At 37.7% G+C, this 72,089-nt stretch overlaps 1 protein-coding gene and 1 long non-coding RNA gene across 4 annotated transcripts; one reads left to right on the top strand and one right to left on the bottom strand.

Moving 5' to 3' along the window:
* Positions 1-7,161: 7,161 nt before the first annotated feature.
* On the bottom strand, positions 7,162-30,827 carry LOC140339936 (uncharacterized). The gene is made up of 4 exons (XR_011922562.1): positions 30,693-30,827; positions 28,651-28,761; positions 27,851-27,910; positions 7,162-7,296 (listed from the first exon to the last, which is right to left on the bottom strand). It is a non-coding gene; the product is annotated as an uncharacterized lncRNA (long non-coding RNA).
* Positions 18,954-43,548, top strand: SCD (stearoyl-CoA desaturase). Of its 3 annotated transcripts, none has more exons than XM_072424859.1 (6): positions 18,954-19,038; positions 28,715-28,976; positions 33,609-33,739; positions 33,912-34,117; positions 35,272-35,504; positions 37,302-43,548. In XM_072424859.1, exons 2-6 carry the CDS (start codon positions 28,733-28,735, stop codon positions 37,499-37,501), a joined length of 1,014 nt encoding a protein of 337 aa, XP_072280960.1. In that variant the 5' UTR covers positions 18,954-19,038; positions 28,715-28,732; the 3' UTR covers positions 37,502-43,548. The 3 variants fall into 3 exon arrangements, with proteins under 3 accessions (XP_072280960.1, XP_072280963.1, XP_072280962.1); XM_072424862.1 differs by lacking the exon at positions 18,954-19,038 and adding an exon at positions 24,284-24,344; XM_072424861.1 differs by lacking the exon at positions 18,954-19,038 and adding an exon at positions 24,471-24,747.
* The last annotated feature ends 28,541 nt before the right edge of the window (positions 43,549-72,089 follow it).

Below are 72,089 nucleotides of genomic sequence, written 5' to 3' on the forward strand. Positions count from 1 at the left end.
TCCAAATAGAAAATGGGTACAGTAAACAACGGCCACAGAAAAGTATATTCCATCTGCTTGATACATTCCATATTATAATGGTTTACCGCAATGTTAATAGATGGGATGGTTATGTATTTCAGTTAAAAAATTATTTTGGACAGCATAATGAACATTTACAGTTAAGCTGCGTACACACTTCCAATTTTTATCGTTGGTAAACGAACGACCAACGATCCTGCACGATATCTGCGAACGATCGTATGGCACCGATCCTGTACATACAGATAACGACACGATCGTTCAAAGATATTGTACACACGATAGATGCGATGGTTTGAACGATACAGGAAGTGACGTGCACCACAGGAAGTGAGCGAACGTTCGTTCACCGCGCATGCTCGGACCATGGACGATCACTGAACGACCGTACACACGATAGATGGTCAACGATCGTCGTCCAATCCGATTCGCCGGTCTGGTCGTTCATTTCCAACGACTATCCTCGTTCGTCGGCGTCGTTGGTTACTTTTTTTACGAATGATTTTTGGCCAATCGGGCGTTCGTCGTTCGTTCGTCGTTCATTTCCAGCGATAAAAATTGGAAGTGTGTACGCAGCTTTATATAGACAGGAGTAAAATGTGCCTTATCAGCCCTTATATCTAAGATACTAAAAGTTCTGGATCTGCCAGGAACCCTTACTTACTAAGCACTGGTATCTGTAAGGATTGGTGAATCTGTTGGGTTTGATTCCATGTAGGTTTTCAGAATCCTGTTTGAAATTCGGCCAGCCTAAAGTTAGCAGCCAATCTCACTTAAGCTCATTGGAGCCAAATCTTGCAAGTAAATTCTGCACAATATTATTGCAGATATTTTGACTTTTTGAAAGGGCAAGCACATCAATCTGATTTATTTAGGAAATTTTTAATGGTAAAAGACAAAGACCAATAGTTTATTGAGACTGTAATGTTTCAACTTATGTAAAGCAGTCCTGCATTTGGTAATTCCTATCACACTCCCATTATGAAATTATGGGACTTCAAATGATACAGAAGTGTAAAACTGGCCAGCAGAAGTACATAAAGAATAAGGGAGCACTGCAGTACATTATAATAAAACAAATGGATAAATCTGCATATTTCACCAAGACTCTAGAAATCCACAAGATTCACATTTTGCTAGTGGCAAACCCAATCCTTATCATTTTTATTAAACATTTTCCATTAATTATATTTCTAAGAAAAATAGTCCGAAAATGTGAATTTACTTGTGTAGCATTATGTGTTATATTACAGTAAACTTGCAATTTGTTTCAATCATTTTTATTAGGTTTACAGAATAAAAAACAACATATAAATAAACAGGGTACATACAGTACAATCACATTACAATAATATAAATAACCATTGGTCTAGGAAAATGAAATATATCCATGTTCCAACCAAGACAATTTAAACCGTATAAACTGAACGATAAATGCCCTTATGGGCAAAAAAAAAAAAAAAAAATTAACTTGAATCGATCAAAATTTGCTATTTGAATGTAGCAATACAGACCTATTACAAAACTTTATGCAAACACATCCAAGTCTGTAAACTGTCTGGTTCAGGTGATTACCAAATGCGTTTGTTGACTCTTACTCAACCTGAATCGGCAGCTGACCAGTTAAACACTGTAATATTTAAGTGCCTGTAAAAAAAGTGTTACAAATAAAATTTTACATTTATATATATATATATATATATATATATATATATATATTTATTTATATATATATTTATATTTATATTAATGTAACTATGAATGTTAAAGCAGAACTTTAAGAATTTGTGACCAGGCAGGGACAGGCAATGTCCTTTTGCAATTAGACCTACTCACCACACTGGTTGCTCCATTTAACTGTCAAAATTGTTGAGCTGCATATTGCAGCAGCTGCAGCAGAATGGGGAAAGGTCTTAATAAATAGGATTTAGTTTTCATTTTACCTATTATATGGCATTAAGGAAATTAAATTACAGTAATTAAAGCTCTGGAACAGAGGCCTATGAATGATAATAATAGTTTATCTGTATTTGTTATATCACTTTTTTAACTGCTATCCAAATCTCCATTATAGAAATCTACATTCACTTCCAGTCCTGATTAGGAAATAATGAGAACTTTTAGACACAGACAGGAATACTGGACTGGAACCTTTTTCTGATGTTTATCTCTGCCTGCGTGTCTGTGAGCTTTTTTTGTGTAACTGCATGATTTTTAGCTGGACTTTATGAGACCATTCAAACTCTGAAATTCAAAAGTGATGCAGAATATTTTCTGACATGGCTTTACATAATGACATTTCCAAATCACATACAATTATATTGTTGGGGAGTGTCAGCTAAGCTTTCATGGGAAACATTTGAAAATGAAAGAGTCAAATGAAATGGGCCATATTACAATGCTGAATAAAACACATGTTAGGAGGCACACCCTGTCTATAAGAATAGTGGCGTTTGTCATATAACACATTACCAGAAAGGATGAGTCACTGCTTGTATAATTACTGTGAAAAAATGAAAAAGCTATTAAAACATGTGACCATTAATAAAATAAATTGTGATTGTAGGCACAGTCCTCTAGCATTAAAAGGACAGGATAAAAATAGCATTTATAAGGTCTGTCTGGGTGATATTTTCTTATATTTCTACATGGTCCACAGTGGTAAGCAGTTTAGGCTGTTCATTTAACAAAGTAAATTATCACCTTGCAAAGGATAGGTCACTTGGCTTAGTGAATGACGTGAAGCTCTGCTGACTTCAATCATCCAATTATGTATAAGCAAAAAATCATGTGTTTTTTAGATTTCCTTACATTTCATTGGTTATTGACTATCTCTTCACTAAAGCCTTTGATCACATTTGGTCTTGTTTCCACCTCTGCCACCTTCAACAACAGCCCTCACAAACAACTACTCACAGCAGAAAAAAAGAAAAGGACCCTTATCCATTCTTATTGATCTTTCCTCTTTTCCTTCCTTTCTAGGCAGTGCCACAGAAGATGATGGTGTTGTATAAGGCTGAATTCACACTGGCAGTGAGGTTGTAGTTAGGGATGAGTGAACACCTAGAAGTTCGGGTTCGCCGGGTTTGGCAGAACTTCAGCTCAATGTTCTGGTTCGGGTACCCAAAATTGTAAAGTTCGGTACGGACCCGAACTTTACAGTTCTGATTCGCTCAACACTAATGTTAATGGTTAGTGGGTAAGGATGAGCGAACACCTGGAAGTTCGGGTTCGCCAGGTTCGGCCGAACTTCGGCTCAAAATTCGGGTCCGGGTACCCAAAATCCTAAAGTTTGGTATGCTCAAAACTAGTTGCAGTGCGTTTACAGCTTTCTTACGCCAAGACCTGCAGCCTCTCAGGGAGATGCTACATGTAGCCGGAATGCTGAAGGTTAGCTATCAGTGTTGATTATACTACTACTATACTACTATATTGAAGTTGGACTACCAATACTTACCATTCTGCTGCCTAATCATCTCTCCTACATGATGAGGTATAATAAATGTCCATAAACTGAGATGCATTAGCCTCTGTGATTTGTTTATGCCACATTATAAGGCAGGGAAAACCTGCCCATGCGAGGGTAAGTGCTACACTTGGGATTGTCATCTGGGATCCCTAATTGGTGGCATGTTGTACCTGGTCCTGTAGGAACCTTGTATGGAGAGACGGTACTGCAAGGTGGACTGTCTAAGTAGCAAGAGGGTTAGTGTGGCGAGATCGGGATTACTGGATTGAGCAGATATTGTTGGATGTTCAGAGAGGAACATTGATGAACTGTTGAGTTTTATTCCTAGTGATGCTTTAGAAAATAGTCTACGGGGGTGCCGAAGGTGAGACTGGGAATTCAGGACATAATTGTCCCGAGATGCAGTAGACTGTGCTTTTGTGTTTGTGAATCTGCTTAGGAGAATTGACAGTGGGATTGGGCCATCAGTACTTAAAGACATGGAGGTGCATTAGACTGTACTCTAACTGGGAAGATCATTTGGTTTCGTTTCTGTGACATTTGTGGGCTACAAAGAGTTAATGTGGCAGAGAAACTGAATGTAAGCAATGCATTGGAATTTGCCACAAGAAAAGAATAGACCAATGGATTGGTAAGTACTGGTCATGTCGTGATACGAATTAACATTGCCTTTTTTGTTTGGGCCTAAAAACCAGTAACTTGTGAAATGAACCTGATGGACCTCATGATAACACCATGCTCTGGGTCTCCAAGCCAATGTAAAATATAAGGTCATGGTGCTAGGATGGCTGGGATATCTGGCACCAAGCTACTCTATATATCTAGAGTTGTAAGCCTCTGATAGAGAAACAGAGAAATAGAGGGAGGGAGTGAGAGAGAGGTAGAGGGACTGTCCCACTTGGCTTTTCAGAGTATTATTACCACTTTGGCCATGGCTAGTAGCAGAGCTGGCGACATCAAGTTTGCAACTATGGACAAATTATGCTGTCTGAAGAAGCTACTCTGATTGATACTGTATTGCATTTGGAGCTCAGGATTTGCCTGGCTCTGTACACCTCTGTTGGGCTTGGATCAGTTGTCAGCTTAACGCGACCATCCAACTCTGGAGTTGATGTATTTCTTGTGAGGGTTTACTAATGGACATATGGTTTGCACACATGACACTGGGTGTGCTCCGTGTTAACTGAGAGAAGAGGAGCACTACTGCCATATTACCACCATTCCAAGATAAATACTTGGGAGAGAAAGAACCCAGTAGGCAATCTGTTGATCCAGTCAGAATCATTCCCAGGGAAAAAAGACAAGACAGTTGCTAAATCTTTGGAGTTTGATTTGGCTTCCTGCAGCTGCTGTAAAGGCCTGACAAACTCAGTTATAAGCTAATCACCACTACCTTCAGGAAGTAGGAAAGTTGCATGATAAGGGTTCAACCAAAGACCCGAAGGAGCCTACAGTCAGAGAGCAAACCAGGTGAGGAAAAAGGGGACTATGTCTGTGAGGAAACCCTGGGAAAACTGTAAGAACTGTAGACCTCCATCCCTGGCTGCAACTCCATTCAGTGGTGAGAAGGAATTAAAGTTAGATGATCCTAAGGTAGGAGTCAAAGTTTCAGATGAGGTGATCTCTTGTGAGTGTCCACCATGCAATGTGCTGTTTTGCAGGATTCAACAAAAGCAATATTTCACTTTGTAGAGAGATCACCAAAGCCCTACATTTAGATGGTTATGAAGATGGTAAGAATAGAGTCAAGCTAAGTAGTGCGAAGAGGAAAATTGGAATTATTTGGGGCTGCCTAAGCCATACGGTTCTACCACTATAAACTCCACTTATGCGGATAGGTACTTTACTTGCTTTCGTACTTGGAGTAGGGATGGTGCCTCTTTAAGGATAGGATGATACTTGTCTGGCTTGGATGAGGAGACACTGTTTATTTTGTGGTCACACTGGATAAAGATGGGCGGCCTATCACCTTTTTGGATCCAAAGTAATGCCACTGATTCCAAATATACCTTTGGGCCTTTATTTTTTAAATAGGACTTGTTGCTCCCTCTCTATTATATTTGTAATGGATGATGAAGCTATACTCCTGTGGTTGTTCATGAGACTGCTATACAGACTTTCTTTAAAGTGGGAATGCGAGTGTTGTATATTTCTTAGTTAGTGTTAGTTCTAACAAGTGTGAATAAGTGGTGGGGAATATGTTTGGGAGCGTTTCCCTTAGTGCACTTCATCACCTTTGCATTTTGTGAGATACTTTTAGTGTGTGATGTGTCAGGGAGTAGACAGATAGTTAGGGATAGTTGCATCTTAGGGTTGGTTACATGTTTTTTGTTACGAGTTATTGTATGTTGTACGATGTCAATATTGTTTGTTTTTATTTTAACAATTAGTCTTTTGTTGTCTTTCGTATCCATTTCTAAAGCAGTGTCCTCCAGTTTAGCAGTTCTCCACTAGCATGTTAAACAGGAATAATAGCATTTATGAACAGGGAGAGAGTGTAGCTCCTCAATAATATAGAATGGTCCCTTTAAGGTGCAAGGGTTCAATTTTAGTATATGCTGACTGTTGTAAATTCTGTTTTCCCTTCTGTAGTTGGCTTCCTTCTGTAGCGGGGAGTAACCTGGCCTTAGCAAGGTAGGAACCTTGCACTACTACTCTGGTTCACTTACTTGAGAACTGAATCTGGGGGGAGACTGCCATGGATGATTAGAAGAACCCAAAGGAGATAGGATAGGTTGGCCCCAAGGCCCCAGGGGTTTGGATAGTGAACCATTGAGAGGATGAAATTGGTTCCCATTGATAGAAGACCTTGCTGCAGTGAAGTGAAGCCCATGAAGAAGGGGCCCATAAGAAAAAGTACTTTATGACAAAAGCCTGTGGATACCTAATTTGGGGACTGTCACTTCAATAGAGACACTCAGGGAGAGGAAGACTAGAGAAGAGATTGCTTGCCATGGATAAAGGATTTAACAAGGATGCAGGAGATCAGCTATCAGTGTTTACTGCAGTTGGATTTGAACTGCCAACACTTCCCAAATCTGCTGCCTAACCCTCTTTCTTAAGTGTTGTGTCCCAAAAAAATTCCCCTAAACTAAGCTGTATAAGCCTCTGAACAAAAAGAAGAACATAGAAAAACTCAGCTGTTCTTGTAGGGATACGTCCTACAGTAGTAAATTTTATTCAATACTTTAGTACAACCAAACTAAATATTATTTTTTAATATGCAGGCAGATGATGAGAAGAAGAATAACAAAAAGTAATTCTGTGCCACTTGATCTAAAGTTTATGTAAGTCATATAAATAAACCATTCCTGTTTTCTGCTGTTTGGTCTTTTAAATGTAAAATGAAACATGTTTTGATATATGTGTCATTTAGGTGCAGTAATACCTGTTAATCATATCAGAAATGTACAACTGTTCTGTGTTTGATTGAGGATTGCTTAATCAAAAGAATAGATTGCAGAGATTACTTCACCTCATCCATTCATAATGGTTATAATATTTATTGAGGAGGTAAATGCAACCTTTACTCTTTTCTGCTGATGTTGAATGCTTCCTAATAAAATTCACCAGTTAGTTTTGAATTTAAAAATAAAGTGTAACACGGTGGATGTATTTGTGGGACTACAAATGTCAGGAAAGGTTAAAGAATGACACAAAACACTGCCTAATTAAAAGTCAATACTTATCTTTATTGGATGCATACAATGGTCCAAAACAGGAAAAGTTTGAGCAGCAAGATCACATTACCTCATTTTTTGGTTTACCCCAGGGAGTGCTCATTTCCATATCATCTAACTGGTCACCTAGTGTGGGAAGAAGGACACAAGATGATCACAAGGGCACAGACAAGTTTACACAAAGCCACCTGTACATCCACAATATGTGTATTCAGGATTCCATGTTTTTGTATTTGACCTGCTAAAAAAGATTAACTCTTTTTGGCTCTCTAGTGGAATATTCAGAAAGTCAGAAAGCACCATTCCTGCTACATAAAGGTTAAGGAGACCCTTCTCCATATTTTGGAATTGCCCAGTACACAGTACCTTCAAGGCTGGAGAGGATACACTTTCATCAGTGAACCAGGGTGATCCAGCAAACCGGGGATGGATCTGGTCCAGGATTAAAAACATTTCCTAACAAATAGCTTTCCTAAATAAATGACTTTTATGGAAATCCATTCCAGGTTTGCTGGATCACACAGGTTCACTGATGACAGTGTATCCTCTCCAGCCTTGGAATGCTTTAATAAATCAGGCCCATTGTCTTTAAACTCACGGACATTTCTATCTGGTGCAAACCAGAATGTTCAAAAGGTGTTACGGACGTTCTCTGATATGACAACTTTTGAATGTCGCCAAAGGCTGTATCCCAGCAACGTGGAAACAATCTGCACCCCCAACACTACAACAATGGTTTGCCAGAGTAAAATACATTAGACATATGGAAGATCTAATAGCCTGGTGTGATCATTGGACTAAAAGCTTTGGATGCACTTGGGACCAGTGTTGATTTTCTGCAGACTATCTGGCATTGTCACGGTGAAACACAGCTTCATCCACTGACCCACAATCACCCTTTGAATCTCATTGTCTAATTAATAATTACCTCGGTTGACCCCTGCTATTGGATATGGCTTCTCCCTACCCTCCACATCTGTACATTTACTTTACCCTAAAAATGTTTGCTTCCAACCAGTCAGATGTCGAGTAATTTATATACCACTGAACCTATCTTTGGAATTATTCTGACTGGGTAATGAGTGTTATTCTTTGCACTTCTCATACTGTCACATTTAGATTGTAATTTTTTGTGGTTATTTTCTGTACTATTGTTATAGGTTTGTTCATGACATGTTGGTGGCTATAAAAAATAATTAAAAAAAAACAACATTATGTGATCTGCCCCCCATCTCTCCTTTGTCCCTTGACTTAAAGGATGTATAAACCCCAATATTGAACTTGTCATATTAGTTATCTTCTGGTCTGGTAAATTTACAAAAAGTAATTAAAAAAAACAACATTATGTCATCTGCCCCCATCTCTCCTTTGTCCCTTGACTTAAAGGATATATAAACCCCAATAATGAACTTGTCATATTAGTTATCTTCTGGCCTGGTAAATTTACAAAAAGTATTTGGATGTATCTATAAGATAAGTGAAAAAAAAACGGTTTATCAAGTTAGACATTCAGAGCTTCCTGTGTAAACTTCAACTGTTATCATAAAGTGGACCTAAACTAAAAAAATAGTCACTAGGAGGTAGAGCTAATTGACAAAAAAGACAATGCAAAAGACAGTTTTCTCTAAAAAATAAAGCTCTGGTGGCTTTTTTTAAGTTTTTCACAGAGCCAGTCACCAGAGACAATTAAACTCCTGTGTATGTTCAGGGTTTACATTATCAGTGGCCATCCAGTGGCCAAAGAAGAACAGTCCACTGTTGGTTTGGAAGTGAAGATGGCAACTTCCTCCATTGGACAAGTCCTGTACCTGTCATCGCAGCAGTATGGCTGCATACAGCTCACCATCCACCAACAAATATAGTTCCTCTGTAATGAGAGTGATACAAGGCTTTATAGTGGAAAACAAAATATAGCATAAGTTCAAACTCCTCCCTACTACATTCCATACTAAATCAAAGATTATGGTTGAAGATTGGTTTGACAGCTAGCAGGGCATTACGGCATTTGCAGTTCCATGATAACTTTCCACACATTATGTTCAGTTTAAACAAAGAGAACACATTCCTGGATAAATATACAGTACCTGTTTTTAGTCAATAGAGATTTGAAAATGACAGTCATGGGGCAATAATAAAGATCCTTATACCCATTTTGAAGCTTTGTGAATTGAGACGATAATCTGTCTGTGCCATATATTCAATTAAGGCTTTCTAACTAAAAGCACATATATACTTAATTTAATTGTATTGACCAATCCAAAGGATAAGCTTGGACTTTACCCTTATCACTCCAAATGTACAAAGAGTGGTTATGCGGAACAATCTAAATGATTGGAATGATGATAATTGAGGGGGTAATCGTAACCTTTACTCTTTTCTGCTGATGTTCAATGTTTCCTCAGAAATTCCCTATTTAGTTTTGAACTTTGAAATGTAGAATGACTACACTGTGTCATCAGGCTGTCCTTTGGCATAATTACAAATGGTGTAATAAAAAGAGCTTTCACATCTTGCTACACAAACTTTGGATGAACATAAATTAATTATACGAGTAAATAAAAAAGACAGCATCTATAAACTGATCACTTGTAATGATATTTCATGCGTGCACTGACTATGGTTTCCAAGTTGTTTTGCCTATACTGTAAATAGATATGAGCAAACTAAAAGTCATCCTACCCAATGACTCCTTGGTTTGTCTCACTATCAAATTCAGGCAGTACATATCTATTCATGATATCAACAGCATAAAATCTCAATTCTGGACTCATTGTAAAAAAAGGAATCCCTGTTCTATGCCCATTATTGAAAAATATCATATCATATCGATATTTGACAATTTGTGAAAAGGGAATTATACTTCCTAGCAATATATTTGTTGTGATTGCAAGCAGAAGAAAACTGTGAACCAATAGGTTGTGCATGCATATAATGGTGGGATCCTGCTCCAAGGCTCATGAATGTCTAGTTTAGCTGAGTTAGAGGAACTATGCTTATGGAAGAACATGTGACTTTCACCCATTCCTGCTACAATGCAATGTCCGGGATAGAGTGGCCTATGGCTACATGGAAATGAAGAAAATTTTATTAATCCAATCTAAGCTCTAAAGCTAGGTACACATGTGCAATAATTGTCATTAGAAAAGAAACGACTAAAGCTACGTACACACGTCAGATTTTTATCGCCCGATAATCGGCATCGGCCAATTATGGGGCGAAAATCTGCCGTGTGTACAGTCGGTGTCGTCCATCGTCCGGACGACCGACCTGCCGGATCCAGCACCGTTCATGCATCGTGCACTCCCTTGTCGTTGGAAAGGATCGTGAAAGATCCTTTCCAACGACAAAAATTGCAAGTGTGTACGCAGCTTTACAATTATGCAGGATTATTTTGAACGATCTTATTGTGCACAATTCTGTACATGCTGTAACGATATGATGGTTAAAATATAATCCACCAATAATGTACACACGCTAGATATGATCGTTTGAACGATGCAATAAGTGACATGTAAAGGAGAAAGTGTACTGCAGAACCATCCATGATCACTGAACGACCGTACACACAATAGATAGCGAACGACTGTCGCCCAATCAAATCCGTTGGGACGGTCGTTTATTTCCAGTGACAATCCTCGTTCATCAGCGTCATTCTGCACTTTTTTGTTAACGATTATCGGACAAACGGTCGTTAGTCATTCTTTTCTAACGATAATTATTACACGTGTGTACGCAACTTAACACAGACCAAAACAGAGCTTACATAGAAATAAGACCTAGGGTTACAATAAACAGAACAAAGAGGGAGCTCAGAAAAATTTAGTATTAGTGAGGATGACCATAACAACAGTGTTTGTCAGACAAAGTGATAGGCAAAAATAGAATTTCCCTTGATTACTAAAGATTTGCCAGACCATTATTACTTATAAATGCAGAATTATTTTTTTAAAATGAGTACATGGAAGAGGTAAGCTCATTCAGGTTCATAATTTTGGGGAGGTTGAAGCTAGATAAATGCTGCTTGAGACAAATGTTTCCTGATTGTTTTGGGTGAACATCTAGCATGTGTACTGTGGTACTTACAATGGTGGATCACTAAACAACTGACCAGGAATGTCCCTATCATTCCTGTTGAAGAGGATGCAGCAGGGTGTCTCCTGCCATCCTCCTCCCTTCCTCCTGTATACAGCGCCTATTTGTTCTAGTGTCGCTGGAAACAATTATAAAAGATCATTTCCAGCTACATATATTTGACAGGCATACACTGCTTTAAGCCCTAAAGGTGTGCAGGACTCCCTTGCTATGAGGAAACTTTTTATGTACATGATATAAAAAGAAAGGCTTCTAATTGCAGTGCCAACAAACTACAAAGTTGCAGTGACAGATACAATGGTAGCAAGAACTAAATGTATTATACAGTGACATAGATGGAATTGTGTTTTTACACAGATAATTATGTTGGTAAAGTATTCCTGCCAGAACAATGGGACTTGTAAACATCATATACCTGCTATAAAGAGAATTCCGATAGTTACCGTCTAGCACACCACTTCCTATAAATGCTTAACTTTTGACCAACTGGATGGGTTGACTGTTTGCAGCCCCAATCACTTGCTGTGGTTCAGGCCAGCTTCTCATACATTCTTCATTGACACATTGGGGAGTATGAATTCACTTTCTGGAAAGCAGCTTTTCAAGAAACAAATTAACAGAAAGGTCAGTGTATTCTGTTTTCTTTTAGTAGCTACTGTATCTCCTTCATACAAGTGCCAATACCCTAGAACATTTGCTTTTATTTTCAAAATAATTATGAAATATTATTAGTGATATTCAGTGCTTTTACAGAATGGTGGTTTAGTCCTTTTACAGAATGTAATTTATTACCATGTATATTCCTGCAACCACCTGCAAATCTATATTGTTAATGGTTCTTTAAGATAAGTTTCAGAAATTCCGCTCTAGGTGATGAAATGGGATGTTTGAAAACATAAGGCTTTAAAAAATATGTAATGAAGGTTACTGCCAAGTCAGGGTAGTTGAGTGCAAACAGTTGCATCATTATAAAGGTTATTAAATGTCACCTACATCTTGCAGGGAGTTATCGGTACAGTGTTTGTTATTAGCAAAGTTTGCACATGGAAAGTTCATGGCTAGATCAGCCCACAGGAAAATATACAATTATAGTCCTATGACTGCAGAATTATCTGTATCACATGTACACAGATCACGATTTACACAGAGCATAAAAATAACTCAAGTGCAAATCTTTATACTTCTGCATTTTACACTTACAGCTGTTAAAAACAGAAAGTGTACATTTAAAGTTGTTAAAGTGGGCCACCTTCAGTAAAAAGACCAGTAAGAATACAAATCAAATACTAAATGCATATACTGGATATTTTTTAACTTTACCAATTTACCCAGCAGAGTACCAGTTTGTATCGGTCTAAGAGTACTATATCAGAATTTGTATTTTGAATAGAATTTCTATCCAGTAGTTAGCATGGCAGTTTGACACTTTGGCTTTCTCAGTGTACCAGGTGTCTCTGTCAGTGCCAAATGCAATAAAGTGCAATGCTGATAAAGTAGAACCTGGTTGTTCAATTAGCAGCTACAGATTGCACTGAAAAAGTGGTTCTCTCCATGTAGTCTGTGGGGTATCATTGTGAGCTTAAAAATTAGCCTTGATGTATAAAATTGTTACTTGTTACAGTTACTTGTTTATGAAGTAAACCTACACTTTTGAAAAGGTGCTTTTAAAATACTTAATTCCTTTGTAGCTCTTAACATCTGATATTAAAAAGCACCTATTGTTCTGTCTTGATAATGTTGTAGAGTGATCGCTGGAAAGTTCCAACAGTGTGCATATTATATCAGTGCTGCATTGTGAAAAATGACAAATATAAATCCTTTTATAGACAGAAGTACATATTACTTTACCTAATCCTGTAAGAGGGTACACATTTATTAAAGCAGAGCCTTTTCTTTCAAATAATAAATCTTAAACATGAATAAACACAAATAAATGGCCACACACAAGGACAGGTAAGCTCATGAAACACTCAACATGATTCAGCACAGTTTCATTTGAAATTATTTATTACTGGCGTAGCCCATTCACACCACATCCTTTGGGCAGTGTTTCATTAAAGGGGCCTAATTAAATACCAATAGAATCTATTGCTTTCAATAAGCCCAGTTCATTACAACACAATGGGTCCAATTTATTTTTTTAAGTTCTCCAAGACAGGAGAAGATAGGCCATCCTGAGAGAACCTGGGTAATGCAGCAAACCTGGAATCACTTTCTTAAAAATCACTTGCTCTCAGTTAGTAAATGTTTTCAAACCTGGACCAGATCCATTCTAGGTATGCTGAATCACCCAGGTTCTCCTATGATAGTCTATCTTCTTCAGTGTTTGAGTTCCTTAATCAATCTAGACCCATTGAATTGGTGTGAACACTGCACAAATTAAAAGTTTTTAAATGCAGACCAGCATACTGCAATATACTACAATACATCACCATTCTTTAATGTTGGACAATTCTTTAAAAAATAGGAAATAGCAAGCAGGCAGGTTTTTTTTATATAGAAGGGCAATCCAATCTCCCTTTTGCAATAAAAGATACTTACCTGCTTGTTTACAATCTTTTCTGAAAAGTCATCAGAAAAGATGACTGTTGGCTAAAGATCTTGGCAAGGAAGAGGAACAGGTAAACTTGGTGTGCAAAACAGAGTGAGGAGAGGGAGGTGTTCTGGCAAACAAGCAGGTAAGATTACTTTATTACAGAGGAGATATCACCTGTCTGTTCTGCAATGAACAACCTGTCTGCCCATGTATTATTCGTTTAAGATAAGCTTAACATTAAGCACTAAAAATAAGTATTTTGGCTTCTGCTATAGAAAAAAAGCATTCATTTTATGTCAAAGCACCCTGACCTCAAATGATGTGGTGCAAATCCGGCCTTAGATATGCGTTTATTGCAGGAACGACAGGTAGCAACAGGTACAAACATGTTCTTTTCATAAACTGACAGGTGATGATACCAGCTATGACAGGATGTGTCCTATACTGGTATGAATTTTAAAAAATAAAATAAATTGGTTGGGGGTTCATAATCATGGACATGTAATGTATTGCAACAAATATATTTTGAGAATTTTTTCTTTTCCAGGTGTTTTTTTAGTAATATAGTACAAACTTAAACACCAAAAAAACTGTGTAATATATCACTATCACAAACATAAAAAAATATTTCTGTAGTAGTAAATCCCATACCATACTGTAGTGCATCACCACTATATATAAGCTTTCTGTATGCTGATGAGAAAAAATAACACACACTATTTCATTTCCACTTGATTTAAAGAATATGTAAATCCTAACAATAAACTTCACGTACTTGCTACCTCTTGCTCTGTTACATAAATAGCTGAAAATGTTTTGATTTATCTGTTCAGTGAACACCAAAGATACCAGTTGATCATGTAAGAAATTGAGAGTTGCCCTATGTCTTGTGACAATTCTTGTATTCTCAAGAAGAATAATTAACCCTTTAAAGTTCTTATTGATATCCATGGTAGATTGATGAACATTAGTGGACCATTGTACATGTGTCAGATTATCACAACCATTCTTCTCGGGTGACGTTATCTGATGTGTGTGTAGCTTAGTGTGTGGGGCGGAATAAGTATTTTTTTGTATTATAAGGAGATTTAAATAATTAAAACATGGGGAAATGTGCATTTTACCTACTTACACTTCTATATTTTAGCTAAAGATTGACAGGATATGATGATATTCTAGGTCCACAGTAACCTTTCACATACTGACACGTATTCCTTGTGACCTTCTTCTATATGCTCAGTGAATGGGAAAACATGTCTATGCTAAATTAGTCCTCAGTCCAACCTTTAGACTTCCCAGGGGACAATCGGGTGTTTCCTGAATTTCACCAGTTAACTCTGAACTTTGAAATATTGTGACAACATATTGTGGCATTAAGCCACAATAGAAAAAGCATTATTTGGCAAATAAAAAGCTAAAATATCTTGAAAGAACACATCTTGGCCATTACGTAAGTAAACCAAAAGGACAAACAGTCTTATATTTAGCAACTTTATATATATTGACTTTCACCCAACGTGACTGGCTGATTGACTTTCACCCAAAGTCACCCCTACAAAATCCGTGTAATTATGACCATACAGCACATTTTCAATCTTTTTAGTTCAGTTCTAATGAGGGTAAATGTAGCCTTACATAACCAGAAATATTTAAAAGTTGGTGAGCCTGAAAAATTGAGCTGGGCAAGGGGAAGAGTTAACAAAGTGCGCTGTGCAGAAATGGGAGTGTGCTTGCAGTGCGACAGAAATATTTAAAAGTTGGTGAGCCTGAAAAATTGAGCTGGGCAAGGGGAAGAGTTAACAAAGTGTGCTGTGCAGACATGGGAGTGTGCTTGCAGTGCGATTTGTTTGCTACAGAACATTGCAATAGTGATGTATAAAAGCTATGCATTTAGTGTGCCAAAATATAAGGCAAGTAGTGCTAAAATATAGTAATATGGTCCTCTAAACAAACAAATGTGACTTTACAATATACCAACAAAAACTGACAGTACTGTACATAACCAAAAAAACAATCTGGTACCTTACAGAAAATAGACTCTTTGTGCTCAAAACATATAGGCAAATGACACATATCTGTCTCCCTACCACTTTATGGAGTACAAAAAATGAATATGCAAACAATGATTGGTTAAACCAACAAGTGTTTTTTTTTTAATAACTACATTCCCTGTACATTAGCTTTTGTGAATTAAAAATGTGATGATTGAAAGAATGTTTAGTTTAAAATAGCCCTTAAATAGGTAAATGTTACATTTTTAAAATGCAGTTGTAAGTTTACATCCAAAAAGAAGGAAGACAGGGGCAATCCTGACATTATGCGCACAACAAATCTCATTGTGACAAAATGAGGGCACCAAATGACCAATTGAATCAATTTAAAGGGGATAGGACCTAGGCCTATATTATGACTATGGCAGGCAAATCGGTGAGCTGCAGAAAAATGTGAACAGGATGGCACACAACTGGACATGGTGGAATGATCACTAGCTCAGTAAATGCTATTATCTCCAAATAATAAACTTTGGCAAGGCAATGTCTCGTCTTGTCTGTATTATTTTAACAAGGCTGGGACATAGCCAGGTCTGCAGTGCATGACATACAAAGTTTAATGTGTGAAAGTATTACATTCACATAACATTGTGGGGTGTACCATCCTGGACACTGCATATCTTTCACAGGCAACTCACTGTAAGAATGTGTAAAGTTGACCGGTCAAGGCTTTCTCTTCATTACAGTGGATTACGTTCTGTCTGGTGCCTGTGCTGTTGCTGGAGGAAAGAGGAGGCGGTATATTCATTACACTTCTCCTCTTGCTCCCCCCAAACCTGTTTTGCTGCTGCTATTCTACTGTACTAACTGCGAGCATTGACACCAATGTCAGCTAACTAATAGCCGGAGATTAGAGCAGGGGACTCGGAGATCCGGTAAGCTGGCTGCATATCCGGAATTTCAAACCAGATCTACCAAATTCCCAGTTATGGAGTTTTGTATAGTGCAATAAAAACCAACAAAAGTTGTTATCGCTCCACCATTTTATCCAAAACTAAGAAAACAAAGTTCTGGCTTAACATGCACTTTAATATTTAAAGTTTAGATGTTGTTGTAGATAAAGTAGGGAAAAATGAAAACACCTGTCAATTTATTTTTGTTATATGTATTTTTTTTATTTGTGTCTGTATTATATTTTTTTAATTTTTATGTTATGTTTCTTGATTTGTTTTCTGTTTATATGCTTATTTTGGATGTTACATATGAAAAACTCAATAAAACTTCCATGTAAAAAAAAACACTTGTCAATTTGCACAACAGGAAATGGGGAAAAAAATTCTGTACAGTGACCATTCTTCTCTAAGTTGTCCCCAGGAATTCTTATTGGGAAAATTTACCCCACCTCTTTTTCTGGTGACTACTGTAAAATTTTTGGATTTCCCTTTACTGCTGCCTTGGTGACTTGTGAATCTCTCCAGCATGGACACAGACAAAAATAAAAGGAGATTAAATTCTTCACCTACTCCATACATACCTACCTACATCTTGACCTTGACCCAGCTCTGAAAATGATTGCCTAAAGATGATCTACACACTACCAAGGTGAAGTTTAACTTTTTAAAGCAATGTGTATGGTAAACAATTGTTTTTTTTTCTTAGATCTCCTTCAATCTGTCTCAGCCCATACTTGCCTACATGCACATGCTCCAGTGTCAGCTGCACAACATTGCTCTGCACTGGCTTCTCAACAGTAATAATGATGACCTGTGGTAACCTGTGCCTTGCTTGGACCATGTCTCCAGGTATATGTGTGACAGAGTAACAATGTGGGAATTCAAATGGGAGACCAATGGGAGTGGTCATCCCATAACAGGAAATGCCTAAACAAGGACCTAGATGACAGGGTCACCATGTATTCTTTTTTTAAAAGCAGGTTTTAAACAACTTTTAAAATTACATGCATCATTTTTGTTGACTGAGTGTTGTCAGCCCTGCCCAGTTGTCTTTTGCTAAACTTCTCAACCCTCTCATGCTTTACCACCAGAAGAGCTGTGTAGAGTGGTAGAATATGCCAGGCACTAAAATGCAGAGTGTTTCGTCACCTAGAAAATGCAGCAGGCACCAACAAGTGGATTTACTTCCTTCCCAGTAGTGTCCGTATAGTCCTGGGGCTGACAGGCATGGGGTGCGGGACATTAACCCGGCATAAGTGAAGTGCCCACTGAACACCAATGATTGAACATTGTTTTCCATTGACACAGGGGCACATAGAACAACGAATACACAAAGGCAGCATTTGCCACAACTGAGGGGGACCATTACCATCAACACAGAAGAACTATTTTTATTATTACGAGAGAACCATTTCTACTGGCCAGGGGCACTATTGCTAGTGGCCACTGACAAAGTGGCATCATTGTGACCACTGAAACAGGCATGTATTACTTCCACTGACCTCTGTGGCAGGGGCATATGTTACTCCTACACAGAAGAAATGCACAAAGGTGCATTTATTACTCCTGCAGACCACTGATTTAAGGGTATTTATTACAAACATAAGGGCATTTTTTCTACTACAGGAGAAATTTGTTTCTAGCACAGACGTATTTGTTTTTACTTACCACTGATTTTACTTTTTCTTGCCTCTCAGGGTGGGGAGTCCTTTACTCCCACTGACCACTGACACAGGGGCATTTTAACCCCTGTTAACTAATGATGCAGGTAAATTTACTTCTATTGACCACTGACATTGGGGCATTTTTTACACCCACTTACTACCAATGGTTTCCAATTTCTTTTACTCTTAGCGACTATGATCCAGCCCCCAGACAATGTGAGGGACAGTGAACCGGCACTTTGTTTAAAAAACTTGGGGACCCCAGGTCTACACAAATAAATTCCTCTATAGTATTTGATGAAATGATAAAATTATCAATACATATCAGCAGAAATACCATATAGCTGTGATTAGGTATTACTTTTCATCATAAAGGTTGTTTCTGATAACGTACTGATAATTTTGATAAGCTATTAAAGCTGTGGAATGTTGTTGACATAATTGTTATCAAGCCAATAGCGATGTCACTGTCAGATGCTCAATCTGTGCCAGGGGGATGAACTTCTAGATAAGATACATGCACATGTGGGTATAAAACTGGAGATGGGATCACTGTTTCCCCAAATCTGGATCTGCCACTGAGATTAATCCAGTCTGTGTGGTCCTGATCTCACTGCTTTGCTACAGGACTGGTAAGTAGATCAGACTTTATTTAACCTTTAAGTGATTTGTATCATATATTGTTAATATTATGATAATTGGATAAAACATTAGAGCAATCCTACCCAACTTTACTCCACTAACTGTCTGTATAAACTATCACAATTCTTTACAATGTACAATGTGATACTCAAATAAGATACCAGAAAATTGTACCTATTTTATTGTTATTAATATATTTAAAGTGTTAACAATAAGTTTCTTTATATAAATTTTAAGGGACAGCAAGACTAACAGCCATGCTTTACTGCAAAATTGATGATTTATGTTTATGTTTAGGTTTTATATGACAAACAACACATTCAGCATTCAGCTTTTAATAGCATATAATGCTATTTATGTACAATAGTTTACAGCAGTTTTTGTATTTCTTTTTTATCTATCCAAAATATTTAAATAAGGTATATTGTAAGATTTTACATATTTTTGGATACAGCGAAGAAGGGGTAGGACGCCTGTTAAGGTTTTACTACTGTCTAAGTCTCTATTGAGGGCATTTCCTTACTTTTGTCTGCAATGGGATTAATCAATCCTGTGCCGCTTTGTGCAAGGTGCCAGCCACTCAGACACTCAGACCACTTTTGACAGCAGGCAGCAGTGAGCGGTGCTGAACCAATCACTGTTGCTCCCATTAATTTTCTATTGGGCCGCCGCGGGTAGATGCTATCTATTTATCGATCGAGTATCTATGAGTAATGCCCCAATATCCAATAGATCTTCATAAAATTTGATGTTTATATCAAATCTACAATTGCCTTTATTCAAAATACAGACCAATGTACTGTATGGCCAGCTAAAGACTAGCCATAGATAAGCAAATGCTGCAAGAGACACTGAGCTATCTCACAATTCCTAAAATTTTCATGCTACCAGAGCTTCTCCTGATCTTCTTCCTGACTTTCCCAATTGGTAGGTAATATAATTATTGTGCCAGACTGCCCTATCACTTGTAGCCTCCAATGGTGAACTGTTAAAAAATACTGCCCAAAGCTTCCTTTAGGTCAGCCTTTCTCAAACTGTTTAACATAGGAGAAGCCTTGAAATAACTTTGAGGTCCGGGAGAACCCCTGACAATATTAACAATATCCAAAGCTCACAGTATATTATTGCCATTTGCATTTATAGCTAGTGGGAGGAATGTCACCCCTACAGATAGCCAAAAAGGTCACTGGTGTGTGTTTTAACTGACCTGGGAGGCACAAATAGTTTATTGAACCCTAGCAACCTCTGGAGGGTTGAGGAACACTGAGAAAACTGATAAAGATAAAAGTCCCACAATACTTGCAATAAGAATTAATGTAAAGTACAATTAATGTGCTTAGAGAAACCCAGCATTAGCCAGTCTTTCTCTAGGAAAGCCATGGGGCCATCAGTTGGTAAACTGTGCCCAGAGTTCACCCACCGCTGTACACTGCACATATTGCAGACATTTGTACCTTGCCACTACCTGTTGCCCTTAACTGTTGGGAATAAAATCAGTCGGGTTAATAAAGTAGAATTTCACAATTCATATTCTTTTCATGTGTGTGTTATACCTGTGAGATAAGTGTAGCATTTATTTAACAAGTTATTTGAAGCCACATTCACCTCAAGTGTAATTAAATGAATCTGTGGGGCAAGGAGTGTTTGCCCTTCTCTAATGCTGTAAATGTCATGTTCTTGGGACTGCATTTTAAAATGGTAATTAAACAAATGTCAGCCACTTCACTGGATCACACGGCTATAAGTGACCTCCATGTACTGGCAGATGAACAGGGGACAGGTGCACACAAGTGTTACCTTTGCTTTCAAAGATGGTTAATATCAAAATATTTAACTAACAAAAAATTCCAATATCAGAGACTAGAGGTAAAAAATAAAGGAGGGTAATTAGGTGTTCTAGCACAGGTAAGTATACAGACTTTGGTAATATAAGGGTACATTTCAGAGTTATTTGATGATAATGTTGTATAAATATTGTGCTTTCATCTTTTTTGTTAAATGGGGTTGTAAAAATATCATAAAAAAATTTTTTAGGGGCTTCTTAGTGTTACCAATTTTTATTACACTACATTAAAAAATGATACAAACATACTTAATTACTGATAAAATCTAACATAATTTCAAAAAATGTTCTAAATCTTCAGCATTTATAAAAGCATAATCAATCAATATATCTATCTATCTATCTATCTATCTATCTATCTATCTATCTATCTATCTAACGATCTATCTCTGATTTTCAGTAACAGATAAACCAACCAGAGACATATAATACTGCTATGGTAGGTTATAAAAGGTGCTCATCATCTGCAACGTGAGAACATTACACCTTCACTTCATCAGCATAATTTATTTTGACATATGGTGGAAACAAGCATCCACATTTTAATTTACATTTCCTGAACAAAGTTCTTAAGAGCAGAAATAATATAATCACCATGTCCTTTCAAATCCATCAGTTGTGATAGGATTTGTAATACTCAGAAACGTGACTGTAGGTGCCGGAAACACTGCCCATCCACGGTGCTGTTACTAAACACAAGATTTGTTCTCACCTAATAAAGAAAACGTAATTCTAACATGCAGTTACTATTGGTATCCAATCATTAATATCCTTGTATTTATCTGATTTTAGCAATCTGTGAAATGCATATTTTGTATTTCAAATGGTTTTAATAAATAGCAACCTTTCTATCAACCATTACAGCAGAGGATGGGACAAGGGCCAGATTACCTGCGAGGTGACCTAGGGGTACTCACAGACTTCATATGTCCACACACACACAGTGGAGCATGGTGAGGCCAAGTAAATGTGCCCAGTAAGATTGACACACAGTAGGGATCAGAGCCAGGTTGGAGAGGTCACAGTTGCTATATAAGAGTCACAACTGGTATGGAGAATTCTTTTTAAGGATGGAGGGGTCACATTTACGATATGAGTCACAGCCTATATGGAGAAGTCTCAATCATAAAGTAGGACACCTGCATCGTGACTGTGTCAAGTTGGAGTGGTAATAGCCATGATGGAGGGGTCATATTCAGAAATGGGTCATTTGGGCACCATTCCTCTTTCTCCTTGTCACTTCCCTGCCATCATGCTCTGTCCAGCCAGTGTCACTCCACCACCTTTTCTCCTGCGGTATATACAGGTCACTTTTTATATGTCTGCAGGAGCTTTCCTCTCCATGCTCTCTTCTACTTATACTATGCTGTCATTGGGGGGAGGCAGGAGCACTACCCACCCTCCAGTACCTGTCCCAATCTCTGATCACATTAGCAAGAGTGGGATTACCATCACACCTGTCAATCAGTGGCTAAGCAGAAAATGAAGCCCAGTGCCCATAGAGCTTGTAACTCAGCATCTCTGGGCAAAAGACAGTAAGTTTCCACATATGGTGATGAGTTAGTTCCCGAAATCTTTTTCTTTCCACCCAGTTTTGAACTTTTTTCCATATACCATCACATAGATGGATGAAGGAACATTTCATGGACCAGGAGCAGATTAAAGTGACTAATTGTGGCTGTAATTTTTATTGTAAGTTCAATGCGCACAGTGTCCTGCTTAAAGTGAATAAATAGGAGAATTCCAGGAGTAGAAGATGATTTTTTTCTAAAAACTGAATTTTACAGAAGATGAAGAAGATCCTACAGCTCCATCTGCTGGGAGATAAATGACCATATAATAGTCATATGCAATATTTCACATTTATCTGACACAAGCACAGTTATTGCTTTCCTTGCCTAGGTGGAGATGGGGGCTAGGAATAATAGTGCCTAGCAGGGGAAAAGTAGTACCCAAGCAGGGGGCAGAAAAATAATTGCCACAGAGGGGTAGAAGAGAACAATACCTGGAGATTCATTTTCTCTAGATGTCCTGCTAATCATTGTCACAGGGATTGATGCAATTATTGGGAAAATTCCAATAATTAGCCTGTTACAAGAAAAGGAATAGAGGTTAATGATTCCAATGGAGACAACTGTTTAGGTCAGCATGCGCTAACCGGTGGTTCGGAAGAAAATTTTGATGGTCTGTGGCTTTGGCTGGTGCCCCACCCCGAGCAGCGTCAGGAGAAGAACCCCGCTCGCAGGTGCACAGGCCAGAGCCGTGGACTACGTCCCCTGTACAAATCCCAGGTTATGGCAAAATGATGTCACTATGGGGGAGGTTTCTCACTATTTGAGTGATACTCCCTGTGCAAGCGCGATTCGGTAATTTTAGTGGTCCACTGGACCGAAAAGGTTAGCGACCACTGATGACAAAAAGAAAAAATTTCATTCATTTGGAATCGATTTTGTAGTATTATAGTAAAGTAAGACCTGCTGTTTATAGTGCAAGAGTAATACTCTGAGGTGAGGGGATCTGCTGGTGGTATATGAGTAATAATACTCAGAAGTGGAGGAAATTACTGGTAGTGATGAAGGGGGTATTAGTCGGAGCTGCTGGTAGTAAATGAGGGTTAATATTTTGAGGTGAGGGGAGCTGTTGGTAGTAAATGAGGGGTAATAATCTAAGATGAAGGGAGCTGCTGTTAGTAAATGAGAGGTAATACTCTGAGGTGGGTTGTGGGTAGTAAATGAGGGGTGTAAATCTAAGATGAAGGGAGCTGCCTTTAGTAAATGAGGGGTAATACTCTGAGGTAAGGGGAGTCGCTGGTAGTAAATGAGGGATAATACTCTGAGGTGAGGGGAATTACGGGTAGTAAACTAGGGGTAAATCTCTGAGGTGAGGGGAGTTGTGGGTAGTAAATGAGGGGTAACACTTCATGTGATAGACGTGACACACTCAGATGACACGATTGTACCATGCCCCGCACATGTGCTGTGTTGTTATAGTATTACTACAAGCTTTTAAAACCGGGACTGCGCAGTATTTATCTCAGCACTTGGCTTTAGATACCGGGTCTGAGTATGTTACTTTATCACAGTACCTGGCTACAATGTGCTGCGCATGCTCTATGCAGTGATCTAGGCACCTGGCTTGCAGCACCGGGACTGAATGCTGCGCTGCAGTTGCTGTACTAGTAAAAATAAATAAAACCAGCTAAATAAAAACATTTTTATTATTAAGTTTCCTCTAACTCAGGAGTCTACCTGCTGGAGAGTTTATTCCCACCCTGAAGTAGGTATGTGTTGGCAGAGCCCGGTGGTGTATATTGCAGGATCAGTAGCTGGCACCCAAAGGGTTAATGTAAGGAGGGAAGGGGAGCTGTGTGACGTGCAGGAGGCTTGGCTGGGGCTGCAGTAGTTGTTGGCTCGCACACAGGATCGGGCACTGAGAACATCCATCGTGTTCAAGGTATGTACTGTGTGCGGTGTAGGTAGGTTGTCCCAGTTCCCCCCCCAGGAGTGAATGTTCTCTGTATTCCCCCTGGCTCTGGCTGTCATTCACAGACAACGCACTTGTAGTGCAGCAGACTTGCAGTCAGCAGATTGCAGCCGACCAATAGAAGAGTCTGCAGCGTGTGGCACCAAATTTCTCTGATCCAATCAGAGGCGGCGCTGTTACTGGAATACATTTGCAGGCAGCATTATCATTTCAGCCCCAGCGTCAGCAGGAGAAGTGAGATGTACGAAGAGGCGATCAGTGCCTAACCAATAACTGCCGTGCCATACACTCCACACAGAGCGACCATTGTCTGCAGCTGGCACACTCACTGTATTCTGAGAAGAGCTGCAAGCCTATAGACCGGGGACACCAGGTACTAATATTATACATATATATATATATATATTGGGCATCTATGGCTGCATTCATTCCTACAGGGCAAGGCTGGGTGACCCCAGCAATCTGCAGTCCTGCATCATCACTGCTTCCATTTTGCAGGATTGCTCATGTAATGCGATAAAATGGATGGACTTGATCTGGGACCCATTAGATCCCAATCTGTAATGATGATTTATTTTGCTGGGCATCCATGTAAAAGGATTGGGCACTATTCATGGGGGATCTATGTAGGGCACAGAGATGTGATAGAGCTGATTCATTCTGGGTTCATGACAATAACAAGGGCACTTTCACACGTTCAGGTTTATTTATAGGCACATTAACAGAACAAATTGTCATTTCTCAGACATATTCCCTCTTCTGGTGCCACTTCTAGGCTTTGATCATCTGTTCTGCCCTCTTTTTCTCTACCCTGCATAACAACAGCAATCCTGATGATTAAAAGGTTTTTTTTGCTTGCTGTGTAAATGAATGATTTATATAAGGATACAATGTGACATTATAGAAAAGCTGTGTTGATCTATTATAGAGATGTGACTTGATCCCTTGTCATGCGTATATCTGGAGTCCATGTTACTGGGGAAAGTGCGACGTATGCCATGCAGGCCTTTGTCCCTGCCATTTCCACTGCCGCAGTCTTTTCTCTTTGTATTTATTATGTGTTATAATTGTTCTGATGTAATGTTGTGTGCCAGGATTACAGCAAGCAACATCAGATATCATTGAGAAGGATAGATTGACCTATTATCAGCATACTGGCTGGGACAGTGATCCCCATCCATACAGAAGAGATGCCTTATCATGATTTACTAAAATAGGACATGAAATGTCCGTCATGGAAATATATGCAGCAAATTCATCATATTGCTTTATTAGGATTTGAATCTTCCTTGCTGGACATTGATTTTGCAACAGTCGCAGGGATGCCTACTCCGTTACACCTCCTTGGTAATAGGAGCTGGCCATTTATAGCTTTTCATCCAGAGATCAGGGATTATAAAGCAAATCATATTTTAGGAATCTGAAATGCATGCCTGTAATATATTGGGATTTATCGCAACCGGTATGAATATATAGAAGTATTTAATATTACTAGCAAAATAATTTCATATTCTGTTTACCCAGTTGTGTGAACCAGGCTCTCCTGCCAAACAAAATAAATGGGTTGGTGACCCAGATTTTCTTAATTTATGCAGTAAAGTTTACACCCCCAGACTGGCAAAAAAGTGTCACCACTGTGATATATTGATGTTTCAGCTGTCTCTGCTCTCCTGTAAGCACGTCTGCCATGTTAGACTGACAATTTTATGCAGAGTTGAGTTGGTTGGTTTATAGTGCTGCTTCTCCTGTTCCCAATCTGTTCAGGAGAATAGAGGAAGCTAATATAAAAACAGTTGAAGGTTTCAGTACAACTTGTATGCAATACCACTTAGCTGGAATAAATAGAGATTTGTTACAGCTTCTTTTGCTGATAGAAACATGTAAACTGCTAATTCTGAACTCTTTTTCTGAAAATTTGATTTGCTTGGCTTAAATGCTGATCGTGTGACTGGTGCACAAGATAGGGAGTGCTGACTTTACTTCAGATTGGCACAGTGTTTGTGTTAGGTAAGTGGCTTAGCAAGTATAAGAGAAAGGCAGGCGACCAGTATTTAGAATGCCAGAAATGGAAACTGGCATATCTCTTTTTAGCACCACTCATGGAGATATGCCTGAATTAACCTTCAGCCAGCTGCCTTATAATTTCTTCAAGCTGCACATTGCAGTTTGCACCCCTGCAGACCAAACGTTGCTCCTTGGTGCACATGCATGGTGGCAGGTCAGTGATGGCAGCCATTTCTAGGATACATCACTGGAAACGTTCACTGTCAATATGTGCAGTTTGGAAGTCATTGCTGTGATGAAATAATGCTGAGGGCAATCTAAATAATTAAAAGATTAATGAATGTATTGTTTTAAGGTACCAGTCTGTAATATATTACAGTACTGGTAAAGATTTAACAAATGTATCCTTAATTATGGGAAATGAAATGCTTACTATGGATTCATTATCAAAATGAATTCCTTGCCATGATCTCAGGTTTCTTTGAACATATCTCTGCGTATAAAAAGCTTTGTGCTGGAATGAAGAATGAAGAATTTGTCACTTTAGTTAGCCAGAAGCAAGCAGATGTCTTTCTGAGAATGAATGGCTTTTGCCTATCGTCCTTTGCACCAGGACCCTCCACTGTTTGTCCTTTGACATGCTTGGTGGCCAGAAGCACGTGGTTACTTTTCCCCCCATTCTTCTCATGAAGAAGAAGAAAGGATCAACCGGTTTGAAAGGCTAACGCTTTCAATATCAATATAGTACCCTAGGGGTACATGCTAATGGCTTAAACCACATCTCATCAGGACTTCTATGGCCAGTTTTACTTATTGTTCAGTTTTTCATAACACTGATTGAGCACACTGGGCACAGCCTTGTTTTCATTCAGGGATACATGAGTAAGCAGGCTTTAGTATTCCAGTAAGGAAAGAAATCAAGCTTGGAACTCAATGACTGCCGTTGTTATTTGTAATACATTGTATGAAAATAATTTTGAAACTGTCCTTGTTGTCTAAGAATTATTTATCCTTCATTCTTATCATCAATGACCCAATGATCTGATTTGCAATATGACATATTTAAAATATTGGCTCCACTGTCCACTGCTCCAATGTCTTGGACGTCTCTGACCTTCATATCTTTGTTATGGACCTTTTGTTGATAGGATTGGCAATAGCCAGATTTCATAGACTCTTATAGTGCTTCTGAAAAATGGTATTGCAGCCTCTTGTCTTATGATTGTACCACCTAGCCCTGTAGCAACTTTAAATGGCGGTATTCAAAACCAGGGGTTACTTAACCTGGATTTTTGGAAGCCCAGATTCCCTTTTACTTAGATAATAGGAACATTGGCAACTACAGCAAAATAGGTAGGTGGCTAACAGCAGCAGCTGAACACATAGGATAAAGGAGGATAATAGAGATTATTAGCATGCAGGTTATGTCCCTTGTACATTATTAAACATCATCATGTTTGACTAAGGCATACCTTTGTTAATGGCGTGCAGTTCTCTACACATGGTAACCAGTACACAACAATTCTTGTTGCCTACAAGCAAATGAAAAGGCCATTAAAATAGCATCAGTAGGTGTCTGTTGTAAAATCCAATTTAGGCTTTATTATGTTTGAAGATTGAGGTTTAGAACATTGGGCCTGATTTATTAAAGCTCTCCACGGCTGGAGAAGATACACTTTCATCAGTGAAGCTGGGTGATTCAGCAAACCTGGAAATAATTTCCTAAAAGTAATTTCCTATTTGTTAGCAAATGTATTCAGTCCTGGACCAGGTCCTTTCTAATTTCACTGATGAAACTGTATCTTCTCCAGCCTTGGAGAGCTTTAATAGATCAGGCCCAATGTCTTCATTTTGTATGGATTAGAGGAGGGTAAAACATTTGTCAGTTTTTTTCCCATCTTTGTTTCATTAGGAATTCATATCCTGTTCTGTTGATTCAACAGGAAAAGACATGATATCTTTCTAATGTAGGGGACTCCCTCTTAGGCAGAATTAAGTGTCGTTTTTCGAAGATTACCAATAATTCCTCCTCTGGTGGCACCACACATTTTGGATTTACCTTCACTTTCATTCCAGGTGACACTAGTGATCAGAACAGTTAGAAAGAATGAATCTCTCAAAGTGAGACACATAGACAGCCAAAAAAAGCAGACAATGGTTCTACCTCCTCACCACTCCATCTACATTTTTCTTAATTTTTGCATAAAGTTAGACTTCTACACTGCACTACACTGTTTTTATTACTCATTTTAAGTAACACAAAGGTACTCACGGGTACACAAAGATAGATTTGCTTGTTTCTCATCTTCCTAATGATTTTCCTATATTTCTTACAGATTTCTACGATTACCATCATGTATCGAGGTACTCAGACTGTGGGTACCTGTGTGGAAAATCCCACTATAAATGCTGAGGATACTGAAGTAGAACGTGAAATGACAGATGATGTATTTGACCATACGTATCGTGAGAAGATAGGTCCTAAACCTCCTGCCAAAATAGTATGGAGAAATGTCATACTGATGTCCTTACTACATCTATCAGCAGTATATGGGATATTGCTTATACCATTAGCAAAGCCTGCTACCTTGGTTTGGGGTAAGCCATTACACTCTTCATGTTTACCAATACAAGTTTCAAAGTGCATGCTTGTTTGAAGTTAGGAACTTCCTAGAAGTTCTCACCTAATAGTGAAACATAAATAGGAATGACAATGCCAGAACCTGCATCTGCTAGCAAGAAAAACTCCTGTGTTTTCTGCCTTACAGCTATACCTGCCAAAGATGGTTAGATCTGTTCCTAAAAGCAATTAACAAGTGCCCTGCAGAAAGCGGTATCCACTCCTCATTATTATGGCCAATATGTTTTTAGTATTTAAACTAGCAGACCTTCTCTAACAGATAACATGCTCACCCTTCTTTAAGTTTATTGGAAGCCAGTATAAGCTATGGTATACTTGTGCCTATCTCCACCAATATCTTCATGGTCCATTCATGATGGGTAGCAAAAAATGTTTACTGTTTCATGGTAGGAGACGAGCAAGAGTGACCACACAAGGATACTTGTTTTCTGTCATTTTTCTATTTATTACACTATATTCAGACTGGCAGAGAGTTTGCAGTGCCGTTACCGCTTCCTCATGTCAGTGAACCACTGCCTCAGGAGAGACGCTACATGTAGCTTCTACCTACTGCAACCCAATAGACAATGAATAGGGTGGCAATGAACGGTTCAGTACCTCTCACTGCTGTCAGATCTGCTGTGGTGCAAGTGACCAAGTGGCTGGCAAGTGCCAGGAGTCACACAGGGTTGCTTGATCCCACTGCAGGTCTGAACCTACCACTAATGTTATAGCATGCTGACCCCATTTATTGTTAACTTTTTACAATAGGAAAATCCAATATGCAATGTGAATTAACACAACAGGAACATTTTAGGTGACCGAAAGACGAATGATAAATGGTTGCTTCAAGTAACTGCAAGTTTGTGATTTCATTATGTTGTTTTCTGATAATATGTTGGTATTATTCCATATTTATCATTTATATAGATCAAGAGGATGTTGAGCTACAATAACTGTCTGTCTTTTTCACGAACAAGACATTAAATCACAGCTAGTGTTTTTTAAACAAAAAAATTTGTTTGCAGTGACCCTGGCTGGAGCATCATCAACATTTCTATTCGTTCAATATCATTCAAAACTGTTTAAATCTATTAAAATATGCTGTTAGGTAGATTGATTGCAGCCATCTTATCTGAGTTAGACAGTTGGGAATTATTGACTGAGTACATAGTATGAAATGGATAATAAATTGTACATCATTTATTTAGCAGGAAGTGTTGGCTCAGATTTAAAAGTCTGGCAACTTTCAGTCTATGGGCAAACACTGTTGCTGGACTAAATGCTGTACAAGCTACTGGAGGTATTGACAATTTATAAATTAGCCAGAAAGGTTGTTGCTCTATGTGTAGTTCTTGGCATTACACTCAGCTATATGTGTGTTTAATTTCTAGTAAACATCCCAGGAGCCATTTAACCAGTGTTCTTAAAAACAACTACATCTTTAACTGCAAACAATATTAACTGCAAACAATAATATGATTGGGTGGCCTAATTGCTCCCTACATTCTGTATACATTTTCCCACCAATGCTCAGTTTGATATGGTCAACTGCATTGCAATGTTTGGTGTGCGGTATAAAAGATGAAGTAACAGCAGTAGGTGCAGCAACAGACCAGAATACCAGAATCAATATGGCGCCTCAAACCACTGATAGATTATCCATATACATTCCTATATTCCTATATACCTACCAGGCGTATAGTAAGATTAGGAAGCTGATTGAGTAGCCCTTGCTATCTCTGCAAACTACCAATACTCCGCTGCAGCCGGAACTGCCAGTGGCTCCTGGTGCAGAAAGATGTGTCTAATGAAGAAATCTTTTTCTTTCTCATCATTTTAAAGCTTATTCTGATATTTATTCATTGGGTGCATTATGTGCATAAAGTTCCATTTTCTGGAAAATTTCAAAATGACAGTGGTAGTATACACAGAACCAATTTTTATTAAAGTCATACTACATTTAACAAACACCCAGAAGGTCACAAAGTCACTGTTCATAAAGAACTAGCACAGTGCATTTTCATGGGATTTCTATTGTTCAGAGCATTATCCTGCTAATTCAATTATTCAACCCTTCCTGAACAAATGTGAAAGCAGCCTGTGTAGCAGGAAAATGTATGCGCCTCCAGTCAGCAGGCACACCATCCATTTCACTAATGGCACAAACATTTTTGCCTCATTTTTGTTTTTAAACAGCAAGTTTGTTCATCTTGTAAATAAATGTATTTGTTGAAAGTATTTGAACAAGGAGTATGTGCATTTTATAGTAATGTCTCTCGAGAATGCTTCATTTGCAGGTATCTATTTATCACTTAAATATAGTTGCTTGTATTATGAAAATATATAATTTAATTTAAAGCAGATAATTGTGCTGAGATCAGAACAAATCTTCTGGGAAGATTTGTCTCATGTTGTAACTACTGTACATAATTATGTGCAGTACTTTTGTAGCAATCACTGACACTACAATAGAAATGTCTTTTGGTTTCTGAGAAGGGCCATGTAACTGATCCATAGAATTTAGAACTGAAAAAGGAATTTTGAAGGGATTCATTTATAAAGAGTTGAATGGCGGGGTAACCTGAGATTTGCTATTCATTTGCATATTACTCACCAACGTTATCCGGCAATTGTTTGGAGTTTTAGTTTGTGAAAGTAAAGTTGAAAGTGATAAAAATATTGATAAAGAATATAGAAAGGAAAAAAGGGATTTCCAGAGGAGTTTCAAGTTAATTGCTTTATATAATCTATCCACCGTTTTTGCCTCATTTAAAACCTGTAACTTTACATATAAGGGTGTAAGGATTATTTCAAAATGTGGAGGTTTGGGCCATAGCCATCAGAAATATACCAATGTGCCTGGTCTGCACTCGTCTCTCTTTATTTCTTGTTAAAGAGACATTTTTACCCTTACCTGTTGGGATTAAAATGAAAGTATTTGGGTTTAGATGATTTGTTGGGGGTAAGGGTGTTGTTGATTTGGTTTAAATTGTAAGCAGGATGTGGAAACTTAAAGGCTTTTTAGATATGAGTTGAGGGACTTGGGATGGTGATATTTGTACTCCTCAGTGCACAATGTGGAACTGCAAAATCTAGCAGCTACTGGAAATAAGAACTAGGATACTTAGCAAATCCAGCAATTTCTGATGGATACTCCCATGACTATTTTGCCTGTTTACATTTGCTGTGGATTTGACACATATTCCCTGAACATTACCCACAGTCATCTTATAGCATTAACAAATATTGCCAAAAGTAGATTAGGATTGTAGGTGCATACAATCAGGTTCATATACAGTCCCAGTCCCTGGGTTAAGGACATCTGACATGTGGGCCTCCAATGGGGCTTGAAGGGGGCGGTTTGCATAACTTTCAGAAGAAATCTTTTGCTAAACACAGCTGAGGTTGTGGTTGATCTTAAGGACTGAGCTCTTTCTGTAGCCTCTTGTAACCCTTGTAATGACCAAGACAATCTCTGCAGTTGTTTATTTTTGCATATCAAAGCACAGCTTGCTCCAGAAGTTAATGAATGTCTAGGCTCCATAAATTTTTTTTTTTTTTGCTTTGTTTGTGAATAACTCACAGTGAGGATTTTATACAGTAATTGACACCATGCTGCCTTATATTATGTTAAGTCAAACATCTGTCCTAATTGCATTTTTTTGTAATAATAATGTAATAATAATGTAAATAATGTACCTGTTTCGACTTACCTTCAAAGCCAACTTAGGAAAAAACCTACAGTCCCTATCTCGTATGTAACCTGGGACTACCTGTATATAGTTTTGGCCAATCAGTAATAAATTCCACAAGTTTAGGATTTAATGCTTTGGTGCTATGTACCAGCGTGCTAATTTTTAAAGTAGCAGACATTAATGGAAGGAAAAACATTCCGCCCTCTTCCAAAAACTTCATCATTTGACTTCATGTAGGAGTAACTACTTTCAGTGATACCACAAGCACTGGTAAAATCAATATCATTGGCAAACCCAGATGTTTTTGTGATTTGATCCCTCAGAAGAGGAATTAAAGGAAGAGCCCTTGGCCATACTAATGACCCCTCTCTTTCTCTTATTTGGCTTTCCCTTCAAAGGAGGTATGTGTCCTGTTCTCCCAAACAATGCCATTACAAGAAGACTATGATACAATAAATGTGATATGTAAAGTATAAATTAGGTAATATATAGATGTAGCAAAAAGGGGGTATCAGTTTTGGAATGTTTAGTATTTAGTTATATATGGTCTATGGTAGTCTAGCTTGAACCACCAAAAAGAGATGCGGAGGCTCCTGAACTGTTAATGCTGATGTTTAATTGCCATGTTTAAAGAACAGGCAACTTTAAATATTTGAGCAAAAATAAATAAATAATTACATTTAATACATATTTAGCAGTGCAGTGACATATAAATCTGATTTTTTACAGAACACAAAACAATCATATGATAAGTGTTTACTAATCTTTCGAATTGTGATGCCTAGAAGTAACCTTGGCTTTGAAGGCTTGCCTTGGTTCTCTCAGAGATAAAGTAACTAGCTGAAACTAGATTTAAAATGTTGCACATGTTGTATTGGTTTTACACAACTGAATATTGTCATTATTTCACAGCTTGTCTATGCTTTACAATGAGTGCCCTTGGAGTGACTGCTGGTGCCCACCGCCTCTGGAGTCACAGATCCTATAAGGCCAAAGTGCCCCTGAGGATATTTCTGGCAGTTGCAAATACTATGGCATTTCAGGTAAACATTTCATATGTTCACTGTACTAATTATTCAAGGATGAATCATTCACTACAGCGGGAAAAAAGTGGGACCTTAATACTTGTTTAATCCTGTAACATTTTGTCACATTACTTTATTGTGCCCTATGTGTTCCGATTAATACAGTTTTCATTTTTATGCTTTGTTTTAGAATGACATATATGAGTGGGCACGGGACCACCGGGCACATCACAAATACTCTGAAACAGATGCCGACCCTCATAATGCAATGAGAGGCTTCTTCTTTGCACACATTGGTTGGCTTCTTATGCGAAAACACCCAGATGTTATAGAAAAGGGCAAAAAGCTTGATTTAAGTGACCTTCATGCCGACAAAGTTGTCATGTTTCAGAGAAGGTACGTTTTCTAAGATGTGACTTTGATGTCAGTGATATTTGTGCAGCACATCCTCAGACAACCCATGCACCATATACCCACAATTTTAGTAAAGTAAAACATTAGTAAATGCAAACATGATTTTAAATATGTTTATTATACAGGTTCTTTCTTTTCAAATCCAACTGTTCTAGAAGTGCATTAAGCAGAACACAGCTACAGTCTACTTTGAGAAATGGCCTTGTGTTTTAACACTAAGGGCTCTTTTTTAAAACAGGGAATCTGACATTCCCTCAAACATTCCCTGGTGGGAGGCACTTCTGCTTTGGAAACACTTGGACTAGGAAGATTCCCATGAGGGAATGTCAGATTCCCTGATAAATAGAGGCCTAACAAGTGTTAGTTAACGTTTGCAAAATAATACACTTAGCACACACAAGGAAAGCTAACAAACACTCCACACTTCTGCCTTTGCTGTATTTCCTATCTTCCCTGATTCACTGGTCAAGAAGTAAGGAAGACCTTAACTTCTGAGTATGGAGATAAACATTTCCTCCCCTGCATTCCCTTTCAGTGCTGATGCTAATGCAAGGCCTGTGTACTGTCACATGTAGTGTGCCTTGTTCTAAGCAAATGACGACCTTCAGAAAGTTCTTATTTGCATAGGATTTTGAGTGGTGTTTTTATTTATATGCCTTTAAAATGTGTGTCCCAGCAAAAAGAAAAAAATAAATGTTAAAAGTATACCCAAGAACAGGAAAATACCTGTTGATGTTTCCAGAATTCCACTAAGCTCCCAATTTTTATAATGAGCAGGAGACACTCAGGCCTCTTCTCTCACAGAGGTTTCTTACCTGGGACTTACATTACAGCGACATGAGTGATCGACCTGAAATCAGAATATTGTCTTTATTAGAAATAACAAATGCCTAGGATTTGGTCAAATGATCTTTACTTAAGAAGATGATCTGAAATCTTGCCTAGGCTTTTGCTTTATTCCGTATAATTGGAGGAATCCTGGGAGAAGAAAACAATTGTAAACTGTATTTCACCCCTTTTCTCTGAAACATGCTGTACTTTTGTCATATCAGATCAATACAATTATCTTGTATTTTATTAATTATTTTATAGTACCACCACCAGGTATTAATTACTTCTATACTTGTTTTTACCAGGCATTACAAGAAACTCATTCTATGCATGTGCTTTATCGTTCCTACTGTGATTCCTTGGTATTTCTGGGGAGAATCCCTGTACATTGCAATATATGTACCCTGTCTCTTGCGCTATGCTCTGGTTCTTAATGCAACATGGCTTGTGAACAGCGCAGCTCATATGTTTGGAAACCGACCATATGACAAGAACATCAACCCAAGGGAGAATAAATTTGTTGCTATAGGAGCAATTGGTACGTATTCATTATCTGCCAATATTGAGAAACATACATTTATAAAAAGATTGATTGTCCGACTGAAATGCAGTTGTTACTTATGACAGTATTATCTAATGCCGTACATAGCATGGAAATTTATTCATCTGCACCATTCTTATTGCTATGGTGGTTTATTAAAAGCATGTACATACACATAAATATATGCATTAAAGACTGGATTTTTAGGGGAAAAAATAATCAATGTGCTACATAGAATTAAGAAGCCTGACATTGTTTTTAGTATTTCTGGTTTGCCATTTCAGACCAAAATACTAAAATGTGTACACACCAATGCCAAAAAAATGTAAATAGTTTATATTTTTCATTTAGTTGTATATATTGTATACACAGACAAATCTGTATATTAAATTGGACTTAGGCTGGGTACACATGTTCAATGGTTCTCGCCCGATAATTGGCTCAGGCTGATGATATCGGACGAGAATCTGGCTTGTGTACAGCGCCCGTCATCCAACATCCGAACAACCGTCCTGGCAGATCCAGGGGCGACGAACGATCCTAATGCAAGGGAAGGGGGAAAGCGTGCAGCAGGGTGCTGCTCCTTCACTCTCCCCCTCCCTTCTCCATAGAGCAGAATGGTGCTGTATGTACAGCACTCGTTCATGCATTGTGCAGTCCTTAGTCGTTGGAAAGGATCGTCAACGACAATAATTGCACATGTGTATGTAGCTTAATAGTAAATTCATGCCTTGCTTTGCAATCTTCAAATTAACTGTTCATTTGATCATTTCTTCTTGCATGGAGTAAAATGCTACAGATGTTATCAGATAACTGCTCACTTTTCCAAAAATCTTTAGAGAAGAGCCTAGACTTATGATTGCATTTCATTCAATCCATGACCTCTGCTCCCAGACTAATGTTTGCTTAGTTATCAGTCCCCATATCACTTGTTCCTCTAATCTTTAGAGTTATACAGTAGCCATACAAATCCAAAGCAGTTGTTGATTTTTTTTATCCCTGAACAAACATTTCCACACTAGACAGCTCATTCACACTGGATGCATCTCCCAATGCAGTCAGAATGAATTGGTCAAGGTATAGAGGCGACAGGAATTTGTTCACCCATACAAAGTGCTGTATTGCTGCTCATTTTTTGATGCAATAACATTTTGCTATTCAAGTTAAATTACATTTTATTTAAATGAGCTTGAAAACTAAAGTTCAAACCCCATTTTTAATACGTTTTATAAGAGTTAATAATAAAGTTCTTTAAACCAAAGAACTAGAGAAAGACTAAAAAAAAATCTTATCCAAGCAAAGCACGTGTTGAGCATTCATCTCTAAAGGAACCCATACACATTAGGCTGCTTTACTTTGACAGGCTTCTGACATCTATTCAGCAGTTTAAAGTTCACTGATGACTGTAAAATCATCATTACTGAGTACAGAAATATTCATGGCACCGTGGTTTACATCCTTTGCATGGCCATAGCTAAGCAAGCATGTGAAGCTTTCAATGCTTTGAATTTCAGAGGGTAAAAGAGAACAAATGTTCATAGATATTTTCCAACACGTTAGAAAATCATTTTATATGATGAGTTCTGAGAAGTTGTTGTATGCAGATACCAATAACATTTTACACTACTGTGAATGATGTATACATCTTTTATGCATACACAACAGGACTGTCATGTTCATTTGCTACAGATAAAAATGAGAATTTTGGTAAGAACCAAAGTAACAGGACACATATTTAAATGTTTTTGCTCAATTATTACTGAAATCTAATTACTATTTTTTATCTTCCTTCAGGTGAAGGTTTCCATAATTATCATCACACATTCCCTTATGACTATACTAGCAGTGAGTTTGGAATCAAATATAATTTCACTACATGCTTTATAGATCTAATGTGCTACTTGGGCCTTGCCAGTGACTGCAAGAGAGTCTCCAAAGACACTATCAAAGCTCGACAGCTGCGTACTGGGGATGGAAGCCATAGGAGTGGCTAAATACTAGGAAAGCAATGACCGTTCTCAATATATTTAACAAACAAAAATAGAACAAGGATGAATATGATTACTTTAACATGATCCAGCACAGTGTTCTTTTAACGATATACTTAAAGTAATTATAACTCCACCGAGAAATTTTAGCATTCAGACCATTTCTTCTTCTATTTACTATATGTATTGTTCCTTTATTAGGCTTTTGTATTTAGTTATTATTTAAATTGTGTTTTATTGGTTGATATTTTTGCCAAGCATTCACTTCCTTACTTACAGTGTAAATTCTTGACCTAATTCCATGAAATCTCTACTCACTGTAAAATTTGTCTTGAACACTGACCACAACTCCAGCTCCCTCCTTCTCTCTCTTTCTATTAAGTTATGTCATTGACAGCTCTCAGGCTTTCTGCAACAAGAATGAAATCAAATAAGCGGACAACTTACAAGTGCCATTTTATAACAATTTGTACATAAGGAAAACAAAAACTGCTAGATGGGTTTTGTATCTATTTCATTTACTTGTATACAAGTGGTTTATAGATGTTGCTTTGCTGTCTTTCAACTGTTTGCCCTACCACTGATTCCAGAAGATGTGCAGTGGTAGGTTGCAGATTTTGGGATAAATGCTTCTAGTGAGTTGTGGCAGTTTGCATATTAAAGGTTGCTTAGACTATTAATGTACGCTTAGGGGTTCCACTCCATTACTTCAATGGCAAATTTAAAGTAGAGAGGTCAAGTATGTAGGTTCAAGTTGGCTTTCCTATTAGAAATGTGTTGCTTTATCCTAATGGATTCTGCAAAGAAAATGTTTGGGTTAACCCTTTACTCTGTTCTCTCTTAAAATACAAACTATAGATGGTCAGCCTTTGGCCTGTAAAATAGCTTACAAAACAATAGCTTTCAGCCTTGATCTAAACATTAGTAATGTAGAGGGAAGAAATGTAGCACTGGAATAGGCACAGGTATATACTAGTAATGGCACGCTACATTTTTTCAATACAATACATTTTTGAAGAAAAAGGGGAAGCCTTTTCTTGGCTTTATATTTTGATCATCCTGGTTAGCTTTGCCTACTTGTTCAGTAGTTTAGCTTTAGTTCTGGAGTTTAGTGCATAGTTGGGCATGGCTTAGAATCCCCCCTTTTGTATTTTCTGATGCTTACTGTTTCCCTTTAGTAATAGTGTAAAATATTTTGTCTGTTTAGAATATTTATAAGGTTTCTGTAGCAATTCAAGCTGGTAGACATCTTATAAGATACAAATAATACTCATAGTATTAGTATTTATCAACTGAATGCTCTTATTTGATACCAACCTTCATAATTGTAGAATAGTGTTATCTTATTTCTTTCAACAAAAAGCACTTAAATGGGCCAAAAAGGGTTGTAATATTCTGTATTTGCTTTACGGTATTCTTAAGTTATCACACATTTCCATCACATCCATGGAATAACCTAAAAGGAAGAATAGGTTACTAGTTATCAGTAAAAGGGAACTTTGCTGGTACTACTGCAGATAGTTGTATAATAATGGGGGCTGAATTTTACCATTAAGCATTGTGAAAACATGGTTATATGAATATAATTCAAATTGTGGATTTACCCTGCAAGGTTTTTTATTAATTTTTTAAGGATTCCCTAGAAAGTTTGGGCTCTCTTGTGTTTAGTGGATGAACCTAGTGGATGGGAGGAGGGCTGTAGTGCAAAAAGCAGTGCATACAGGCACCAGATACCTCCTATTATCTTACAGCAATGAAGTAACAAAATCAATTGTTGCTTGGTTTAAGAAATGTTGAACAGATTTCTGAAATTTAATTCCTTATCCTAATGGTAACTGGTACTGCATGCATAGATAGTTGGAGCATCCTACTGAACTGCAATAGTTTGGTCTTTTAAGGGTCAGTTTTTACCTTTGGATAATAACAGTATACATAGATCATTTGAGGACACGCATAGTTGTCTCTGTCATTACTGTATAGCATGTTTGATAGTTTTACTGTAACATTTCATATTATGCTTATTAGATATAGGGGGCTTTTCCTATTAAAGACCCTACAGTATCAGGTCTTCTGTACAATATTGCTTCATAAATTGCAGCATGCATGGCTAATTGAATATTGGGAAATTTTACACAAGAAAAAAACAAACTGAATATGTGCTAGCTAGTTATCAGTAAAAAGAATACAATGTAAATTAGTAGTATAAATAATACTGCGACAAGTTGTGCATGGATAGGTGTCCATCTATAGATTAGCCCATGTTTGTAGTTTTGCAAGCTATTCTGAGCTATGAGATTCTGCTTTCTAATCTCCTCTGCTTGATAGCTCAACTGAACTAAAATAAAGATTGCCTTGTGATCAGTTATGTGTTTTTTTGTTTGCAGCTCCTAATTGGTATTGACGATAAAATGTTAAAAAATAAGATTAATTTACATTAAAGTTATATAAATGTAACATAGATTACTTGAGATGTAGCCAAGTGTGTGGCAAGAATTTATTCTTCCAAACCTATTCTTAAAACTTTGTTCACTTCAAAAGATTTTAGATCTGAAAGTTGAGGATTCATTATTTATAGAATCATCTCAGTGTTATAAAGTAATATCATTGCACTCCTTCTATTGCTTTTTCTTGCAAGAAATTTCTAATAAATTATTTTTGTAAATTTGTTGGCTTCTCGTATGCCACAGTCTCCCACTATAAGGGGAAAAAAATTGTGTATTTGTACACATCTAATGATCAGCCTTTAGCAATCTTCATTGACTTTGCCCTGTAAAGTATTACTTTATTGTGGTGGTTTGTTTGTTCTTCCAGTTTTGTTATACAGCCTGGAAGCCAAATAGTCTAACCAGGAGGCCTGAAGTTTTTGGGAAATCTAAAATCCAAAATATAATTTTTTTATACCTTGAGCTCTGGCCTAAAAAACATAGTGCTGTGTTCAAATACACACTATGTTTTTATTTTTTATTGCCTTTAATGGATTGGCCTTTTAGGCTTGTTTAAATTTAGATGTGTGCATTGGTTCTTCACCAAAGTGAATATCCCCTTGTTTTTTTAAAGACAAATCCTACTTTTTATGAACATAGGCACTTAAACTTAAAGCACTTATTAGGAGTAAGAAAATCTCCACCTTAACAATTGCAATAGGAACTTGTTTAGGACTGAAAACTAATAGATAAAAAATGTAAAACTCATTTATAGGAAAAGGGATGATGATTTTTCACTGATGGTATTGCTAGTAAACTGCAGATTTTTAAACACAAGGGACCATCATCAAGGAAAAAGTCTCAGACAGCCTATTTAAGGTGAAATAAATGTGAAGGGATTTACAAACAATGTAATCTGTCTGAGGTAAATAGATACAAAGAATCATTAAATTTAAATAAATAAATGTTAGTCTGCCTATACATGTGCAGTGAAGCTGATAGCTCAGTTTATTGTGCATTATGTATGGTAACTTTAGCAACATCATTTAGAATGTTATGCAAAATGTACAAATACAGTAGCTGCCAATGTACATGCATGCACCACAATAAACATTCTATGAGTTCTAGAAACTTTGTAGGTGCTTTATTTATGTGTTTACTTCCAAAATAATGGGTTGCCCTAAAGCATGTTAACATGTGCATTAATGTGCACATGTTAAGTCAAGTAACAAGTTTAAGGAGCACCTTATTCTTCCAACAGAGGCATTTACACTCAGAGAAGGTTACCAGACTAGTGTATTTTGGGCTGTATATCACCCTTTAGCTCCTTCTTTTGTTGCCTTCAGCAAAGTAATGAATTTAAACCAAATTAGACTCCATTTGATAAAGTCTGTACATTGGCTATACTTGTTGGCACTTTAATTGGGACAAAATGTTGTAGGTTGTAAATATTATTGTGATAAAAAGTCCATGTTGTCAGCATCCTTATAGTCATTCATATAGTGTGAGCTCAGGGTGTCATGGTGATGCCAGGAAGTGAGTTGAGTGATTCCGGGGCGTCATTCAGCCCAGTAGAGTAATGGCGCTGAATTAGTAGGGGCTCAGTTTCGGAGGGGAATTGAGTATTTCAGTGAGATGATTTTTTTTTTACAATTGGCGGGCTTTTAAAAAAAAAAAAACACTTTTTTTGTTTTTTTATTTTGACATGCTAGACTTAGAATGTCAAAGCAAACCATTTGAGCATAGGCTAGCCCTTCTCCATGACCTAGATCCATATCTGGTCAATGTGCATGCTGCCCTGTCACATTGGTGCATTTTTTTATATATATATTTCAATGAAAAAACGTCCTGTTTCTACAGGCCATAGATCTTATGAAGTCACCCAGACAGTAGGACAAAGTAACCCAGGGCAGAAGAAAGCCATATTCATCTTACTGTAGCTAGATCAATGAATGATGACGTTTTCCTGCCTGATGGATTACTGTGCTATGTACACTTGTTTGTTAATGTGAAACTTCAGCACCAGATACTTTTGGTCTTGGAGAGAGTGCAGAGGGATTGGAACTCTGTAAAGTTTTCATTTGTTGTCTTAGTCCTCATTTGCCTGATAAACAATCCCCATTCTATTCAAAATTGAAATAATAAAAGACATTTGTTGCACTGTAAAACAAACTCCTGTGCAAAGGATTAGACAATAGATACGGAAAGATAAAGTTCTCTGAAATGTAAATCTGGCTTATCTCAGTACCCCAACTTATTCCTCCTGTAAAATAATTTAAATACTAATCACATATTTGTGTTTGAGGTGCCTTTTCTGCAATACCACATAACTATTTAACACAAGCCAGATATCATTCCATTGCTAATGCAGTCATCTGGATGTGAACTTGCAGTAGAGTTCATGTAGAGGATTGTGTGTATGAGTTTAGGGTTATAAGCTGTGTTTTTTACGGGACAAAATAGGAACTTTTTCCAGATCTCTGATTGGTTGTGGCCAGCAGGAAATAGTTGGCCACTAAAGTTGTGAAACTTATGTTTGAAGTGGTCATGTTAGGGTTGGGTTCTGATGTTTGATCAATGTAGCAACAATTAGTTTAAAGTAAGGTAAAAGTTATACTCATAGTTAGACTTAATATGTAACATTGAATTTCATTCAGATATGCTTCCCAAATCCCTACTATTGGTTGGCCATAGTACAGAAAAAGAAATACTATTTAATAAACTGGCATTTGCTATGAACTACACACTAAGCTTATTGGTTGTTTAAAGCATAACCCTCATCTGCTTCTGTAAACCATACTGTTAGTGTACTGATTTAGAGCTTTTACAACTAAAAATATTCTCAAAAATATCTCAACAATTGCAGATTTTCTTTCATCAGTAAACTGTGAAGAAAGGGAATATGGTAATGACACATAAATTATAGTCAGGGACTTTTAGTTGAGACAGCAACAGACAACATTACTTAAGCTGGGTACACACATGCAATAATTGTCATTGGAAAGGATCTTTCACGATCCTTTCCTACCACTAAGGACTGCACGATACATGAACGAGTGCTGTACATACAGCACCCTTCTGCTTTATGGAAAAGGGAGCGGCACTCCGCTGGGGGCTCTCCCCCTTCACTTCCATTAGGATCGTTCGTCGTCCATCGTCCGTGGATCCACCAAGACGGTCGTTTGGACGATGGGCGCTGTACACACGCCAGATTCTCTTACGATATTTGCCCTGAGCCGATTATCAGACGAGAAGCATTGCAAGTGTGTACGTAGCTTTAGAACATAGGGATTCTTTTGAGGATGTTTGTTTTCTCTTTAATGATCATTTCATTATAGTATATTGTCTTGTGATTTTGTTGGAAAAACAATAGTAAGAGTGTTTGTCTGAGTCTCTTAGTTATGGATTTAAAGTAAAGATGTCTGTGGGTGCAATATTATATATACAGATTGCATTTTGAAGCTTGAAAATAAATGACACAAAGAAACACACTAGGGAACAAGAATCAAAATGGCACCCAAGTAAACTTAAACTGAAATGTAATGTTAATTGTATGTATACTGTTCCAACAAAACTGTTAAACTGTGTGACAGAAAGTAATGTTTTCTATTAATAAAAACTGTAAGACTACGTTTTTTGGTTTTTTTTTTTTCTAAAACATTTAGAAAAAGTACATTTTGTTTGTGATTGCTCGTTACACCAAGTACTCTATTCTGTGCTTGGATTAGCCATATGATATAGAAAAAACAAATATGTTTAAACTTTTGATGATAGCAAGACAGACTACTGTATTAAAAAAGGCATAGCTAGACCATAGACAGTCCAGACATTGGGATACAGACGTACTGTAAATGATGAGGAAGGTATTTATATAATGCTGACCATATGTCATTGACTGCAGATGTAATACTGAAAGGTAATCTATCTTTACTCTGGGCCATCCGCACTGGCCCAGGGACAAGTGACACCCAGCCAAGTTCTACCCTGCAAGTGGTGTGGATGGCCATAGCTACTAAAAAACTCCAGACTGAACACATTTAACCTAGATGAGAAATTGATCAAACAGAAATATATATACAGTCCATACAGAAAATTGGAAAATTGTTAACTTTAAACTAACAACAAAGAGGAAAGGGACGTCACCAGTGACTACAAGAAAAAAGTAAATCTAAGACTTCAAATTTGAGGCCCTGCTGTAACAGCTTTGAAAAAAATGGTTCCAATGGATAAATTGGGGTAAAAGAAAAATGGAGCTTTTCCAAAAACACAATATTATGGGGTTATAAAACATTAAAATGGTAATCTATGGATATATCTGAGGAAACAACTGGAATTGGAATTGGAATAAGGTCATACATACCTAAAGTTGTATTATATTTGCTAAGTATTATGTATATAGTTGTATTAGTTGTGTTAATGAACGCCATGTTTAGCCCCAAGCTACTCATCATGTAGAAATGTTACATATGCTGGTCCACAGAAGCCCCAAGGAAGAAAGGGCTTGTTTAACTAATACCAGAAACAAACAGGGGGAAGAAGTCTGGGTTACTAGTTGTTGGAAAAATTCTATTCCAACCTTGCCTGGGCAAAAGTAATATTAGTAGTAGTGTCAATACTGGAGAACACACATATGTGCAGGCCAAGATCAGTAGGTGCCAATGACTTTTATTTCTTTAGAGGCTAGACTAGAGTCTCTGCTATATAGTCTAAGTTGGAGGCTGACATTACATAAAGAGACCATGGAGGACATCTTCACCATTTCTACAATAAACTGAAAACTGGTTTATTGCTATGCATTACACATTATCATAACCATTCTCATGGATGTGTGCTAATTTCAATATTTTTAAAATAGATGACAACGTGACTGTAGCAAAGTATAAATACATCCCTTGGATTTCAATGATTTTATTTATGCACAAACAATCCTGATGAATATAACAGCATGGGCATAATTAAACTAACACACACGGTTTGGATGTCAAATATCTTCTCCCTGTAACACTCTGAATTCAGAGGGGAACATTATAAAATGCTTTAGATTCTGACTACAGATTTTCTGACTACATTAGTTATGTCACTGCAAATTCAAATGGACTTGCCACAGCAGTTCTCCTTGAAAACTGAAGGCTCACAGTAAAAGCTGCTGGTTTTGTTTGACTGTGTAGGCATTACCTGTCAAGTGTTTTTCTTAAATCTGTGAATAATACTATGCCTGGATTCAGAAATATAATAGCATGCACAGGCAAGCAAAGTTGTTCAATGGGAAAGGAGAGGATTGTGTGTTACATTTGCAATTATCCGCATGTCTAAATTCTGTGAAAACATGCCATACAATTGTGTTTAGTATGTAGAAAATAGGACTTTTTGCCCAGTGGTCTAAGGGTATGTCAGGACAATAGGATTATATGCAGTACATAATATTAATAAAGGATATCTGTTATTCTACATATAAAAAATCCTCAGCCTCCAATACAATGTTGTGAGTTGACAACACACAGGAAATAGTGTCAGCCCTGCCCAGCCGTCTTGCTACACTATTGAATCTTTCTGCCTTTGATCATCTTGATTAAGCTTTTTGAGTCAATGTAGGAAGAGTGAATGAAAAACTAAAAATCTCAAAATTTCTAGAAAGTTCAATAAATATCGGTACATGTTGAACAGATTTAGATAATGATTTTAAATGTTTACATGATCACACAACAGAGGTTTATTGTTACTCCAAGAGAAACATGGGTTGCCATTATAGACCTCTCTCTAAAAGTATCAAACCACTCTTTCTTCTCTCTTACCAGTGTCGCACTCATGTCAGAAACAAGCAGGTCAAATCTAATAAAAGTAAATCAGCACTGACAATTAACCTCCAGTATCCAACACCTAAATCATCATCCATAACAGGCAGTGAGATTAGGCATTTATCCTTCGGAGTAGGTCTCCCCGTGGTAGTGACAGGCTCCAAATTGGGCACAGACTCTTCCATATAGTTCCCTTCCCCATTGCTTTCTCCCAATAATGCTAAGTCTCCAACCACTGAGAATCAAATTAATCTTCCTGTGGTGCGTTGTCCAGACCCAAGCCTAGCCAGGACCTGGAGCCTAAGGGACAATCTCCCCTGTGTATCACCTATCTTCCTTCCTTCCATGGAGAGGGCCTCCCCATTTCCAGTTCTACAAACATGGACAAATGCACCAGGGTAATAATTGGCTCCTACCTGGCTAAGGTCGGGTTCCCCCACTGATTAGCCATCACTCCCAAGGTAGATTTTAAACATAGAACAAGCTATCACATTCTAAAGTTTTAGTCCCTTACACTCTAAAGCAGGGGTGTCAAACTCAAAGACACAGTGGGACAAAATTAAAACTTAGACAAAGTCGCGGGCCAAACTTGAAACTGATATAGCACCGCTACTACAATTCCCTGCGTCAAGAAAACAGTCCAATGTGGGGCTTAATGTTATGAGTGGCTGGAACTCCCTCTTCGCTGAAATAGCACCACTACTGTAATTCCCTGCATCTATAAAACAGTCCATCTATCGTCCAGCAGAGAGGCCGCTGGTCTATAGATGCCAGTGATGCTGCTACTACAATTCCTGGCATTACTTGCGTCTATAAAACAGTCTAATGCAGAGCAACGCATAGACAGAAAGGCCGCTGGTCTATAGATTCGAATAATGCCGCAACTAAAATTCCCGGCATTACTTACATCTATAAAACAGTCCAATGCGGGGCAACACATAGACAGGGAGGCCGCAAGTGATGCCAGGATTTGTAGTAGCGGCACTATTTCAATGCAGTGGCGGGCCAACTGCAATTCATATTTAGGATTCCTTTGAGGGCCAAAAAAAGGACGTTGCTGGCCAGAGTTTAACACCCCTGCTCTAAGGAGACCGCAATACTAAAGGGGCACTACACCTATCTGGGTCTGGCTTCTGTACTTTAAGTCCCTGACTCATGACAAGTATGCCACACGGGACATTAAGGAGAAATCCTAACTTCTGTTTAGCACATTTATTCCAATTCAAGGATAAAAAATGTATGAAAGCAATTAGATCAGCATGAATATCAGGCAATTTTAAAAGTAAAGGTCAACAACAGCATTTAACATGTACCCTCTGCACAGTTTTCCATTCAAGTGCTCTAAAAATCAATGGTGCTCAACTTGCTAAATTGAAGGATCCATAATGATAAGCACCACATGAACAGAAAATTTGAAAACCCTTACCACAATAGGATCTTCACTAGCACAAGTAAAACTGGCACAGCTACTTATTGCAGAAGTTTTATTTATTGAATTCAGAGCAGTGGCAGGTTCTGATTTTATTGTCCGTTCTGATATACAGACATGTGCAGGAAAACGTAGAAAATAATTATAATTTTTACAAAAGTACTTCTCTCCCATGGTGAGGACAGCTGCCAAATCTGTACAAAGAGTCTGCATGTGGCACCTCAGCTGTACGTTACTAGCTAGTGGGAAATTATTTATATTTGGCGATGTCCTGTACCAATGGATCAGGAATGTGGAGGTGTTACCTATGGAGACAATCAAATGCAGGCTGTTATTCTTCAAGGGTAAGCCTAAAAGGAAAAAGCTAAGAGCGAGACAGACGCATTTCTTTTCTTTTACAAGCATTGAATATCATTATGGTGAGAAACTCTGAAAAGATTGATTGTTAGATCGACTGCAAAGCTGGGTCAGATAAACATCTTGAATGCAGCAGAGTTACAAATGATGTTTAGTTTTCATGATCAGCTAAAAATAAAGACCCCAGCTTGGAGTGGAAAATTAGGTAGCAGCAGAAACAGGCTTCTCACCTCATGGAAAGGAGCCAGATTGGTAGGTATGACAACAGAACAATACCATGGTTCTCCATTTCAGACATTTGTCAGAAAGCGACTGCACATAAAACAATGAGAGGGAGAAGATTACCATTACATGTGAACAGATTGTGGTCATAGAAATTGTATAATTTTGACAAATTTTGCATTCACGGTGCTGGGAATGTATTAAGTACAAAGAAATAGTGTTGTCATTTCAGGAGATCAGCTTTGATCTCAGTTGAAAAAAAGAAGAAATATCCTGCCAACACCCTTCAATGTCTCATAGGCAAGGAGGTATGCAGAAATAATAAATTGGATAAATCATAATATTTATCTTAGTGTTAGATTATATAAGGTCTATTTATAAAGCAATGACACTGACATTTATGGATACATTCCCTGGTGGAGAATCTTCCAGGTCCATGTGTTTCGGTGGCAGTAATTGATTTACCATCAGGAAATGTTTCTATGGATGTCAAATTTACCGCCATTATAAATAGACCCCTAAAAACCAACCTAAAAGTTTTGCTAAAATTGCCATTTAAAAAGCAGAACTGGGAACACAAAGATGTTTGCAGGTTCTTCCATGGCAATGATGTTCCCAGGCTGATATGGATTTTCGCAGCTAATTCCTGGTACAGGGAAGGTTAGCAGGACTCCCTCTTTCCTCCAAAACACAACCATCCAAGTTTGCTCAAAGTGAACTTGCAAATTTGTAGAATGATCTCCCATTAAAATGATTGTTCACGGAGCAGATCATGTATGCATGGCCGATCTAATGTCTGTGGGAAGTGTAGGATATCTCTGTACCGTCATGGCTTAGAGCATTAATATTTTATACGCTTTCCATTTCAAAACAATGGAAAAAAAATCTACTGTATTTAAGGTTACAAAGGCGAAAGACATAAGTTGATTCAACAAACACATTTGAATCTACGACCAAGCATCTCCCCTGTAAAGCTGCAAACACACGTGCAATAATTATCGTTGGAAACAAACAACTAACGACTGCTTTCCAATAATCGTTAACAAAAAAGTGCACAACAACGCTGATGAATGGGGATTGTCGCAGGGAACGAACGACCTTCCCAGCAGATCTGTTTGGGCCATGATCGTTCGCTATCTATTGTGTGTACGATCGTGTAGTGATCGTGGATGGTTCTGCAGTACACTTTCTCCTTTACATTCATTTCCTGCATCGTTCAAACAATCGTATCTAGGGTGTGTACATCATTGGTGGATTATATTTGAACAATCGTATCGTTACAGCATGTACAGAATTGTGCACAATATGATCGTTCGAAATAATCCTGCATAATCGTTAGTCATTCGTTTTCTAACAACAATTATTGCACGTGTGTACCTAGCTTAACATATGAGGGTTGGGGTTAAATTGGTAAAAGTCAAAAGAGGGAAAGATGTAAGTTGTACAGAAAGTCATTGGCATTTTCTCCATGCAGTAGGGTATTCTTGACAGCTGGATGACATGGAATCAATAAATAATCAATGTATAAATTCAGTTTATTATTCAATAAACAAGTCTAACATAAGGCATAGTATAACCATGACTGATTCACTGTGAAACAGCTTGGATAAGGTGCATTGGAGTTATTCCCAAGGAGACACAAATGGTATATATGATAGGTATACAAGAGGTATATATAGGCATATAAGAGGAAAGAGTAGAGGGAGAAGAAATATTGGGATGAGAACAGCAAGGAAGAGAGACGGTAAAGGAGAAGAAAAGATTTAGAAAAGAAGAGGGAAGAGAGATAATTTAACACTTAGGCAAAAAAAAAAAACTATCTAAGTATCAGCCAATGAGCATCTTTGTTTAGGGCCACCATATATTCCAAAAGCAGAAGAAAAGAACCTGTGCATTTTTACAGTGCATGTTCTCATGCTGGGTACACACAAGAGGAGTTTTAACTTAAATCAATAAAAAATTGGCAAACTGGCAGTTCATGGCTCCATGTGGTAGAGAAATAATTGCACAGTTCAAGTCTCCTGTGTGTATTTCATGGTGGCTTCTTATCAATCAGAAATGGTACCACCATGAACCCTAAGCAAAATGAGCAAGTGTTTAGTTTGAACATTAAAAGTGCTCTTTTATTGACAGTCCCACCTGCTGCACATGTTTACCTTTCTACATTTGAACGCCAGCGAGGGAGCTCCTAGAGAATAAATCTGTGTACAGGCAGTACATTTCTCTCTCTGAAAATAATCTTTTGTGATTACTTGCAGTGACAGTAGAACAAATGAGCTCTGTACACATCATGCTGTCCTGTTGAATAGAGAGGGGAAGAAGAATGATAAGCGGGAAGCACCTTGCTGTTTTCTAGACCATAGGATATGACAGTGGTTGTTTTGGCTTGGTCGTTTGGTGATCTGCCATGGTGGATGTCTACGGACTGCTATGCACACACAACATTTTTTTTACCCAATACAAACAATCGGCATTGTCTTGGGTGAGAGTAAGGCTACGTACACAAGTGCAATGGTTCTCGTCCGATAATCGGCTCAGGGCTGATATTGGCCGAGATTCTGCTGCGTGTACAGTGCTCGTCGTCCGAGCAACCTTCCTGGCGCATCCACATATGACGGACAACAGACAATCGTAATGCAAGTGAAGGGGAGAGAGCGCAGTGGGGTGCCGCTCCCCTGTTCTTCCCCTCCCCACTTCATAGAACAGAACAGTGCTGTATGTACGGCACTCGTTCATGCTTCGTGCAGTCATTTGTCATTGGAAAGGATCTTGAAAGATTCTTTGCAGATTCTTCAGTTGATTTATTCCCCATGGAGGCTTATGTGCTTGAATCACACCAACTCATCACCTATATGTAAAATAATACATGAAGATCTCTCTTGGGACTTTTGTCTCTTTATTTCAGAGAATATATTTCCTTTTCATCAGTAGCTCATAACTATCTTGCTACCCTTATAGGAGAGTTTTGGGCACCTCAGCAGCCAATCAGCAAGTCCCAATGGGCAGGGAGAGTTACATGCCCACCCAACCTGGAAGTACTGGATGTTCTTCTTCATTCTGGGGCAAGGTGGCATGGGAATGAAGACCAGCTAAATATACAATGCCAATGTCTGTATGGCCAAAACACAGGTTTGCTTTGGTCATATGCAAAGGAAGAAAATCATTGCTAAGAGAATATTTTAGCTGCCATTAGATGACGGCCGGTTTAGGTGATCATGTTGCCTTCCATATTTTTCAAGTCTTTGCACTCTGATGCCTACTGGTTCCGGGCCAACCACCCATAATGCACTGCAGCCACTATCTCTCCTTTACATACAGGTCTTCCTAAAAAAATCTGTGTTTCCTTTGCACTCAATAAAACTGAACACACTTGACTGAGTAGAATGGATTGCTTCAGTAAATCAGGCCATTGTGTTGTCTCCTAGATGTAATAGGAGCAAGGCTTCTCTTTTATTTTTGCAGTCAGCCAGGATTGCACATAATAATATATATCAGAACAAAAAAAAGGATGTTTACTGAATGCTACCAGGCAACAATTTTACACCTTGCATCAGCAATGTTTGGCGACGTGTTACAGGGGCGCCTGACACATTACAGGGAACTGTTATTAAAGCGCAAGGGCGGCGGAGATCACGTCCCACACCTTCCCTGTGTATTGTGGCCCGAAGAATGCTCCTTTTACTGGCTGCAGCCACATAGGCTGAACACTTCCAGCCAATAGCAGGCGGCTCTATTATGAGCAACCCTGAGGTAACTGAGAGGTAACTATCGGTCACAGACTTCATAAGGTTCATGTCTGTGAACAGCCTACAGCTCCTGACCGGATACGGGCCAATCACAAGCCACGACACACTTGTCTGATCTCTCTCATCCAATCAGAGGCGGCATGGGGTTTTCCCTCCTCTCCCTGTGTGAATGATTACGTTTGCAGCTGTTGGCTTTAACCCTTCAATGACAGAAAATAATTCTTATAAGTCAGAAAACACCCAAAGAAATGACTCCTGCATGTGCAGCGAGAGGAGGGAAAATAACATCATGGGTGACATTCAATCATTCTGTGACCATGCCTCACAGCACGACTTTTACAGCCCCATGTTATGGCTGAATGAGAAAGTAGGGCATTGTGCTAGTCAAATATGCAAAGCATGTCCCTGACAGAAATGTGCTACATATAATAATGAATACAAGGACCATATATATACCTGACATAAATGTGCTACATATTATAATAAAATACATGGACACAGACATACCTGACAGAAATGTGCTACATAGTATAATAATAAACAAGGACCTTATATATACCTGAGAGATATGTGCTACATAGTATAATAAAATACATGGACCATCTATATACTTGACAGAATTGTGCTACATATTATAATGAAATACAAGGACCATAGATATACCTGACACAAATGCGCTACATATTATATTAAAATACATGGACACAGATATACTGGACATAAATGTGCTACATAGTATAATAAAATACATGGAGCATAGATATACCTGACAGAAATGTGCTACATAGTATATTGAAATACATGAAACATAAATATACCTGACAGAAAAGTGCTACATAATATAATAAAATACATGGAACATAGATATACCTGACAGAAATGTGCTACATAGTATAATAAAATACATCTACCATATATATACCTGACATAAATGTGCTACATATTATAATAAAATACATGGACCATAGATATACCTGACATAAATGTGTTACATATTATAATAATTATTCATAATATAATAAAATACATGGATCATATACATACCTCACAGAAATGTACAACAATTATATACCAATATATATATACTACATATATACCTGACAGAAATGGGCTACATAATATAATAATGACAGACATGTGCCACGTATAATAAAAAAATACATGTACTACATATACAACTGACAGAGATGTACAACGTATATAATAATAAAATATATGTACTACATGTTATAATGACATGAATATACAATATATAATAATGAAAGGCATGTGCAACATATATTAATGACAGAATTATACTCCATATATCACTGAAAGAAATATACTACATATAGGCTTTGTATTTGGCATCAATGTACTGAAATGACAATACCCAGTAAGTTGTCTTTTCATGATAGAAAGTCACTTTTATTTCTTTGTACAGCCCCCAACTTTCGATAAGTTTTCATAAAAAGCACATAATGCTGGTGTAGCGTGTTCTTATTGTGTTGCTGTAGAATGAAATATGTATTTCACAACATTTTCTTCCTGGTCATTTTCATTGGATTTTCATTGTGTTTTCCATGCATTGCCATAAACAATAATGTAATGTTCATTTTAACCAAGACACTCAAAAGATGCAGCTAGCAATATATTTCAAAAATACAAGGCACTGCCCTCACAATACACTTATTAGCAGCTTTGCAGAGTATAAAATTACCTAATTACACACTGTGCATATCAGACAGGAAGGTATGATAGGGCCCTTATTGTACAAATGGCTTAGGAGAAGACTATGGGCCAGTTTGACACATTGATATACCTTTTTATTTGTAATAAATACACCGTTGTGTCATGAATCAGAAAGGTGGGTCTCAGCTTTTAAATGTCAGGCTACAATCACCAATATGTGCCAACACTAGCAAAACACTATTATGTCCCAAGACTAGCATACCACATAAACACAAAGTTCCTTATCCTTGGCAATCCAATCTAAATTTCTGGGTATCATCTCACTCCTTTTGGAGATGGAGATTTTTAGGGCAATACCACATGGGCGGCCCTGCTGCTAGTGGTGCAATGCCACAATCATGTAAGACAGCCTTCCACTGACCTCTGTGGTATTGCTTCCTTCCTTGCTGCAAACAATCTCCATCACATCATTGCCACTGGCCTCAGGAGCAATTCCATAGAAGAGTTTTGTCAATAAGCGCCAGCATCAAGATCACCCACGTGACATAAAAAGTAACAATGATTTACTAAACTGGAAATGTCTGTGTGTTACTGGGATGAGAAAGATTATTGTAATATAAAAAGTTCTACCTTGTCTGTAATGTTCTACTTGGTGTTACACAAGTAGTGCAATGTGTTGTGTAAACTAAACTCGCCTTGAATTTTACTGCAACACAACACAATCATGGACATGTTTTAGGCAGCTCATAAAAAAGGGGTTACCTTAGCATAGCGCACATAAATGTACAAAACACCACATATTAGCATTCATGTAGTGCCACACTGAAATGCACAGTACATTGGTAAAGGGGCCTATGCCCTTTACAAGGAATAATGTGTACATAACTAGCACCTGGGAAGGGGGGGGGGTATTGCATTGGGTGGCACATAGATTTAATGCCAAAGCTATTAACAGGTATTTATTCTGCAAAAAAGTGGTGCCAACTGTCTGTCCACAGCTCCCACATCTCATAATGATAACAATGATGCAGCAGCCACATAGTTCCCAATTAAAGTAGCAGATATAATCCCTATGGGCTTTACTGTGCAGGCATCATTTCCTGAAAACAAAGAGATGGAGCTGTGGCCTCAGGGAGCTCAGGAAGTATAAATGATTGGAGAGGTAGGGTGTGTTACATAGATCAGGGGTGGGAAGGGGGGCAGAATATCTGTGCATGCTTTAAAAAAAAGGAAACCTTCAAGCCTGAAAAAATGATTGTTGTAGCTAACTCTTTAGACTAGGTTTTAGAAATCGTTACTGCTGCATATGTTTGAAAGATTTCAAGTCTTGGTATCTCTATAACTGTGCAATATATCCTTTATTATATGGAGTTAGGATATGTGAGCTGTAAATCTTTTAATTAACCTATTTCTGTATCATTCTGTATCAACCACAGCAACATCTAAATTCCTGTTTTACAAATTAACTGTAAAGAATTATGACATGTCCGAAGGTTTCAGGAAATACCAGATTAGATTACAGGTATGGTGTGTAAAAAACACAACTCCTGGTGCACATAAAGAAAAACACAGAGCAAAAATAAAACTGAAAGTTTGAGATTGTCTAAAATTTAGTAGTAGTTAACAGTAGTTAACAAAGCAAGAAGTTTAAGGGAAAAACTTCCAATTGGAACATGTGATTTTATGGCAACTGTCTTAAAAAATGTTGTACACCTTTATTGATTGCTGCAGCTACTTTGCTCATTCCTAAACTCACTGCGTTCTTTAATTCCTGACCTCTCCTCCTGGTACCACATTGCTGTTTCAGTGGTCAGTGTGGTGGGCGTAATATTTCTGGCTGAGAACACAGCAAGACTGATCTACTTGCAGTACAGCTAGATGCTCCTCTTTTTCAGAAGCAGACTATTTTAGAAGTCATAAATTGCACATTGCAGCAGAGCCCCCCACTAATGCCTTCTTTGACCTCTTTTATGCCACAGTCAGAGCTGTGCTGGACAGATACAACTCCACTAAGTGCTATGACTGGGGTGGAGTATAGAAGGTTACTTGAGGGATCTAAGCAGGACAGGACAGATCTGAGGTCCAAGGGACCACTGGATTTTGGGGTAAAATTCTAGGACTGTATACCCAAAAGCTGTTCTGCCCCTTTATAATGCCTCCTGAGGCAGAGGATGCATTTGACCTCATGGTCGGGGGGCCTCCTGGTGTCATGCTATCAAACTTAACACAGATCCAGCAATTTACAAAGTTTTTTTTTCACAGTTCATTATCCTGCAGCAAGTACAGGGAAAATACCTGTTGATCCACTAATCATCTAGTTTGTTTCCAACTTTCTGTTTGAGGCTAACAAACCCTCTGCAAAGAACTCCTACACAGCAATATCATCCCTGTCTCCTGGAGTACAAAACTCCACCTATCTGGCTTTTTTCTGTCCCTCTTCACATGTATATATTTACTTATTTCCCAGAAAATCAATGCTCCTGTCTTAACCTCGGAAAGCCTGATCAAACACTGTGTGTAGGGAACAACCTCTATGGAAAGATGTCATAGTTAGTTGGTTCAGAGTCCCAAGTAGCAGACTTTGGTATTTTTTAGGCCTGGTGATGACGTCTCAGGGAATAATAAAGATGGCTGTTACCTATAGGGATAAAGAAAAATGAAATAATAATACTGGGGCATGTTCTAGAGGGGAGAGGAAGTTTTGTAGGTATATATGAGTAATGTCTGGACATACAATGTTAATCTTAATCTTGCTTCATATTCATTGTTTCCTTTTTAAATTTATTCAAAAACACACCATTTGAAAAAAAAAGTATTAAATCCATTTCACTTTAAAAGTATCCGTGCTACATTCTTTCAAAAATAACCAAAATATACACCAAATATATTCGTATGGAAATAATTTAGACATCTTTCATATTTTGCCTTCATAAAATTCTAAAGGAATAACTAGATCTGGGGTTATGGGGAGTTGCTCTAGATGACTTGCTGCAGCTTTTAAGGCATATGTAATCTTACAGTGTGTAAAAGCACTTTCAGTATGGGAGTGGAGCCTGCACAACTGTGCAAGACTGAAGTAAAGGTTGGTGTTCTGTTTTAAGACAAATGCAGCTATTACTTGTTACTTGTCTCTTTTTGAAAAGCTAGCTATGTACTAGTTACCTACTGGGGAAAGTAAGAGAACAGTCTTTGTTCTTGGTATTAGAAGCAGAACTCCAGTAAATTAAACCGATGGGCTGATGGCCAGGAAGCACTCTACACAGACTCTGTAAACCTTATTTTGAAGCTCCATTAACCATTAGTATGATGGTGCTCAACTGAAAAACTTTTAAATTACCCCTGTTTTGTCTTTAAAAATGTTATAAGTACTCAGAGTGTTGAACTGCCGGAAATCCAATGAGCTGCTAACATTCCTTTTGGGCTTTCAAGATAGTGCCTCTGCTACACTGAAATCCTAAGCACCATTTTGAGCTCTGCTACTCTGGGCTACCAGACTCCTTCTATATCCCACCACTCTTGCTCCTTATAAAAATTGTAGTCACGTTAGGGATTCAAGAAGGTAAACTGACACTCAGGGAAAGTATTCAGACTGACAGAAGATTAGTTATTTATACCACTGGGGGAAACCTGCCAATAGGAATTAGGAATCTGCTCCTGATTTGGGCATAATTCTACTCATGGCATTTCAGTTCATTTGGAATGGGATACTAAACTACATAATGTCCATCAACATCACCCACCTCATAGAGAATACATGTCTCTTGTGTTTATTTTTATGTATTGTAGCAAGAAGTCTGATGGTTTAAATCAGAAAAGTTATGAAAGACCTGAAACTGTGGAGCAGGCACTTTAGTAGATCAGAAAAGGTACAAGTCTTGGTAGTCGTAGAGGTCTTGTGATATGAGAGGGTAGAGAGAATAACTGGTACAAAGCTATGAATATACTGCTGTTCATGATCCACAGCACTGCCCATTGTACTCAGCAGTCTCGTGCTGCCCAGCCATTGCATTTCATCATTGTAATTCAGTCAGTACCCTCAGATGCTTGCACGTATCTGTCATCATGGTCTGCTGCAACTTCACATTTACTTAAGTTATTCTTTCACAGGGCACCTGTATGAAAAACCCCAAATATAAGTGGGACATATACAGTATAATCTACATTTTTTATGCTGACAGTTTTTCCATAGTGTTTTGCTTTCGCCTCTTCCACCAAGCAAGATATCAGTCTAGCACAATCACATAGGTCCAATCTGTGCATGAACCAGCTAACCTAACAGTGGTATTATAAAACATTTTAACTTCTATGAAAGGCATTCACAAACATGTGAGTTTTTTCTGTTTTTGTGTTAAAATGGAACTGAAGTTTTAGTATTTTATATGTTGAAGGGAAACCTGCACTTCTTGGTATGTGTGGGTGGCTACAGCCTTAAAGCTGCATGTTTGCACAATTAGATATAATGTTTTATTTCCTTTTACTGTGTATCAGGAGATTTGGAGGAAGAATTTATGTCACTACTGTGCAGCGCACTTGCAGCAATTTTTGCTGAAGTCCTGAAATGCCTCCACATAGATACACAAAGCAGAAAAAGACATAGTAAGTGAGAAGAATGGGTTGTAGGGGAACCACAGGCAATACTCATAACACAGCTTCTAGAGTTCAGTTCCTCTTTAAAGTTGTACAGGCTCATTTCCTGTACAGAAATTGATTACTCTGCTTTCTTTGCACACTATGAGCATGCAGGAAATCATATAAGGTAGTTTGCCTAGAAACATCCATTTCACCAGACAGACACTCTCTTAAAAATATTTCAATCTGTCTATGAATAGAGAGATAAATGTGTATTACTACTACACATACATTAATATTATCCATACCAAATTTCAGATAAAAAGGATAGCAATCTAAAGCATACAAAGTCTTCAACACACATTAATGTTAGGAATTTCAAGTTGAGTTTAGGCTGCCCAACTATTCTCATGCCACACCTTTTTTTGTGGCCAGATGACAGCTGTTTAGTCATGCATGGCTGATCTACCTGACTTTTCCTTTGACTAGATCATACAGGGAACATTATCTAATTTGTACACTAACCAGAAACTGTATTATTATTAATTATTATTATTAATAATATTAATAAAAATTAGGGTTTATATAGTGCCAACATATTACGCAGCACTGTACATTAAATTGGGGTTGCAAATGACAGACAGATACAGACAGTGATACAAGAGGACCCTGCCCCAAAGAGCTTACAATCTAGGAGGTGGGGGAAGTATTACACAATAGAAGGGGAGATATGGAGTGGTGGGAAGTAGTGAGGGTTTTATGAAACAAAAGAAGATGCATTGGCAATTTTGAAAAAAAAATTGGTTATGCATGGCAGCATGCATGTTTTGCTATCACTACATTTATGTCTACATTTGTAAAGCATATTTATTTCCTATTTTATATTGCAACTGTTCATCGGACCAAGTCAGTATTGTTTATCAAAGTGACCTTGTAAAGATTTGCAGATATTTTATAGCCATCCATTAGCCTTGCCAGCATCCATTAAAATCACAAGGAACTATTGATTTTGTGTAGTGTTCAAGACCAGAAGAAGTCCGGCTCAGAGAAGTACATCAGATTGTTGATTCCAGAAACTGGCCTCCAAAAAAAGTTTGGCAAGAGTTATTTCAGTCACTACCATTGTAAAAAAAACAAACCTAAAATTCAATCTCAATCCCAATTCTTGTTTCCCTGTGCAAGGTGCCTTTATCTATTTACCAAAACAATTTGTCCTATATAGGGGATACAGAAATAATACAAACACATGAATTATAACGTGATAGCTGACAATATTGTTAGTGATTATCAAAAATATTGAGATCTTGTAGGCCGAAATCCAGGCACATTTGCTTTTACATTCTTTAACTGATTTTTATTATTTTTTTAGCTGTGTGTCACTGGCCCCTAGGTGACACCCACTGGCAGACACAAGAACTGCACTTTTCATGCCTGTGAACCACAATCCTATCCACAGTTGTACTGATTATCCTGCAAGCTTCTGGGAGTTTTAGTTATAGCGTACCTAAACTTAGAATTTTCACTTTACATAAAAGGGTAGAGAACCCTTTTATGTATGGTAACAATTCATTTTTTTTCTTTTTTTTTTTTTTAGGTGCAACACCCACCGCCCCCTAATTCTCGGCTGCCAAGGTCGAGAATAATTGGGAGCGCAAAGCCTCCCAGGATACTTACGTCATGCATCCGGGGAGGCTCTTGGGCGCTCCTTCTGTGCATGCCCTAGCATATCAGGCATGCGCAGAAAGGGTCTTTTTTTGTTCAAAGAGAAAAACTTGCCAATCTCGGGCATGCGCAGTAAGATCGTCAAATTTTTTTTTCATCCTACGTCACCAGATCTCGCGCCTGGGTTGGGTGATGTAAAATCCGGGGGCGGCTCCAGGAAATGATGCTGAGATGACGCGGAACCAGATGCCGGACACCCCCGAAGTGATCAGACTGCCCTGCTGGATTGAAGGTGTGTTTTTTAATTTTTTTATTTTAGAGTATAGTTCCTCTTTAGGCATCTTTCAGTCTTTTGTTGTGAAAGATCTTAAAGTGTGTACCTAGCATTAAGAAAATCTTCCGAGTTTGATTAGATTGGGATCCAAGCTCCCATCCCTTTTTTACTTTTGGGCTCTGTGCCATCTTTTGAGGGGATCATAAATCAAACAAAACCGGGTAGATTTAATTTGTAAATAAATTTCTCATTCTACTCCTGAAGAAGTGAACTAGTTCCACAAAACACGTCGTACAACCTGGGGGAACTAAAAAATGATAACATAGCATAGAGGAAAGTGAAAAGTTGTGAAGCTAGATGGAGAATGGATCTTTAACATTATTGTGACATGAAGCCCCATATATGACCACATACTACCCTACTACCATACCACATACTACATGTCCCCAAAGGGCTGCTTCATTGTCTTTGCCCCCCAAACCTACCTGTTCCAATCCACACCTGGTAGAGTGATCATATACATTAGAAAAAAAGTCTTCCTGACTCACAGTAATTATGAGACAAGTTACTTGATCAACATTTATTAACTCATGATACCCTGAATATTTTCCTATTTTAGGAAAATTGCTTTTGTAGAGTGGAGTGTTCCACATAATAAACTGCTTTTCTTCAAGCGATAAAAAATATATTCATGTCTATTGGGAAAACCTTATAGGAATAGCTTTTTACTGAATTTTGTTTCTGAATCTTCTGAACCATGTCCCTTATTAATCTAGCTGCCCTTCTTTCCATCTTTCTAGTTTGAAGATGTCAGTGTGGGGAACTGGGGCCAAACATGAACAATATATTTAGGGTGAGGCTAGCCTTACGCCTTGCACAAGAAAATATCTCTCATTTTTAATCCATGGTTTTGCTTGTTTTAGAGGCATACTGTGATTCTGTACAGTAAACATTGTTATGATTCCATTGGTAATTCATCCATCTGTATGTTAAAGCATATTATTATTCCACTAATGCATAGGTTGATGCTTACGCACTTTGTATTTGAAACATGGATTGTGTCTCCAGCTAGTGGACAGAAATTATTATGACATTGGTGTTGTTTGCCTGTTTGGACTATTCAATGCTCTAGATAAGTTTTCTATGTGGTAACGGAACAGATTGAGTTGTAGAAAAATATTCAATTACTAATAAAAATAGTAGACTTATAGTAACGGCAGCAATGTTGCAACAGCAGAGAACAAGTGAATGAGTATGCGCTAAAAAATAAGATTTTACAATATAGAGAAGATTGCATAGGAGCTTGCCTTATAAAGTATTACTGTCTAAATTGCAATGTAGATTAGTCAAGAAAAAACTGATAACTGATAAGTTCTACAGCTAAGTAAACAGTTACCACAAGGCCCCGGGCCCAGATGATTTTAATAACTCTTACTTTAATATATTTAATAAAGCTTTATTAAATCAGTTTACACTTATGTTTACTTTTGTATAAGATTTTGCAATTCTGCAGCAATTTTCATGACAGCCTTTAGAGGCACAAATTGTAATTTATAAACAATGAAAAGATTCATAAAACTGTATAAGCTATTGACTGATCTCTTAATTTACTTTGGATAAAAAAGGTTCCTAAAATATTAGTAAACAGAATTTCAGGATACATACCAGATCTTGTGCATTTAGATCAAGTGGGCTATGTTAAAGCAAGGGATAGTATCCCATTTACAAATGAGGTGTTTATTGAAGCCACAAGAATGGGACATGTTTATGTTTCTATCTATTATTGCTGAGGATTGGATCAGTTATTGTGGCTCCTGATTTTACCTATATGAGGCTTGGAACATGTATGAGAAGATGGATTTGGCATTATACTCTAAGCCAGTGTTTCTCAACCTTTTTAATGCAGGGGAACCCTTGAAATAATTTTAAGGTCCTCCAGGAACCCCTGCTGTAATTACTATATCCACAATTCACAGTACATTATTGTGGTGGCCGCTTACATTATTGGCTAGTGGGAAGAATGTTACCCTTACATTTAGACAAAAAGATCATTGGTGTCACATAAACTGAACTAAGACTGAAAAATTCTTATTTTCTCAAGAAACCTCTAGCATCCTCTAGAGAGGATAAAAGTAAAAAATAAACAAGGCAAGGTTGCCCCTATGTCTTTTGCCCTTTGCTTTCACTTTGGAACTACTTTCTATATAGTATATTACTAAACACAAATATAAAAAGCATAGAGACAAAAGATTATGAAGGATTCATAAATTTGCAGCTTTTTTTCTGTTAATTTATTAAAATATATCACAAATATACATCCCAAATCCATTTATCCCTAATCTATTAAAAAGAGTTCACAGTATGGTATATTGTATTCAATAATTTAAAGAACCCCTAAGTCTTAATTATCCCATTAGATGAATTCACCTATATAAATTAACAATCTTTTCACTTCAAATGGGCCACAGTTGTAGATTACATGGCAAAAAATATCCCATCAGATGTTCAAAGGATAAATATCCTAATCTATGAGAACCTGTTGGTAATGCTGAAAATGGATGAAATTATTTGGTCTCGACATCCATTATCATGGTTTAGGAGAATTATTAGCTTCAAGATTTTAATGGTGCCTAAATATATATATTTATTTCAGACTCTTTCATACTATAACACTAAAATTGATTAGTGATTATAATTGGGGTGAAAAAAAACTATCAGGATTAAAAAAACCTGGGATACCCAGACCCAGATTAAAATTTTTTCAGGTTCACTGCCCAAAGGAAATTAATTTATAAGAGAATTAACTTCATTTGAGAAATAGTGTATGGAGGGTGAATCTAAAAGAGGTATTAAAGCTAAGATTTATTCCTGGACCAACAATAATTAGATGGATTTTCCAAGGTTTGTTAAGAGATGGGAAGAAAATTTAGAGGGAAAACGTTCAAATGAGCAATGGCGTAAAGTATTTAAACTCACAATCGCATCTGTGGATTACTATTTGTCCAAGTAAGCAGCTGCAAACATTTTGTTAGATTTCCAAATCCTATCCATAGTTCTCTGAAATGTGGCGGGAGCATTCTGTGAACCAAAAGGCATGACCTCATATTGGAAGGCACCCACTGGAATGACAAAAGCAGTCTTTTTTTGGCTTTCTTTAGTCAACAGGATCTGCCAGTACACCTTTAATAAATCTAACTTGGTAAGGAAACAAGAACCACTCAACCATTCTATGAGTTCATCTACGCAGGGCATTGGGTAGACGTCAAACTTATTAGCAAGGTTCAGTTGCCCAAAATGGGTAATAAAACATCGGGTACCATCTGGTTTTGGGACCAGGACATTGGGGCTAGACCAGTCACTAATAAACTCCTCCACCCGCCCTAACATCTTTTTTATCTTCTCAGATACAGCTTTCCTTCCAGCCTCAGAAATTCTGTAAGGTTCAACTTTAATCCTTACTCCTGGCTCTGTTACAATATCGAGCTCAATAACAGACATTTGGCTTGGCAGTTCAGAAAAGATGTCATTATTTATAACAAAAATTCTTTGACCACCTGTTTCTAAGGTTTAGAAGGGGTTTGTGCTACTGTCACTTCTGGTACCAAAGGTATATCTTCTTTTAATGGGGCAGGGTTGGCAGCTAAGGAGACTCTATTTTTCCAGGTCTTTAACAGGTTCACGTGATATACTTGTTTGGGTTTTCTTTTTCCTGGCGGGCATACCTTCATTCAATTCAATTAAATTCACCCAATTTTCTCCATCACCTCAAAAGGGAAGGGCCATTTTGCCAGAAATTTACTTTCAACTATGGGGATCAACACCAGCACTATAGCCTGGGGAGAAAGAACATATTGGAGCCCTATGGTTGTGAATCCGCTGCTGAGCCTGAGTCAAGTGGGTTTTTTTCTATTGGCATTACTTCAGCGATCCAATCTTGCATCTGGGAGATGTGCTCAATCATGCTTTTATGGGGGGTTTTCTTATCATCCCTCAATTCCTTGTCTAACAGGCCTCTGGGGTATCTCCCATACAGTAACTCAAGGAGAGAATAACCGGTGGAAGACTGTGGCCAATCTCAAAATAGCAAATATAAGAAAAGGGAGCAAGTAGTCCCAGTTTTTTCTATCTTTGTCTACTATTTTCTTTAGCATACACCTAAGTGTTTTATTGAACCTTTCCAACTACCCATCTATTTGGGTTTGGTTAATAGAGGATCTCAAATGACACCTTGAACAGTTTATACAATTTCTTTGTTACTTGGGACATAAATGGAGTTCCCTGGTCCATAGGAATTTCTTTATGAATTCCAACTGTGCTGAACACATGGAGGAGTTCTTTATCAATACTTTTGGCTAAGGAATTGCGCAGTGGAATAGCCTCAGGATATTGAGTAGCATAATCCAGTATGACCAGGATATACTGATTACCCCTGGCAGACTTTAAAAGAGGGCCAACTAAGTCTATAGCAATTCTTTCAAAGGGTATTTCAATAATGAGTATTTGTACCAGATGCCTCCTGAAATGAGGCATTGGCACTGATAACTGACACACTGGGCAGAACTACAATAATTCTTTATATCTCTCTCGTGGTTGTCTTTTCAACTTTTAGATAACCCCCCCCCATAAAAAAAGGGCAGGTTCTAGCACCAATTTCAGGTAGGGCTCGGGGACTACAAACTGTTCAATGACCTGGTCTCCTTTTTTTGCATATGTGATATACCAAGTCGCCATTTACAGCTATGTGGGGAAAAGTCAACCCGTCTCTCTCAAAGTTAACTTGTTTCCCAGCGATAACTTTTACCTTTTCACATGCTTTGAACAGAGTAGGATCTTTCAGTTGCTCTGTACCAAAGTTATCCCTACACACATTTAGGTCTGTAAACTCAGGCAAGTTTTCCTCAGGACGAGGGAGGAACATTCTCAGATTCTTCCAGCTCTCCTGCCAAAACTGAGATTGGAAAGGCTGCAGATTCTTGGGAAGAGTTGTCAACACTCAAGCTATCACGACAGTCAATGGGCTTTCTGAGTGCCTGAAACCTCAGACGACCCATAACTCTCCCATAGATCCTAGAATTGAGGAAAGTCCCTCCCAGCAATTGCATATGCAAGAGATGAGGTACCACTCCAATAACATTACATAGTTTACCAAACATTGTTTTAAATTCAAGAATGGCTGTGGGGTAATCCCAGGTTCCTGGCCGGGATCATCAGTCTCTAGGCCTTGCACCAAAAGTTTCTCCCTTTTTTTGATACTGACCGCTCAAAACTCCAGCACCAGTCTGACCCAATTCCAGGCGAGATTGCAAACTAGAAATTACAAAAAAGAAAAAAAAAGGGGGTGTAGGGAAAGTAAAAAGAACTAATTTAACTCATGAACATTAGGTAAAGAGAAAAGAAAATGGAGGGGGGGGGGTGATTTAGAAATACAAAACTAGGGTGAGGGGATGAGGGAAATAGGAAGTAAGAAACATCAATGGACACTTATATTATGGCTCAACAAAAAAAGAAGGGTATGATCCAAGTGTAAGGGCATATAGTGATCGATTCAAGGCGACCACGTCCTCTGAAATGTATCCACAGTGTCTGTCAAAATTGATCTTTTATGATCTTTTAATGAATCATAAACCAGGTTACTTTATGCTTAACTTGAGTTAGAGTAGGTGTGGAAGCCAACCAAGCTTTGGCTAAAACCATTTTGGCTGCAGGTAACCAATATGTCAGGAGGCAAAACTGTAATTTGGTACAGCGTGCTGGTTTAGGATTGAGTAATTCTTCCACCATTTTTTGGGAAAATGAAAACCCCATAACTGAATATGCCAACTGATACACTCTGATCCAACATCATTTTATTTTAGCACAGTCCCACCATATATGAAAGAGTGTATGTGCAGACTAGCAGCCTCGAAAACACTTGCCTGAAACCTCAAGGGAAAAATGTTTAAACCTTTAAGGTACCATGTACAGGTGTAACATTACAGTTTGTAATTAAATTCCACCGCTTATACTACAATGAGCCGTATTATCCCAGATTTGTTCCCAGCCTTCCATATCTAGAGTCATGCCTAAATCTCTCTCGCAGAGATGCACATAGGGCAGAAGGGATGGGGTTTGTTTCACAAGTATAGAAGCATAGATTAAAGAAATTATCCCCTTTGCTATGGGTTGTTTCAGGTAGATACATTCAAACAATGTGAGGGACCATGGAGGGGTTGTGTGTTTGACACTGCTGGAAACAAAATAACGTAAGTGAATATAACCGACAATTTCCAATGGAGGTTCATTATGCACTAAGTGAATTGTAGTAACGGGGGAATTGTAGTAACGTCTATGAGATCATGTATTCTATAGAGATCATGGGTCACCCACCAATGAAATCTGCAGGGATGTTCAAGACTGAATCTCCCTTTTTAAGGAATCATAGTTCTGTCCTGTAACAGAATCCAAATCAAAATAGGATTTGTAGATTTATTTAAGAAAGCCTTGTACTGCTTCAAGATCATTAGTAGTGAATTGCTTCATGCATTACCAGTCCCTGATTATACATCACCCTTACATGTTGTACCCACTAGATGGCTCTTCACTCCCAGCTACATGTTTGCTCTGTACACATTATTATTATTACACAGTATTGATATAGCGCCAACATATTACGCGGCGCTTTCCATAGTCCATAGTCATGTCACTACCTGTCCCTCACAGGGGCTCACAAGCCAGAAAAAAAACAATATTGAGATTGGATGAAATAGGCTTCAGCCCTGCTTGAAGTGAATCCATCATACACATTTTAATAAAAAAATGTGAAACCATTTTTAATATATTTTGTTAGGTGGTATAAATTGGAAACATAGTTCTTTACATAATGCAGGAGACTGACCAGGGATGATAAAGTATCATTGTCTAGGTAAAAACAGGGAAGGTTGATGTTTAAAAATACAGCCCTGCCTCAAAGTCTGGCAGTCAGCAGCAGTCAGTAGGCACAGCCAGTCCAGCAGGCAGTGTTTTGGTGTTCATTTCTGGGGTTTTAATTCTTTTTGTTCATATTTAATACATGCATACAAAATATATTGTATGCATTGATTTATGCACTCATACCTTGATCTATCAGATTATGACCACTACCATCAATACAGGAGGATGTTTCACTTGAATGTCCTATTTTTACTACATTCATTGCCACAGGTTTTTTTTAGATGTTGGCATGGTTATTGTGGTAGGTAATTCTTCAAATTTCCATTTCAAATTACCAGATTAACTGAAACAAAACATGAATATTTTTTACAATATTAATACTTCAAAAATATAACACTTTTGCTTTCAAAGTCTGATAATTATTTGATGTGTGCAAAAAAAGTTTACATTTCCTTCTTCTCTATGTAAATACTCTTTGGCTTAGGCAAAAGAACTAGTATCGGCCATTTCCCTAAAGGATTTGAAAGATATTTGGTTGAGACAGATGGGACATGCTCTATACTTGGTGGTCTTGCCCCAAATTATATAAATTCTGGAAATTGGTATATCAGCTACTGGAATTCCTGCTTCACAGGGCACTGGGGCCTGATCTGTGGCAAGCCCAGTTACGTCTTCTAGGCATAGCCCTTTATTGCTCCCAACAGAAGCTAACCAATTTTGTGTTTATTGCGTGCACTCACCGCCAAACCTTGATCTATCAGATTATGACCACTACCATCAATACAGGATGATGTTTCACTTGAATGTCCTATTTTTAGTACTACATTCATTGCCACATGTTTTTTTTAGATGTTGGCATGGTTATTGTGTTAGGTAATTCTTTAAATTTCCATTTCAAATTACCTGATTAATTGAAACAAAACATGAATATTTTTTACAATATTAATACTTCAAAAATATAACACTTTTCCTTTCCAAATCTGATAATTATTTGATGTGTGCAAAAAATTTTTACATTTCCTTCTTCTCTAGGTAAATACTCTTTGGCTTAGGCAAAAGAACTAGTATCGACCATTTCCCTAAAGGATTTGAAAGATATTTGGTTGAGACAGATGGAGCATGCTCTATACTTGGTGGTCTTGCCCCAAATTATATAAATTCTGGAAATTGGTATATCAGCTACTGGAATTCCTGCTTCACAGGTCACTGGGGCCTGATCTGTGGCAAGCCCAGTTACGTCTTCTAGGCATAGCCCTTTATTGCTCCCAACAGAAGCTAACCAATTTTGTGTTTATTGCGGCAATGCAGGTGATCACAAAGACCTGGAGATCCTCTCATGTCTCCTATCGAGAATTGGAGTCTAGACTGGACACCAATATGGTTTATGAGAAATTAATCATCATTCTTAAGCGTACTCTTGATAAATGTTTGGCAATTTGGGAACAGTGGATCACATATCGCCATCCTGGTCCTTCACTTGAAGTGCTGACTAGATCGTGAGTGGGTCCGTTTTAAAAGTCTGTGAGTTTTGGGTATCTGCTGTCTTTTGAATCCCCTCCTTCCCACTCCTTTTCAACCCCCCTAATTTCCTGCTCACTCTCCTCAGTTTTACTCCTTTCTTCTTCCTCTCTGTTTCCTCCTTTGTTCTAGGTCTTGATACATAGGTCTATCATTACTGCCTTCCATCATGCTCAGGATTGCTCTATACATCAGTGGACCTTGTTCTATGCTGTGTACTATGAACCATACTGATGGATACCTGGGGGATATATCCCTTAACGTTTTGCTCCCAGTTAGTTGTCCCCACGCCCTTTACACTTCTTACTACCCTACTTTTGATTTATCCTACATTTATTACGTTCTTCCTTCAGTCTCTTTGTAAAACCAATAAATTATTGTTAAAGAAGGGTATTTGGTAGATTACAGAAAAAAAATTTAATTGATGTCCCCACCAAAATTAAGAAAATATTGATGAGACACTAATTGGTGTCCGTTCAACTTTCTTGTGGCATTTTCAGTATTCTCCACAGTGCTTTAAAGGGTATAGCACAGAGGGCAAATTTAAACATATATGGTGGAATCGTCTAAAGAGTGAACATTTTTGGTTACTCATCCTTCATTTATTATACACTCTTTTAAATTGACCTGTTTGAAAGAGCCTGGTAGAAGGCCTACAATAGATTGAACCAAGACAGAACTGTCTTTACAGATTCAAGGCAGATGATTAGGGGCCCTGGAGAAAAGTCTTATTCCTTTCTAGGAACCTTAATCTCATAATAAAATGTGCATATTTTTAAAAAATACTACATTAAAAAATTGGAAACTTAGATCATAAACTACATGATACAAGATTTTAATTGCTTCCAGGTTACAAAGTAAAGATTTGTCTTTCATTAATCTATGCCCATCTGTTTTTCCTCTTATGCACTTCTTCTGAGGAATTTTGCTGTTCATTTTTTTTCAAACAGTTTATCTCCTACATACTACGAAGTTTGTTTAATTTTCTGGATTTTGTAGGTGCGGCAAGTTATTACTTGGGTACCTCCTACAAGTTTGTTGCATAATAAAATCACAAATACTGATGCCAATTCAGTTTTAGTGGTTTATTGTACTCGACACATGTAGAGAGAAGGTTTAGATTAGCAGTGTCTAGAGAGCAGCAATTCACATCTATAAGCATTCTATACATTTAGTACTAATTCTACATACACACGTGCAATTATTGTCGTTGGGAAGGATCTTTCACAATCCTTTCCAGCGATTAACAACTGCATGATGCATGAACGAGTGCTGTACATACAGCACCATTCTGCTCTATGGAGAGGGAAGAGGGAGAATGACGGAGCAGTACCCTGCTGCATGCTCTTCCCCTTCACTTCCATTAGGATCGTTCATCGTCCATCATGCGTGGATCTGCCAGGACGGTCGTTCGGACGATGGACGACGGGCGCTGTACACATGCCAGATTCTCGTCCGATATCCGCCGATATGAGCCGATTATCGGATGAGAACCATTGGACGTGTGTATGTAGCTTTACAGCTGACTTTTGGTTTTCCAAATTTCCCATCTTATAGCTTCCTATATCCTATAGTATCCTATAGCCACTGAGACTCTACACTCATCACTTAGTGGTTCAGTCTTCAGGCTCCCCTGGCCTAGCCAAGCCCCAGAGGCGGCAGCGTCATTCTGTCCCGGCATTCTTAGTAATCTATAGCAAGACCCCCCATTAGCTTGGTTCCACACAAATTTAACTTGTATCAGAAGGCTGTCTAAAAAGGCAGCCAGGTAGCAGAAGGTAGCCAACTATCATTCTCTTTGGTGGGGACCTTACCGATACCTTCCTATACTAAAATGGTTCTAAATATAGTTCTGTTTATTGAGCCTACAACACATTCTTTATTGTCGCAGTTTAAATATAATGATGTATTTAAAATAAATATTCTAAAGCTTAAAGCATTACAACAGAAATGTTTGGTATATCTTTATTAGATTACTAGTAACTTACTTTAGCTGAATTATAAGCTATGAACAAGGTTTACACCTTAGGTGTTGTCTATTTCTTTATTCATAGTAAGGGGTTTTAAGGTGTGCTTCTCATTACATATCGCTCTTAAGTTTGGTAATTAGTTTTTGCATGGAGATGGTTTAGTGTTATAACAGCTGTTTAGTGTGATGTGTTATTGAAGATTTAGGTTAATTTGGTGTGGGAGTACTGTTGATTATTTGTTGTTACTTTAAACTTGAATGGTCAATGTATGTAAGCATATTTAGAAAAATATTTTGTATTTATAATGTTTTAAATGTTTGATTATATTTTAATTTATATGTATGAAATTGAAGTTATTTACAGTCTATCTGTTACTTTTGGGATTCTGTCATCTGCGTATGTTGTCACTTAGTGTTTGTCTTATGTACCAATCTGTGTGAGAAGTGCCCTGCCCTGCCTTATAACGTAGACTGTAAATGTAAGTTTAATGATCTTGGTGATGTTATGAATCAGATGCTTTATATACTGCTATTTATTTATGTTTTTGTAATACTGTTATATAATCATGTCTTCTGTAAATATATTGTTGTATTCATATTTTGTAAATGTTGTGATTATCTCCTGTTTCCCAAAGAAGAGGACTTAATTCAACCAAACACATAGAATTTGAGTATTCCCACAGGAGATTGGCAACAGGAAATAATGATCTGAGAATTGTAACTGTAGCTTTTTTTTTATCAAGCCTATTGATTTTAAACTGTATTTATTAAATTCTATAAGTTCCTATGATACATATTTTCAAAAATTTGTTACATAATGTTATCTGATGCCTAAAAAATCCCATCATTTGGTCGTTTTGCTTTTGTGGTATTTACAAGGTGGTATTAAATGTCATTGCAACCAAAATAATTTTTCCTCATGTCTTAGCTATGTTGGAGTAGTTCAGGCATAGGTTCTTTCCTCTATATATTCTGGCCATGCTCCACTCTTCTCCCCTACTGGCCAGAGCTGGAAGATATATAAATAATAAGATTTAAGTTTGCCTTGAGCTGGCACTACTACACATTACCCCATGATCATCTTTGATAGAAAATCTATTGAATGTGATTAAGGCCTGTATATCACCCCACCCCTCCTAAAGTTACTCAGGGGATCCACCAAGATCTTCTGAGGTTTGGTGAGCAGAGTGCAGAGAATCACACAGACTGGGTATTATTAGCTATTCTAAAATGTTTGTGGGTTATATATAGAGTGGTGAGGTGCAGACATGCAGCACTGTAGTGTAGAGAACCACAAAGCACACGTGATTTACAAAACCAACACCATGCTATGTGTTGAAGCAATGCAATTATTGATTGTTATACACAAATCTGAAATGGCCATTGATTGTCATACAATGCCAGATTTTATATGGTAAACTGCTGAATATTCAGGGCTACAAAAACAATTGCACAATATGGTAACATGAATTTAATGTAGTAGGATTTAGGTACAAAGAAAATGTTAATAGGTTACTGCATATTTGAAATGTAAGAAAACCCTGTAAGTAAACAATGAACAACTCTCCCTTTTGGTCAGATAAATGTATCATTGAACACATTTTGTTACATTTGTTGTAAGTGCAAACAATATCTGTTGATCTTGTTGGATATTCAGAGCTGCCCTGTTTCCTCTGAACACTTTCTATGTTATCTTAAAGATTCCTTCTAATTCTTATATTGGATTACTACTAGTCTTTATGTTGAACAGATCTAAGAGTGGGAGTGGTTGAGTCATTTAGAAAAAGACAGTGGGCAGGGCTGTGACCATTCAGTCCACAAAATGCTATGTGTTGTTAGACCACAACAGGGTTTAGGAGCTGAGTGCATTTCTGACAGATCAACAGGTATTTGTCTCTATTTGTAGCATCTTTATAGGAATAAAACCCGGGCAAATCCACAACAACTACTTCAAATGTTTATTTACATTGATTTTGCTTTTGAACATTTTTACCATTAAAATCTAAAACTAATGTATTGTAATTTGTTTTGTTTTTTTTTTCATTCCTTG

Source organism: Pyxicephalus adspersus, chromosome 10 (genome assembly GCF_032062135.1).
Source record: "Pyxicephalus adspersus chromosome 10, UCB_Pads_2.0, whole genome shotgun sequence".
NCBI lineage: Eukaryota > Metazoa > Chordata > Amphibia > Anura > Pyxicephalidae > Pyxicephalus > Pyxicephalus adspersus.

Excerpts from the sequence above, each read along its gene's own strand:
- SCD (XM_072424859.1), top strand. The coding sequence starts at position 28,733 with ATGTATCGAGGTACTCAGACTGTGGGTACCTGTGTGGAAAATCCCACT. Across the intron at positions 28,977-33,608 it reads GCCTGCTACCTTGGTTTGGG|CTTGTCTATGCTTTACAATG; the intron begins GTAAGCCATTAC and ends ATTATTTCACAG. Across the intron at positions 35,505-37,301 it reads TGTTGCTATAGGAGCAATTG|GTGAAGGTTTCCATAATTAT; the intron begins GTACGTATTCAT and ends ATCTTCCTTCAG.